The 61,566-nt window shown below is 43.7% G+C and overlaps 3 protein-coding genes across 6 annotated transcripts; 1 reads left to right on the top strand and 2 right to left on the bottom strand.

Moving 5' to 3' along the window:
* Window positions 1-12,890: 12,890 nt before the first annotated feature.
* LOC308393878 (steryl-sulfatase-like) lies at window positions 12,891-45,933 on the top strand. The gene is made up of 10 exons (XM_080877896.1): window positions 12,891-12,911; window positions 26,867-27,039; window positions 28,468-28,589; window positions 28,679-28,801; window positions 36,375-36,780; window positions 36,859-36,995; window positions 39,196-39,333; window positions 40,305-40,464; window positions 40,689-40,810; window positions 44,633-45,933. Exons 2-10 carry the CDS (start codon window positions 26,885-26,887, stop codon window positions 44,983-44,985), a joined length of 1,716 nt encoding a protein of 571 aa, XP_080734022.1. The 5' UTR covers window positions 12,891-12,911; window positions 26,867-26,884; the 3' UTR covers window positions 44,986-45,933.
* On the bottom strand, window positions 13,240-17,479 carry LOC308393882 (uncharacterized protein). Its single transcript, XM_080877905.1, has 2 exons — window positions 15,813-17,479; window positions 13,240-14,811 (listed from the first exon to the last, which is right to left on the bottom strand). The coding sequence occupies exons 1-2, from the start codon at window positions 15,819-15,821 to the stop codon at window positions 13,819-13,821; spliced, it is 1,002 nt and encodes a 333-aa protein (XP_080734031.1). The 5' UTR covers window positions 15,822-17,479; the 3' UTR covers window positions 13,240-13,818.
* A 4,857-nt stretch (window positions 45,934-50,790) lies between the features above and the next one.
* pnpla4 (patatin-like phospholipase domain containing 4) lies at window positions 50,791-56,872 on the bottom strand. 4 transcript variants are annotated; one of them, XM_080877910.1, is made up of 7 exons: window positions 56,686-56,782; window positions 56,237-56,425; window positions 55,609-55,703; window positions 53,703-53,838; window positions 53,395-53,460; window positions 52,308-52,460; window positions 50,791-51,703 (listed from the first exon to the last, which is right to left on the bottom strand). In XM_080877910.1, the coding sequence occupies exons 1-7, from the start codon at window positions 56,755-56,757 to the stop codon at window positions 51,572-51,574; spliced, it is 843 nt and encodes a 280-aa protein (XP_080734036.1). In that variant the 5' UTR covers window positions 56,758-56,782; the 3' UTR covers window positions 50,791-51,571. The 4 variants fall into 4 exon arrangements, with proteins under 4 accessions (XP_080734036.1, XP_080734037.1, XP_080734035.1 ...); XM_080877911.1 differs by lacking the exon at window positions 56,686-56,782 and adding an exon at window positions 56,809-56,872 and having other exon boundaries at window positions 51,562-52,460; XM_080877909.1 differs by having other exon boundaries at window positions 51,562-52,460; window positions 56,686-56,795.
* Window positions 56,873-61,566: the final 4,694 nt, after the last annotated feature.

Below are 61,566 nucleotides of genomic sequence, written 5' to 3'. Positions count from 1 at the left end.
GAGACTGCAGGTCATAACTTCTTACCTGAAGTTCAGTTCACACTCGGACCGGCGGCCGCCTCAGGTCTCTCCTCCTGTGTCCCTTTTCCTTCATCCACCTGCTGGCCTCCACCACTTGCTGATGTTACTGAATCTGTGGAAGCTCCGCGATGCCACCACACGAAGTAACGAGTAACGAGTCTATCTGAATCCCAGTAACGACTAACGCGTTCCTGGTTTTGGCATAATAACTAGTTACCGTGCTCGTTACCACAATAATAACGTAGTTACTGTAACGCGTTACTTAATAACGTGTTACGGGGTACAGGTGTGTCACTGCGGTTCAGGGGAGGCATTCCTCCTCTGTCCCCTCTTGGCCACCTGTCTCAGTTTTATTCCACACCTTAGGCACTCACATTACTTACACTCTCATGACACACACACATAGGGCCTTGGGGGTGGGCACGCTAAACTGCGACCAGAGGACAGGCTGTTTATTCAGCCTCACCTCAGGTGCTGGTGCCCACCTCTCAATTTTAAATACATGCAGATATTGAGGATTCTTGGGAGGGGCCATGCTGACACCAGCTGTTATCTGGCAGAGGCTCGTTGGTACCACTTTAGGACAGCATGCATCAACACCACATATGAGCGGGCAGAGTGAGGTATGGGGTCTTCACACCGTTGTATATACTGTAGAATGATGTAACCGGTGATGTAACGGAGGGAAGGTGATTCTATTTCCACAGTGTTTTTTCTAAAGGGAGGAAACCTTCCTCCAAACGGACAGAGCAGTGGAGCCGCCAAGGGAAAGCACACGATTAAAAAACTGTATAATTAAAATATAATTTATTATATTTAAATAGTTAAAATGTAAAATGAATTAAAACAACCTTGGCCAAGGGGTAACACAATAAAAATCAATAAAACACAACATTAAAAGTCCAGTGGCATCCGCCACGGTATAAAAGTCACAAAGAACTAAGAAATCCAGCGAAGTGATATAAAAGGGAAACCCAGCGGAGTCCTCGCCTTCCTCCCCGCATTCCGCGTCCCGGTACGCTGAAGAAAGGGAGGGAGCGGCAGTCACTATTCTTTTCGGCAGTTTTCATTCAATAAAAGGGGATAAGTCGAAGACTTACCCCGGGTGGGCAGAGCTCTCGACTCCGCCCGCCGCTTCTTTAAAACTGCAAATCGGCACCAGCTGTCTCGCCGCCTCTGCTCTCCCGCAGTGCACAAGCTGGGCTCTTGTTGCTACTGCCGTCCGACTGTTCGCTCCGCGTCCCTAGTCGCTGGTGCTGTATCGTGCCCTGGAATGCCAAGCACCAACCCGTCTTATGTGTCACTCTTTTCGTGTTGCTCTCAAACCTCATGTCAGGCCTCATGTCCCACGCCATGTGTCACGCCTCTGTGACTTCACCCTGAAGCCTCATGTCAGGCCTCTCAGGCCTCATCTCCTAAGCCTCCGTGTCACTTCAGGCTCTCGTGGGTTCCCGTGACACTCATGGGTGCCTTCATGCTTCGGTCCTCTCTTGCCTCTCGGTCGAACTGCTTCCTGTGGTCTGCCAGGCCCTCTTATTGGCCTCTCTGGGATCTCTCGCAGGTGTGATCCGTTTATTATCAGGTAGGGGCGGAGTCTTTCCAGGACAAGTCAACAAATAAATACCATTAAAACATGCAGTAAAACTCATAAAAATAACCCAATGTACAATATTAAAACATTAAAAAGATAAAACACAACAAAAACATGCACAGTAAAAAAACTTAGATAACTTGTCCCTTTCCACCCCGTGACAGTGACATAACACTCTCCACAGATTCTCCAGACCCTTTCATGTCTGTCATGTGTGCTCAGGGTGGAGCTGCTCTCATCTGTAAAAGCACAGGGTGCCAGTGATGGACCTGCCAATTCCGGTATTCTACGGCTAATACCAGTCTGGGTCCATGGTGCCAGGCTGGAGTATGTCGGGCCCTCATGAAGTCTGTTCCTGTTTGTTTGGTCAGAGACGTTCACACCAGTGGCCTGCTGGGGGTAATTTTGTAGGGTTGTGGCAGTCCTGGCATCCTGTTCTTCCTTGCACAAAGGAGGAGATCCTGGTCCTGCTGGTGGGTGAACGACCTCCTAAGGCTCTTTCCAGCTCTGATAGAGTCACTGCCTGTCCCCAGGATTCTCCTCTATGCTCTTAAGACTGTGCTGGGAGACACAGCATACCTGCCAAAGTTGCGTATTGATGTGCTATTTTGGAGTAACTGGACTACTTATGCAACCTCATTAGGGTCCAAGTCTCACCTCATGTTACCAGTAGTGATGGTGGCCTTAGCCAAATGGAAATCCAGTAAAAAAAAACCCAGAAAAGATGAGAAAATGTGACGGGCCTCCACCTGTAAAACCATTCCTATTTTAGGGAATTGTTGCCCCTTTAGTGCATCTACTGTCATTAACACTAAAGCAGTTGACACTGATTAACAACCCCCTCTGTACAATGTATTATAGTACAAGTTAATTGTCAAATGTACAACAAATGTGTGCACTTTGAGTAAATAATAAAAATATTGGTGTTTTCTTGTTTAAATGACAGGTGGTCTAATACATGTATAACAGCTGTAGGTAATTTGGTGGTTGCAGGTCTTGCCTTTCTGTATACGGAGTCAGACAGGAACACAAAGAGTCGCAGTAACCTACCTGCATGTAAAAGTATCAATTTATGTTTCATATTCATTTATTTTGCTTAAACGATGTAAAGAAACACATGAGTAGATACATTTACTACAGGGAAGAGGTAAAGCACCTAGCTATGTGGTGCTGACAATAACCTGCTCCTGAATATCAGCATAACCAAAGAGCTCATTGTGGACTTCAAGAGGGAGAAGACAGTAACCCATGTCCCCATCTACATAAATGGCAGAGCAGTTGAACGGGTCTCCGGCTTCAAGTTCTTGGGGACCCACATCTCTGAGAATCTGCCCTGGTCAACTACCACCTGCAGCCTGGTCAAGAAGGCCCATCAGAGCCCTTTTTTTTTCTTGGGGACTCTGAAGAAGAATCACTTGATCCTTGGACACTCCTCCTCCCACCATCCCTCCCAATGACCATGATCATGACTGTCATTCATTCTCAACATTCACCATATGCTCAAATTGGGTACGGCTATAGTTTAGGAAGGCGGTCCCCAACGCCCGGGCCACGGGCCAGTACCAGTACTGGTACCGGCCCGTGAGTCGTTTGGTACTGGGCCGCGAGAGTTGAGGCTCAGGTGTGAAATTTATGGTTTTCGGGTTTTTTATCAGTTTTTATTGTTATCATTTTTATCGTTAACTCGGTTTCCCTGGGTCTTTTCCCGTGTGTTATGAATAAATCTTCTTTTTTTTGGTGCCGGTACTGGTTTGTGTCATGGTCCTGGGCCGGGTTGGCCCAGTATTCTTAGTTCTCTTGTATTTTTGTATTCAGTTCCCTGTTTAGGTTCTGTTTCCTGAGTTGCCCTGTTATGTTGTTCCCTGTGTGCTTTCCCTTTGTGACTCTCACCCCCTGTGTGCCCCTCTATGTATTCATGAGCCCTTGTCCCCTTTCGTGTTTTATTCCATGTTTTCCCCAGCCTGTTATGTCTGTGTTCTCCCCGTGCTCTCTCCTCCTGTCTGAACCTCTGTGTACTTCCTGTTTGACTCTGCCCGTCTCCCGTCAGTGTTATGTTCACCCCGCCCTGTCTCGTTATGGTTATCTGTGTCAGCTGTGTTCCCCGTGTGTTCCCACTTTCCTCGTTAACCCTCTGTGTATTTCTGTCTGCGTCTCCCTCTGTTCGGCGTCGCGTTCTCCCTCATGTTGTGTGTTATTCTCCCCGTGGTTCCTGGTACATCTCATGTTTAGATTTCCAGTTTAGTTCAGTACTGTTTTGTGTTTCACCTTTAAGCCAGCATTAAAACTGTGATCTTTAAGTTTATCCCCGTGTCTGTGAGTCTGCATCTTGGGTCCTTCTCCTGCCTGCCACACAACGAATCATGACAGAAGAACGCGACCCCGAACTGGACCCAGCAGCTCACAACCCCTCCGCGGACCTCCAGGACGACTTGGTCTACACGGTGGAATACCACTGTGAGGAATGGGCGACGCTGCCTGGAGGCGAATACCGGGAGACCGTAGCCGTCCGTCTTCAGCGGATGGTGTCCGGGCTCCCGTGGCTATTCGGCGCGCTGCGCCCCCACATCCGGGACTTTCTTGTGTCCGCCGTGGGCATCCGCCCGGGGCAGCTGTCCCAGAAAGAACCGGAAACGGTCAGGATCGGGACCATGGGGCTCACCACCGTTACGCCGCCTGTTCGCTTCTCTTCGGCTTCTACATCTTCGCCAACCCCTGTCTACACTACGTGGCGCACGGAGATGCCAGAGGCCAGCGACTTCGGTGAAGAGGAGCGGCAGCAGGTGTTACGGGCGTATCGGGAGGACGAGCTCCGTTGGAAGCCCTGGCTTATCACCGAGGAGGAGCTCTCGTCAGCTGTCCCACCACAGATCGACCACCCACCCTCGCCGCCGCGATCGGGCTACTCGTCTCCTGCTTCCTGCCTGGCACGGATGTGGTCTGAGGGCGAGGAGCCGGTCGCCACGGAAGGCCAGGCTGAGCCCACGGCCGCCCCTAAGAGGAAACGGCGTTCCCGCCGCTGTCGCGCACCGCCACGGCCCGTTTTGCCCTCCACTGAGCAACACGAGGTGGCTATGGGGGGCGCGGATTCCGACCTCGAGGAGCGGCAGCGCGCCGTATGCGCGCAACTGGAGGAAGAGCTACGAGAGGAGCCATGGCTCGCTCCCCCCTACGATGAGGTTTTCCGCGGGACACGGCTAGCCCTTGGGGGCACCCGGAGTTGCCTGGGACTCCCGCCTGCCACTCCGCTTACTACCGCCTCCTCAGCCGCTGCGACGCCTCAGGAGCCTCCATCTCCCACGTCTACGGGGCCCACGGCCAAAAGAAAACGGCGTTCGCGTCGCCACCGCATCGCCCGATGCTCGGAGGTGAGTGAAACTGTCCAGTCGCTCCAAGTTACCTCTGAGCGGAAGGCATGTGAGGAGGCTACGGACTTAGCCGGTGAGGTGGCTAGCAATGAGCCGTTCACCGAGCCGCAGGCCAGAGACAGTTCCGCTCCCGCTTCACTCAACCCGGCAGGGACCACAGACTCGATTCACAGACTGACAAGGTTTCCCACCGCCTTTGGTTTTAATAGCAGTAGGGAGGTGTTTCCTTTGGTGTCTCTTTCCGTGTCTGCAGTTCCAACTAAATCTGAGTTGCCTGTGGTTTCTCTCTTCCCTCCTGAGCCGGCCCTGCTCCTCCATCAGTCACTGAATGAAGGCAACGAAAGCATAGCTAGTGCTCCGGTGTGCCCAGCTACACTTGCTTTTCACGAACCAGAGACTGTGAACACTGGTCATGAACCCCTAGCATGTTACCAAGATGCACACATAACAGCAGATCATGGTGACCAGGACACTGTAATGTCACAACACGTCTCCTGTCTCCCCATAGGTAATAAACCAGGTGGTTCTGAACTGTTTTGCTCCAGCACCATAACCACCACTCAGGAGATGGAAGCTGGGGTCAGGATTTATGTGACACCATTTTCTCCTGCCTCTATGAACTCGTCACTAGATAGGGTTTTGGCCCCGAACAATGTCGTAACCACCCTCTCTCAGCCTGAAGTGTCACCTGCTTCAGTTAATGGTTCACGTACCGTTTCACCTATATCTGTCTCTCCACTCAATAGGGTTAGCACTCTGAAACCACAGATCACTGCGGGTACGGGTTCCAACAAACACATCCATCCAACACACCACAGTCATGCTACCACGGTGCCATTAGTTAGGTCCATATCTGTGTATTTACTGTTTTTCCAGGAGTCAGCTCCTGATGATCTAAGCTTTGTTTTTGTGGATCGAGTGGTGGTTCTTGTTTTCCGTATGGTCGAACCAGCTCCTCTGAGCCGCACACTACCACCGGTTGAGTCCAACCAGCTTATGTTGACCTCTCCTAGGACTACACAGACTGGGCTAGTAACCTCTGAGCCACTTTGGACTGATGCAGACTTTGGGAACCTAATGATTGCTGGCTCAGAACTGGTGGTCCCTACCACTGTCCACTTCATGGTTTCTTGTGTTAAGATGTTAAGCCCTATAGACTGCTTTTTACCTGCTCTCTCTCTCTCTGGGTTTGTGCCTCAGCAGCCTGTGTTTCCTCAGCTCCTAGTCCAGCCAGGGGCCTTCATAACAGTTTGTCCTGCGTCTGCTGTTGGACTCCCAGGTGTGCCTATCCGGCACCCTGCGGCGACGCCACCGCTTCGCGTCACGTCAGCTGGAGGGCCCGAGGGGCCCGTTCAGCCCCCTGTCTCCGCTGGAGGGTCCGAGGGGCCCGTTCAGCCTCCTGTCTCCACTGGAGGGTCCGAGGGGCCCGTTCAACCTCCATCAGCCTCTGCAGCTCCGCCTGGTCCAGCCTCAGCCTCAGAGTCTTCGTCCTCGTCTGGCCCAGCCTCAGAGTCTTCGTCCTCGTCTGGCCCAGCCTCAGAGTCTCCCGCCTCGACCGGTCCCGCCTCGACTGGTCCTGTGCCCACCGGGCCTCGGCCAGTACGCCTGACACTGGAGAGCCGCCGCTGCCTTCCGCGCGGCCGGCCTCCTGAACTGCTCCATCTCCTTCGCCGCCACCGCTGCCTTCCGCGCGGCCGGCCTCCTGAACTGCTTAGTCGTCTCCTTCGCCGCCGCCGCTGCCTTCCGCGCAGCCGGCCCCCTGAACTGCTCCGTCGTCTCCTTCGTTGCCGCCGTTGCCCTCCGCGCGGCCGGCCTCCGGACCAGCTCTGTCACCTGTGCCACCCGCCCGGTCGGCCCCCCGACCGTGTGACCCGTGAACTTTTGTGCCGGTGGGCTCTGGGTCGGCCCCCTGAACTTTATTTGAACTATGGTCTTGTGCTCCTGTGTTTTCTGTTGTTCGTTTTTGTTTTTTGTTCCGGGCCCTCCGTCCTGGGCCCCCGCCACCCGCCCTGGGTCGTTTTCTGTTTGGTTTTTGTTTTCCTGTGTTTGGGCTGTCTGGAGCCAGCCCTTGTGGGGGGGGTGATGTCATGGTCCTGGGCCGGGTTGGCCCAGTATTCTTAGTTCTCTTGTATTTTTGTATTCAGTTCCCTGTTTAGGTTCTGTTTCCGGAGTTGCCCTGTTATGTTGTTCCCTGTGTGCTTTCCCTTTGTGACTCTCACCCCCTGTGTGCCCCTCTATGTATTCATGAGCCCTTGTCCCCTTTCGTGTTTTATTCCATGTTTTCCCCAGCCTGTTATGTCTGTGTTCTCCCCGTGCTCTCTCCTCCTGTCTGAACCTCTGTGTACTTCCTGTTTGACTCTGCCCGTCTCCCGTCAGTGTTATGTTCACCCCGCCCTGTCTCGTTATGGTTATCTGTGTCAGCTGTGTTCCCCGTGTGTTCCCACTTTCCTCGTTAACCCTCTGTGTATTTCTGTCTGCGTCTCCCTCTGTTCGGCGTCGCGTTCTCCCTCATGCTGTGTGTTATTCTCCCCGTGGTTCCTGGTACATCTCATGTTTAGATTTCCAGTTTAGTTCAGTACTGTTTTGTGTTTCACCTTTAAGCCAGCATTAAAACTGTGATCTTTAAGTTTATCCCCGTGTCTGTGAGTCTGCATCTTGGGTCCTTCTCCTGCCTGCCACACAACGAATAATGACAGTTTGATTTTGTTGTGTTTATCCGCTGCACCTTAAAGGCCGTTCCATGAAAATAGTGCCAAACCTAAACCGGTCCGTGGCGCATAAAAGGTTGGAGACCGCTGGTTTAGGACACGGACATAGTCTCTGTTATAGTGCCTACACTGTTCACTATTATAGTCTGTTCAGAGAGCTAAGCTTCCACTACTGTAGATATATTCATAGTACTTTGTAGATCTGTTTACCTCATACTGTTAGGTGGGCTGGATTACACAGATGGATTACGTGGCAGAAACAGACACGGACGCAGAATAGTTAGTGATGCAAGTTTTTATATACACGAGTAAGGGGGAATATTTACAAGGGAAGGGGCTATATACAGTGATAAATAAAAATGTGCCAGGAGGTAAACACCGAGGCGATGAGACGGAGCCGAAGCATGCAGGTAGGCAGCAGACGCACCGGAGCTACCTGACAACAGGGAACAAAACAGGGCTCATGACATACCGTTGATAGCCGAACGTTAAACACAAGTGGACGGAGAGAGTTGGAGAGCTTACTTGACCACCCAAACCACAGCCGCTGCGGTGAACGCCGCCTGATGGTACGTAGCACTCCGTCGCGGATCCACAATAGTCAACACAAAATCCTAGGTAGGCGGGCAGGCGATGGAACAGGCTAAGACAAAGAAAAGTAGGCGAAACGTGGATCCTTTAAAACATACAGCTCCACAGCGTAAAATCAACAGATGCAGCCTGTGCTGACTAGTTACCACTTGTGACAGCGACAATACTCCGACACCAGATGTCCGTGACTCAGCTCCCTAAGAGCGCTCACTGATGACGTCCGATGCGTCGCAGGTGTGTTGGAATGCCATCAAGCCCAGCCTCGCCTACCTATAACCAAAAAGGAAAACAAAACCCAAACAACAACAATACACCTACCCACCACCTCCTAACACATACATCTGAATATATGTAGCACATCTGTATAATTGTTCATATTACACCTGCATATATAGCTATACAGATCATCTGTATATCTGTCTGTAGTTCATCTGTATATTTGGTCTCTTTGGACATAATGAGTGCATAACTATTCCACCATTTAAACGACCCTCAACTGTATATATCAGTACATCTGTGTATTTGCTCTCTATTTAATTTATCTGTATATAATCGGCTCTTATTGCACTTACTGCACTTTGCACTTCCTATTAGATGCAAACTGTTTTTCGTCACCCTGCATTCACACATGTGTAAAGACAATAAATTTGAATCCTAATAAGCAAAAAAGTGTGAGAGCACCACCAAGAAAGAAGCTAGTGGTATCTTTCTCTGAAATGCACTGACCAGTATCACTGTGTCGTCTTATTTACAGATACTCGTAGAATCATGCTTTAATCAAATATTTGTGCATATGTTGACAGTGCAGAGCAAAGTTTGTGAATGGAAAGCGTGCTAGTTCCATCTATGTGGGGACAGCTGCAGCTCAGGAGGTAGACCAGGTCGTCCACTAATCTGAAGGTTCAATCCCTGGCTGCCCAAGCCTGCATGCTTAAGTATCCTTGGGCAAGATACTGAACCCCAAGTTGCTCTTTGATACGTTCATCATTGTATGAACATGTGTGAATGTTACATAGAAAGCACTTGGTGCTTGGGTGATAGTGATGTGTCGGTCGCGAACGAAACGGCTCTTAGAGCCGACTCTTTGAAGTCAACGACACGAGCCGACTCCTTATTGGGAGCCATGGTTTCTTTTTCTTTCTCTCACCCTCTCTCTCTCTCACCCTCTCTCTCTCGCACTTTTTCCCGCTTCACTCTGCACGCGAGCCTTGTGCTTTGCGCTGGGCAGAGGGGGGAGGGGCGGTAGTTACACTCAGTAGCACAGGAACAGAGCGGGAGGGAGAGAGAAAGAGAGCAGGGACAACAACGTCACATTAGAAAGGTATAGTAATCATCCACAACTATTTTCAGTTGCAGATGATAAAGGATTCAGGAAGTTTATTCATGCAGGTCCATATGACAGAGAATATGCATGTTCTTTTAGTTTTCATATTTTCATTTATATTTAATTGTGTTGTGGTTTGCAGTGTTTTGTGTTGTTTCACTTTAAATTTGTTTAAAAGGAAAAAGCTGAAAATTTAATTAGTTAAAAGTTGAAATGTGAATAGTTGGTTTTTGTATTATATGATTTATTTATTACATTTTATGTGGAGTGAAAAAATAAAAGTATATTTAGAGAGACAAAGCACGTAAAAACTCCAAAACACATAAAAACTCCAAAACGCGTACAAAACACAACAGAAGTGCTCCAGGATGCTAGGGGGCAGTGTTGAGCTTTTGTTACCTAGTGGATACACAAGCCAGCAAGTACCAACGACTAGTGATGGTAAATTTGATTCTTTTTACTGAATCGAGTGTTAATGAGTCACTCACCAAAGTGAATCGTTTTTTTTTGAGTCATTTGATTCACTGAGTCAGTTGACCAGAGAGTGCAAAAATTTTACATTTTCACTCAAACTTAATTTGTTTCCCTTTTCATGTAAATCCCACTGCTAAGATGAATGATAAAAAAAAAACCAAAACTATTTTATAGAGAAAAAAAGCAAAAACATTTCTAAAATTAAGCAATTTCCTATCAAAATTGCTTAATAAACATTTATTTTGTTTATTTGTATTTTATTAGTATTTTCCTTAAGTGTGTCAAATATATATTTTCTCATCTAAATGTCCACTGCGCTGTGAGCCAGGGGGCGGTAAAGCGCCTTAACATTGGCTGCCAACCAAGAAGAAGAAGAAGCTGTGAGCCAGGAGGGAGGGGGTGAGTGAGTCCTGAGTGATTCGCTTATGCTTACGATAATGGAATTAGTTTGCTAACAGCAACAGGGATGAGTCAGTGAGTCAGTTGAATCATGATTCACGAGTCAGTAAAGTGATTCTCGAGTATTGAACGATTCGTTCACGAATCGAACATCACTACCAACGACCGGATGTGGTGTGTGGTAATAACAGGTAAATGAACTTTTTTTTAAATTATTTGAATATATATGAGTGCTTGTGTATAAACACACAAACAATACACACCTGCTTTCAACTGTGTAATTTAAGTGATCTAGGTAGCTCTGTTTGGAAGTTCAGTTAACGCTAGAAATGTGTTTTGGAGTTTGTACGTGCTTTGTCTCTAGGGGCCACCGTATATATTTATATATAAACATATAAATAAAACCACGTTTTTTTACATTAGTAATTCATTTTGTGCATAATTTTATATTATTGTTAATAATAAATTAATTAAAGCAACAAAACAACCTGAAGATCCGGTTGGGAGCTGAAAGAGCCGGTTCTCTAAAAAGAGCCGGAAATCCCATCACTATTGGGTGAATGAGGCATGATGTATAAAGTGCTTTGAATGCTCAAGCAGAGTAGAAGGGTGCTACATAAACACTTCATTTTCTTTGTACCATCTCTGTGTATGTGTGTAGGTTTGAGACATTGGTGCTGTCAGTGACACTTCTGAAAGAAAGAAAAGTACAATAAATAATCACCGAGGTGGTGAAATAAGACAGGATCATAATCACGTTCTTGAATGACTTAAATCGAAAAAGGGCTAAAAAGTGGCCTGATTCATGACTCATATCGGTCACATATTTGTCAGTAGTTTGTACTGTGAGCAGCAGTGTAACCCTGAGCTGAGCATCAAAGACAGGCGGTGCAGGCTTAGTCAAATATGATGGGCGAATTTTTAATTACGTTTTCTCCATTGTTTTCCTTGGTCTGACTGTGGAGTTTTGTTTTGAAATTCATGACAGGAAGTACTTCTATTTACTAAAGCTAAACAGAAAAACAGAGTAGCCCCCACTTCTCGCGTGATTCTGGCTTCACAGCAGGAGCTCAAACAACTTTGCAAGATTTGAGAAGCGTCCCACAGAGCAACAGTACAGCCTGCGCTCCGGATCACCGTCTGTCATTCAGCAGGTGAGTAACACTTCCGTCTGTCTGCAGGAGCAAATGTGCGGATACTCGAACTCTGTTCATTTATCTGCAGGTTAGAAGTAAAACTCAAAGGCAAAAGTTATTTGCTACTAAAACTCCTCTGTTAGAGGATGGAGACCAGTAACAACAACAACAACAACAATAAATAACAACAATACATTTATAGCAGTTTGGATAAAGCCACACATTAAAGATAAATGTTCCCGCATGCAGACACACAGTCCTGAACACTGACTGAGGAAAGGACGGTCCTCTGACAACAACAACCTGACGTGATGCGTGATGTTGCGTGCTCGCCGTGTGGAAACTACAGTATGGAGAAGATGGGTGACAACATGCACATGGAATAGAATAGAATAGAATAGAATAGACCTTTGTTGTCATTGAACATGTGCCAACGAAATTGTAGAAATGCTTCACCAACGTGTTCTTACCCTGTTGATCTTTGCAGGTTACTTGGATAAGAAAAAACAATATTGATCATTTTTAGAATAAAGATTTCGAGATTTTTAAGGAGTGGCAGATGTTTTTAAAACGATTGCATAATTGGCACTTAAGCTGTGAGCGCAGTGCCAAAACTCTCTGTCCTAAATCACTCTGTGCGCAGGGTGAGGAAGTGAGGTGTGAAGAGCGCACACAGCAAGCCACGTCTGGCTGAAGAATCTGTAACGAATACAAGTGAAATGTCCTATGAATGAATCCGTGTTAGTGCGTTCGATTAATCTCCATGTGATAATGTGCTACTAAGTAACTGGAACGTCTCGTCATCTGATGGCAAATGATGTTAGGTCTGCTTTCACACACATTGCAGTTTGTAATAATAAACAGTGGTCAGAGATTTCCATCAAAACCACATTGATTTCCCTTCAGGCTCCTTTGAACTGCCTCACTGTTTTAAGAGGCAAACGTGCGTGAAGCCTGAGCTTACACTGATTTTGGATGGGACGAGACTCTCCCTGCTCAGGGCTGCAGTTTTTTGAGCCACTAGTTTTTGCTGCTCTTGGCAGAATGCGAGTTATTGCTGCAAACTGACTGCATCATAATATATAAATTATAGCACAGTAGATCCTGCCCTTTAGCCTATAAAATCAAATGCATGTTATTTTAAGATAAGATACCTTTATTAATCCCACGGGTGGGAATTTTTGTTAATATTTAAATATTATATGTAAATGTCCTGATTACTTATTTAACTGCTTTGATCTAGTGGAATGTCTTCCTTCCTCCTTGTTTAGGATTTCCATCACTTACCCCACGAGACCTGAGGTAAAAATTAATTTATGATAATCACACAATTCTCACTAATTGAACTGAATGCAAATATGCATTTATAATGAACATTTACATGATCTGCACAACTTTGCTTATTATGTTGTTGTTTTCATGAATGACCGGAGGGTCTGTCCCAGTGAATCATGGGACAGCATTTTCTCCTCTCTATTAAGAAAAGATGGCCCAGTGTATGCTGCTCCAACAGAGCTGATATAGGAAGCACCAAAGCTCCTTTCCTCAGTATTTGGGGAATTGGAGCATCTCTTATTATGGCGACTACACTACCTCTGGTCATCACTCTCTATGCTGTCCTCGCCCTGAGTCTCTTAGTTTCACCAGCTAGACAGCGAGATAACGATGCTCCAATAACCAGACTTATTTTCCTTTTTGCGCTGATTTATTGAAGAATGGCCTCTGACCATTGCCTTCTCTTTGACCATCGTAAAACTGAAAGTACAAAATACTGTATTAGCTAACTAACATTGTAAACTAGCTTGTTACCCTCTTACTGCAAGCTAACAAGATAAAACTTTCAAATGTACAAATTATCGTACCATTTTTACACAAAACAAAAGAATAATTATTTTATCGACACTCATACTTACAGACATATCTTGTCCAAGGCAACAACATTTTAAGGTCCGTATCAGCTTAGAACGATAACATTACGGTATCACTTTCCGCCATCTTTTATTTCTTCTTCACGTTCTCATTTTTTTCCTTTCCCAAAGTAACCGAACCCAAAGCAGCCACTAGAGGGAGCTCTAGGGCAGCTTACAACTATAATATCCGATTTAAGTTATAAAAGGCAGAACACTCCCCGCCTGGTACAATATAATTGTGCCACTAGAACAAACTTTTCTAATAAACATTTTGAACAGTTTAGGGCTATTTCAAACACTTATTTATCACTTGATAAAAGCAAAACCATATCAGCGATGGGTCTCAAAAACACTTTTTCATTTCCATCTTTCACAGTCTTTACTTCTGCTTTTCGAACCTTATTGTCCTTGCTCTCAAATGTTCTTACAACTTTTCCCATGGACCAGTCATTTCTGTGTGCGAGAGCATCTTTCAATAACACAACATCACCAACTTTTATGTTTGTTTTATCATCAGTCCATTTTCTCCTTTGCTGTAGTGTTGAAAGATATTCACTTTTCCACTGTTTCCAAAAAGAGTCTGCCAAACACTGTACTTGCTTCCACTGCTTTGAGTAGAGGTCTGGCGGTCCAAAGCTTCCTGTTGGTGCAGATAATGCATTGACCTTTTGTGTAAGGAGCATTGCTGGAGTGAGAAGGTTTGGTTTGTCTGGATCTGTTGAGACTGGTACAAGTGGTCTTGCATTCATTATTGCCATTACTTCTGCCATGAATGTACTTAACACTTCATGCGTTAGTTGGACATGTACGGCTTTCAACAGAATACCATCTAGGATGCGCCTTGCTACTCCAATAAGTCTCTCCCACGAGCCACCCATGTGTGACGAGTGTGGGGGATTAAACAGCCATGTGCATCCTTTCTCTTGCAGGTATGAGTTTAGTTCTGTGTCCTTGTGATCAATTTGCAACTCATTGCATGCTCCAACAAAATTTGTACCTCTATCAGATCTGAGTATTTGAGCAGGTCCACGGATGCAGAAAAATCTCCTCAGCGCATTGATGAAGCTGGATGTTGACATTGTTTCAATGAGCTCAATGTGCACAGCTCTCGTGGACATGCAGGTGAAAAGCACAGCCCAGCGTTTACTGTCTGCACTCCCTCCTCTGGTGCGACGTGTGGTGACCGTCCAGGGTCCAAAGACATCCAGTCCTACACTAGTGAACGGTGGCGTTGGTGTCAGCCTGTCCACAGGTAAATCTGCCATCTTTTGGGTCTGAAGTCGTCCTCGAAGCTTTCGACAGAGAACACACTTGTAAATAACAGAAGAGACGAGCCGTTTACTGCCAATAATCCAAAATCCAGCACCTCTGAGCGTTCCTTCTGTTAGGTGACGCCCCTGATGCGCTACCTTCTCATGATAGTATCTAATAAGAAGGATGGCTATATGATGAGCATTTGGGATAATGAGTGGGTGTTTCTCATCTTTTGTTCGACCTCCTAGTCTGAGGAGCCCATCTTCATCAATAACTGGATTTAACCTTTGAAGACAGCTTTGTTTTGGAAGTGGCAGATTTTCTTTTATGCATCTGTACTCTTCTTTGAACGTTTCACTTTGTACTGTGTGAATGATGAACTTTGCTGCTTTAGACACTTCATCTGTGGTGTTAGTTTCACTGAAACACTTCCAGCCTTTACCTTCTGTGTTTGTTTTCTTGAATGATACTGCCACACGCTTTAGTGATGCAATAGTGTGACACAATCTCATCCAATGAGAGAATCTTTCAAAACGGCATGGCTCTAGCTGTGTTACTGAGGCTTTGGTAACAAAACTTGTTATATCAGGTCTGATCTCTGCATCTGTGTCAGGATCGATCAGTGTGAAACTATCACAGTGAGACTTCTCTATGTCGTGTTGTGTCAAAAAGGAAGGACCACTAAACCAGTTTGTAGAAGCCAATGCAGAAGCTGCAATTGGTCTAGTGGCTGTGTCTGCTGGATTGTCACTAGTGGCTATGTAAAACCACTGTGCTGGATGTGTAGTCTTTCTGATTCTAATCACTCGGTTAGCCACGTAAGTGTAGAACCTCTTTGTGTTGTTGTGTATGTAACCAAGAACAATTTTACTGTCTGTGAAAAATCTGACAGTGTCTGCTTCAATGTCAATCTCATCTCTAATGAGTTCGTACATCTCTACAGCTAACACTGCTGCACATAACTCCAATCTAGGAACAGTGTGGGCGGGTCTTGGGGCTACTTTGGACTTGCCCATGATGAAACCTGTGTGCCACTGACCTTCACCATCAATAGCTCTCAGATATGCCACTGCTCCTATGGCCATGGTGGAGGCATCTGAAAATATGCACAGTTCTTTTTTCACAGCAATGGCCTGGGAGAACGAGAGGTAGCACCTCGGTATCTGAAGCCGCTCAAGATCCTTCAATGAGCTTCTCCATCTGCTCCATTCATCTTCTTTTTCTGCAGGAAGTGATTCATCCCAGTCCTTTTGCTCTGAGGTCAATTCACGGAGAAGAGCTTTTCCCTGCATTGTGATGGGTGACACGAAACCCAGCGGGTCATACAGACTGTTAACAGTGGCCAAGACACCTCTCCTGGTGAACGGCTTTTGTTCAGTGGTGACGTGAAAGGTAAAACAGTCCTTTTTAAGATTCCACAGTACCCCCAAGCTCCTTTGCAGGGGTATGTCGTCCAACTCTAAATCCAAGTCTTTTAGATCCTTGGCTCTCTCGGCAGCAGGAAACGCTTCCACTACTTTGTGGTCATTAGAGGCTATTTTATGTAGCCTTAAGTTTGACTGTGCCAGCATCTTTTGAGCGCTTGTGAGTGTCTCAACAGCTTCTTCCACTGTTGCTGTGGATGCGAGACCATCATCAACGTAAAAATGTCTCATTACAAACTGCTTTGCATCATGTCTGTGCTTTTCTTCTCCCTCGACTGCAGCACGCCTCATACAATAAATAGCCACAGCTGGGGAAGGGCTATTCCCAAAAACATGAACCCTCATTCTATAGTCACAAATACCTTGGTCGGGATCATTATCTTTATACCAAAGGAATCTCAGATAATCCCTATGATCCTCTCTCACTTCAAAACAATAAAACATTTGTTGCACATCAGCTGAAAATGCTACAGGCTCTTTCCTAAAACGCATAAGGACACCCAGCAGTGTGTTATTTAGGTCGGGTCCACTTAATAAGACTTTGTTAAGGGACTGTCCTTCAAATTCTGCACTTGAGTCAAAGACTACTCTCAGCTGATTAGGTTTTTGTGGGTGGTACACACCGAAGGATGGCAAGTACCAGTGTTCTTTGTTTGAGTCCAAAGGTGGAGCGACTTCTGCATGGTCATTGTCCAGCATGTTTTGAATGAATTCGATATATTGTCTTTTCATTTCAGGGTTCCGGTCTAATGTCTTTCTGAGAGATTGGAGGCGCTTGAATGCTTGCTCTCTGTTACTCGGAAGCTCTGGTCTTGGAGAGCGGAATGGCAAAGGCGCCACCCAGCTGTTACATTCATTTTGATACACCTCCTTCTCCATGATGTCAATGAAGTCTTTGTCCTCTACTGACAGTGCTGGTTTGTCATCATCTTTTGTCCTGTCAAAAACAGTTTCTCCCAGTTGATTGGTGTTTGTGTTTCCCCTGTCCTTTTTGGGGTTAGGTGTGGTGTTTAACTGGTCTTTGATTTGAAACGTGTTAGGACATGGGCAGAGGTAAGAAGCACGGCCATTCTGGAGAATATGTGTTTTGAGAACACTCACACTAGGGGGCTTATGCGTCTTCCCCATGCAGGCTTCTCCAACTATAACCCAGCCTAAATCCAAACGCTGTGCATAAGGTGTATTGTGTGGCCCATTGATTCTCTCTCTGACTTTGTGTACCTGTATAATGTCTCTTCCCAAAAGCAACAGAATAGGTACTTGTTCTTCTACAGGAGGTACTTTTCCAGCTATCTTCTGTAAGTGTGAGAACTTCATGGCCACTTGTGGAGAGGGAATCTCTCTCCTGTCGTCTGGAATCATGTCACATTCAATCAGGTTTGGGAGTGGGAGCTTTACTTTACCATCCATTGACTCAATCATGAAGTTTACTGCTGTTCTGCCGACATTATCTGACAGTCCTGAGCATGTTCTGAGCTTGTAAGTCTCTGAGCGTGTCTTAATATTAAAGAGCTCAAAAAACTGCGACTTAGCTAGTGACTTGTTACTTTGTTCATCAAGCACTGCATACATCTTTCTAGCCTGTTCTTTTTCGCCTTCTGGATAGACTAACACAGGACTTATTTTTGAGCATGAATGTGGGCTATCTTCATCACCACAGACTTCTGTGCATTTGGAAACAACTGAGGCATTTGCACTATCCTGTGTCTCCCCGCCATCATCTTTATCAGCTCCAGAGCTCTCAGCTGGAGCAGGGGGTGGACCTGGATGTAGCACTGCTAAATGCCTGTCGCTACCACAGTCCATGCATTTTATTTGAGCCCTGCAGTCCCTTGCTAAATGTTGAGTAGAGCCACAGCATTTAAAACAGATTCTGTTCTCTTTTAAAAATGACTTGCGCTCATCTATGGGCTTTGCTCTAAAACTCTTGCACCTTTTAAGAGGGTGAGGCTTCTTATGTATTGGGCATACCTTGTCAGGGCTTTCTATAGGCTTGCTGTAACTATTTTGAGGTGAACTAGTGTCTGTAGGAATGTCCGTTTTGTGTACACTAATCACTTGCCTGTTACTGCCTCTGAAGCTTTTCTCCTTCTTGAAGCTTGTGTCGGCAGGAGGTGTGATGACAAAGCTTGGGTCGTTTCTTATTTTGGCTTGTTGTCTTACAAACTTTGAAAAGACACTGAAAGGGGGGAAAACAACTTTATGTTCTTCTTTGTACTTTGCTCCTGTTGCAATCCATTTTTCCTGCAGTCCATATGGTAACTTTTCCACAATGGGGTTGACTCCGCGAGCTGTGTCCAAATATGAGAGGCCTGGTAGATATCCTCCATCTTTTGCACATTCTATTTCCTGCAGAACGTCACCCAGCTCTCTTAACTTTGTGTTGTCTCTGTTGTTTAGTTTGGGAAACTGTTCAATCTTTTTTAACAGTGCATTTTCTACCACTTCTGGAGATCCATAACATTCCTCGAGTCTTTGCCACACAAGGTTGAGAGCTGCAGCTGGATTAAAGACATGGACTGATCGGATTCTTTTGGCCTGGTGACCAGACTCCACTCCAAGCCATTTGACCATTAAATCTAGCTCCTCTTGAGCTGTAACGTGCAAGTCTTTAATAGCACTTTGAAATGATGCCTTCCACGCCCAGTAGTTTTCTGGGTGGTCATCAAACTGCAAAAGTCCAGTACTTAACATTTCCCTCCGTGTCAGGTACCTTGTAATATCCTGGACACCCTGTGTCTCTGTTGATGTTTGAAGAGTGTTGTACGGATAAGGTTTGGGGGAATCCAGTCTCTCTCTCTGTTGTGTTTGGAGTTCCACTTTAACATTAGCCTTTTGAGCACTGTGTGAGCAGTCATTGTCTATATCTGCATTCATAGCCATTTCGCATTGTTCACTCGCAGCTTTGTGACAGGCAAGTGGATCTACTTTTAATTTGAATCCTTCAAGGCAAATATCTGAGTGTTTTTGTACATACTCTGCTGTGCGTTGTTTTGGACTGGCGGGTGGTCCCACCAATGGATAGCGCAGTTCACTCTTTGAGAGTCCCTCCTCCTCTTCTTCATAAACTGCAACCTCTGCTTCTGCAACTGCAACAGCCTTTTGACAGCTCAAAACATGTAAATTTGCCTCAAGTTCAGTTTTTTGTTTCATTATAGCTGCTTCTCTTTCTGAATACGCCAGCTGTGCACGTGCAGCCTCTGCTTTTGCTCGTGCTTTAAGTGCTGCAGAACTTGTGGATGAACGCTTGGACGTACGCGAGCGTCTAGACTCCGCCTGTGTGTCTGCGTTGCTTGCATTATCCTTGTTCTCCATATCCTCTGCGTTGTGCACTTGTTTTGTTTCTCTTTGGTCTGGTGTTTCTTCCTCTTCTGGAAGATCCAGTTGATATTGCTTTCCTGACCGTAGACTCATAACTGATGTGCTGAAAATAGCTCCTCGTGGTTGTGCCCGCTGCGCTAATGTCTTTTTACTATGCTGTCCTCGCCCTGAGTCTCTTAGTTTCACCAGCTAGACAGCGAGATAACGATGCTCCAATAACCAGACTTATTTTCCTTTTTGCGCTGATTTATTGAAGAATGGCCTCTGACCATTGCCTTCTCTTTGACCATCGTAAAACTGAAAGTACAAAATACTGTATTAGCTAACTAACATTGTAAACTAGCTTGTTACCCTCTTACTGCAAGCTAACAAGATAAAACTTTCAAATGTACAAATTATCGTACCATTTTTACACAAAACAAAAGAATAATTATTTTATCGACACTCATACTTACAGACATATCTTGTCCAAGGCAACAACATTTTAAGGTCCGTATCAGCTTAGAACGATAACATTACGGTATCACTTTCCGCCATCTTTTATTTCTTCTTCACGTTCTCATTTTTTTCCTTTCCCAAAGTAACCGAACCCAAAGCAGCCACTAGAGGGAGCTCTAGGGCAGCTTACAACTATAATATCCGATTTAAGTTATAAAAGGCAGAACACTCTCATTTAGGAACATTTCTAATCAAAGTGGATCATTGGGACTCGTGGCGTTACTGTCACGGCTGGCGGGGTGAGCCGTGTGGTGTAGGAGGAAAAGGACCCAAAATGCAGGCAGTTGACTGGTGATGAGAGTGATGTTTTATTTACAGAAGTGGAGCGACTTGAACAGGCAGTGAGAAAAGACGAATGACTGAAAACCTAGACTGGGAAAACTAAATGACAAACCTGAGCATGAACCGGGGAGCGGGTAATGCAGAGAGCCGTTGTTACACCGAGAAACACAGACGATCCGACGATGAACAGAAGCCAACACACACTATAAATACACACTAGGTAATGAGGAGATGACAGGCACGGGTGGACACAGCTGACACTAATGGACATGATGAGAAGCAGACATACAAAGTAAAACCGGAAACACACAGACTGTTTTACAACAAAACGCAGGGACCTGAACGGAGCACAGAGGGGAGACACAGGTAGGGATAATAGACACGACAACCAACCCAAAGAATTAATACCAAACACAAGATGAACCCAAAAAGAAACACAAAACGCTGGGTCAACGACCCAGGATCATGACAGTTACACTCCTTCCTGCATATACACTTCCACATCCACATTACATGTGAATTATAATCAAAATAACAGGTGGAAGATTAAGAACAAATGAACATACAAAAATGAGTTTTAAACAGTTCTGTTAAACAAACCACTGATTCATTCGACCGAATCGACTGATTTTTGAAATAAGCTGCAGTTATAAGCTGCCAGTGTTTAGAGTTAATCAAGACCAGGACAAATTAAAGTTTAGTGGAACTAAGAGATCCAAATGACTGGAAACCATTAAATGTTTCATTTTTGCAACGTTTCAGATTAAATACATACAATTGGGAAAAGCTTTGATATGTGAGATTCAAATGCTTGTCAAAAGTAATACCAAGGTTTTTATCAGATGATTTGATATTGCTGATGGAGGGCTGATGTAAGGGCTCTCCTCAGAGAAGCTGCCAGACCCAAACAGTGTCAGTTTGAGACATCCAGTTAGTTAATGGCAGTGAAAGATTGCCTGAGGTAGCTGTTGAGGTTGTTTGTCTTACAGCTGTGCATCATCTGCAATGACAGAAGATGCTTTTGAAGCTGTTTAGTAGGATAGGATATGTAATGAAAATAGAATTGGTCCAAGGATGGAGCCCTGAGGGACTTCATTTAAATTTATACGTACATTTCAGAATTCGTATTATTACAAATATGAGAGCTGTGTCACAGATACCAACCAGTGGCGGAGCGTGGGGGTGGCTTACTGGGCTTAAGCCCGGGTTGTTTTGTCAGAAGCCCGGGGTATTTTGGGGTGTAATTTTTTCATAGTTAGATGTCTGGCTGACAACTGTATAAAACAAAAAGTACACACAATAGTCGAAGCACATAGTGCACACTGTGGGAATTTACGACTGTGCGTGAATCCCCCCTGATATTGGTATGATCCGAGCTCAGGCACTAAGCGACTGAGCGAGGGGGCGGGGCAGCTGCTGCCTGTGAGTGCGCTGTTGGAGAGACGGAGCCAGCCATACTAAGGAGAGCTTAAGTTTGACCAGGTACCAAAGCAAATCATTCGTACCGTACAAATAATGTAAATATGACGGTGCATCACGAAAGATTGATATCAAACTGATCACTTGACCAATATTACGTTATTGCTCTTCAAGTGAATCAGCAAATGGCGAAATGAAAAGCCGAACAACAACAATGCTGTTTCTTTGGAGAGTCTCAGCTTACATGTGTTTATTCACAGCTGAAACCAGATATTTACACTTTATGGAAAACACAAGAACATTTTTTTACTGTACAACGTCATTTAGAGTAAACTTGTTTTGTTTTGGATAAATATTGAAATATCTTTTGAATTAGTTAAATGTCAGAATAAAGAGAGACAGAGCTTCTATTTATCATCACTTTCATCAAATTTAGGAGTACATGTACACTAAGTTTATTGTTAATTAATATGAAACTCCAGACGATTCCATTCTGAGCTGAAGAAGCTTCTGATTGGTTCGTAGAGTCCATGTGAGTAAATTGGTGGCACAGCTGTGGATGCATATAAGGCAAAACACAGAGCCTGTTTCTGTGACATGGGAACATCAAGAGATGTCAACTAGGGCTGGGCCATATTATACCGTTCACGGTAATACCGGTATAATGTTAGGCAACGATAGGAAAATGAAATATCGCGATAGAATGGGAGTAAAACGCACATGCGCAGTGCCTTTGTTTTCATACGCACATGGCCGATTGTTGAGTGAAACAGATGAACCAGAATTGGTTTGTAAAAATGGTGCAGCTTCAGTGATGTGGAACTGGTTTGGTGTTTGTCCGTCAGATACACAACAAAGCACATTTTTTTGCAGAACATGCAAGCGGCCGTTGTTATTGTCGTATTTGTCGGACTAAGATGCTCTTAAATCTGGGAGTAATCTGGGTCCTAAACTCCGTATGCTTCAGGTCAAACAACACTGCAGCATCACTTAGAGTTAAAAACTGTCTAAATTCTTTCATCTTTAATAAAACGATCAGCATTGCTGCTTTACCAGGTGTAACTATAAAGTTTAACTTCCAGGCATCCATGAAAACAAAAGTTATTACATTTAACGGAGTTAGAAGTTAGCAGGAAGCTAGCGGAAGTTAGCTCGCTAGTTTCGCTAGTTACCTAAGCATGATATAGCATGTTCTGACTGAGAGATTTCTGAAAAAAATCAAACGTACAGCTCTGCTATCACTTCCAACATAAATGAAGACAGGAAACTAAACAGCAGTGACGTTTGTAGGGTTACTGAAGTTGGGCTAGCTGGTATATAATGATGTGCTACGTGATCGCTAGCGACACAGCTATGTTAGCATAACATAAACAGTGAAGCTGGAGGACGAACACTAACACTTTTCCACTTATAAAAGTTAACGTGAAGGTTCTTCATGGTTAGAAACAAATGCAATCGCATGGCAGGATGCTGTAAACGGACCAAACTTCAGTCAGGAGAACAACTGAGATAATCCATCCACAATACGAGGTTAGTCATTAATATACTGCAACAACATGGGAATAGAGCCGCTGCCAGAGAATTCAACATTAATGAAACAATGGTACAGAAGTGGAGGAAGCAAGAAGAATGAGTTTAATAAAGTTTGATTTATCTGACTGCTTTGTTTCGCTTAATGTGCCTTATAATCCCGTGCACCTTATGGTCCGAAAAATGCGTACTGCACACTGCAGTTTAATGTTGCAAAGCACCTCTTTTTAACTTCAGTGGATATTATACATGGTTATGCTCAGGATATGTCAGCCCATTTCTACTGGAAATGCCTTTTGGTTAAACTTTCAGCAAGGAATTTGCATTTGCACTGTTACATTTTTATAAAGCTTTAATGTACATAAAAACCAGCTTCTTGTTTAAGTGAAAATAAATGGAAGGTTGTCTTTTTGCGCTAGTAATGTTGTGGAGTTGTATTTTGTCTCGCATCAATTATATCGTCGGTTATATCGTTATCGCAAATTTTCAAATATATATCGTGATAAATATTTTTGGCCATATCGCCCTGCTCTAATGTCAACCAAAACAAACACCAGGAACAGAACTGTGGAGCTCCATAAGTGTGGCTCAGTTTGAATACAATTTGGTGCCATTTACAATTAAGAAATACAGACAGTTTCTCTCTTTACTCTTAAAGTTAACAAATATGTTTTTTTATATTTATCAATCTAAAAAAAATAAACTTTTAGTCTGATTTGATGTTACAATTAAAAAAGTGTTTTTATCTGAAGAGTAAATATGTGGTTTCAACTGTATATTTGATGATTGTCAGCACAAAGAGAGAGAGAGGAACAGAGAGGGAGATGGAGAATGAGGACAGAACAGATGAACAAGAGCAGGTGAGACTCACATGTTAGTCAAATGGTTGTTTACCAAAAGTATCACCGTATCATAGGTCCTCATGTATCTCGTGTTTCTTTTTAGGTTTGTTACTTTTCAAATTCTACATTTATTAAGTTTTGCAGCTTGTTTGCACAACAAGGCTAAATAATTATATAAACTTTTCTCAATCTAAATATTGTACTTTGGTAGAATTAAAAAATAAGTGTAGTGCAGGTCTATGATGATTTTTAGTGCTGCTATCATCTAGTTCTGATTCTGGTTCTGTCTTGGTTAAGTCCTCAGTAGTCCTGATTTTGAACTGTTGTAGTCCTGTTTTAATTCTGGATCAGTTCTGGGTCTGGTTGAATTGGGGATTAGTCCTCGTGTCTTGATACAGCCCCGACTTTGTTCTGCCTCGCTGCTTAATTAAAAAACTAGTTTAAGGTGTCCTGCATATGTGATATTTATTTTTCCCTAACTCAAAACAGAGCCAATTAATTTTTCAGTCATTTCTAAACACCCCCCCCCCCCCCCCCAAAAAAAAAAATAATAATAAAATAAAAAATCCCACATGCATACTACCCTTTAGGGCTAAGCCCCGGGTGTTTCAAATGTCTGGCTCTGCCTCTGATACCAACACAGTTCATCAATCAGAATGGCATGATCAATGGTGTCACCTGCTGCAGGTCAAGTGGGAATGAAATCAAATATTTCCCAAGTGCATAAGAATGTCATTAGTAATTGTTAGTAATGCTGTTTTCAGTTTTGTCAATAATCAAAAGTGATTTCATACTTTCTACCTTCAGTGTTAGGCAGAGGCGGAGCCAGACATTTGAAACACCCGGGGCTTAGCCCTAAAGGGTAGTATGCAATTTTTTTTTTTTTTTTTTTGGGGGGGGGTACAAATGACTGAAAGATTAATAGGCTCTGTTTTGAGTTTTGTTCAAAACAGAATGGCTTCATATAGGAAAAATATATATCACATATGCAGGACACCTTAAACTAGTTTTTTAATTAAGCAGTGAGGCAGAACAAAGTCGGGGCTGTATCAAGACATGAGGACTAATCCCCAATTCAACCAGACCCAGAACTGATCCAGAATTAAAACAGGACTACAACAGTTCAAAATCAGGACTACTGAGGACTTAACCAAGACAGAACCAGAATCAGAACTAGATGATAGCAGCACTAAAAGTCATCATAGACCTGCACTACACTTATTTTTTTTTAATTGTACCAAAGTACAATATTTAGATTGAGAAAAGTTTATATAATTATTTATCCTTGTTGTGCAAACAAGCCTGCAAAACTTAATAAATATAGAATTTGAAAAATAGCAAACCTAAAAAGAAACACTAGGTACGAGATACATGAGGACCTGTGATACGGTGATACTTCTGGTAAACGACCATTTGACTAACATGTGTGTCTCACCTGCTCTTGTTCATCTGTTCTGTCCTCATTCTCTCTCTCCCTCTCTGCTCCTCTCTCTCTCTCTTTGTGCTGACAATCATCAAATATACAGTTGAAACCAGATATTTACTCTTCAGATAAAAACACTTTTTTAATTGTAACATCAAATCAGACTAAAAGTTTATTTTTTTTAGATTGATAAATATAAAAACATATTTGTTAACTTTCTATCTGTATTTCTTAATTGCAATTGTATTCAAACTTGAGCCACACTTATGGAGCTCCACAGTTCTGTTCCTGGTGTTTTGTTGACATCTCTTGATGTTCCCATGTCACAGAAACAGGCTCTGTGTTTTGCCTTATATGCATCCACAGCTGTGCCACCAGTTTACTCACATGGACTCTACTAACCTACTAACCTACCTGTTTAAGATTAGGCTGTGGCTGCTTTAAGTGTGGGGACACCATTTCCACCATGGTTTCTAAGCACTGATCCAGACAGTTCAAGTTTCCCGTGTTTCTAAAATTAAGGAACTAAGCGTGTAAATGTAAAAAAGTAATAAAAATATAATGTAAAGCAGTAAAAGGAGTTAGTAGCTTTTTCTCAGCTTTCTTGCCAGCCCGTTCTCACTCCCGAGGCATAACATGCCGACGTTTTGTCACATCCCGCGGCGTTCCTGAGGAACGTGAAAGGAGACCTTCGGTCCTTCTTATGGTACACAGAGGGTTATGAAATCCAGTGCAATGACGCTCCCGCGTGTTTAGGGCCCTGTATTCCAGCCCTAAACATGACCTTATCCCCGACCTTAACCAGGACTTTAATGATGTTAAATAGTGTGTTTGTAAGCGATTTGAAGAAAAAGAGCGAACATGTGTAGATTGAGTCCAGACGGTTCTCATATTTCCTCATTTTTCCGAGGTCGTCATTTAGGAACGTGGTGGGTAGGTGAAAACGTAATATGTTGACGATGTGTCACCTAGCGTAAAATGTTCCGCTTTGGGAGTGAGAACGTGTTGCTAATGCTGCCTGTAACAGTCTTCATTGTCAACCTTTCACTCGACCGTGTGCTGGAATCATAACCAGTTTGTATTATTCATGATTAAAAGCACTAGAAGAAGACACGAGTACAGTCCGTGGTTAATGACTTCACCACGGTTTGTGAAATGCTTGTGAAAATGTTACTGTAGCGTCAAAGCTATGGTCAACTATGGTCAGTTAAATTATATTCATCGGTAACTGACAGCGACTGACGGACGCTTCAGAGTCATTGATGGGAAACTCCAGAATACTACTGGCTGTAATACAGGTACCTGTCAGTGTATCTTTACACTACAATTACATGTGGTTTGATTTTTCTTCCAGTGTTTCTGTTCTGACAGCATGAAGTCCACGTGGCCACTGTCCTCTCTGTTGCTGCTGCTCTTAGAGGTGAACAGTGCTTCTCTGCAGGAGACCAACAGGCCTAATTTTGTCCTGATAATGGTGGATGACCTGGGAATTGGAGACCTCGGCTGTTATGGCAATAACTCACTGAGGTAAGAACATGTTGCTTCTCACTGACGCTGGTGAAGCTTAAGTGTAATTTGGCTACTAGTTCTTAGAGACGTGATTGGCAGAAATGGGGGGAAGCTGCTACTCCCAGAACTCTTTCATTTGACCTCCTGTTATTGTAGGCCGTTTTGTTCCCATACTGGAGTGAATATCTTTGATTGTGGCTCTGTTGATTGTTCACTGTTCAACTGTTCACAGTTGTCTGGGGGGGGGGGGTTAGACTACTGAATCTGTAGATAAACAGGACAGCAGGCTGCAGAGAGGGTAGAAGAGCACAACATGTTCCTCTGATATTTTGGATATACACTACAGGAAGCCCAGTAGAGGAGAGAGGACTCATAAAAGACTGGCAAATATAACCAGAAACAAACTAATTGAAAGAATATTCACAAACACTGGACCCACAGACCCAGGACCATGACAGGAGATATTATCATTTGGGATTACTTCACTGTATTGGATGCTGGGCAAACAACATAAATTCAGCATTTATTGCTTTATTTAATGCTACATTTAGCATTTATTATACTAAAGTGACGTTACCCAAGAATATCCGCTAATATGAAGCCTATGTGAGCTAAGTACAAAAATCAAGGGAACTTTTTTAAAAGATATTTTCAGATCAATCTCAAACTACCTCTGTCTCAATGTACTGCTCTAAAATTCTCCTTTGACTTAATTGGGGCCGACTAATTGAGAATAAAGATTTCTTTGTCTGTTCATTTGTTTCTTGTCCTGTTTCCTGTTGTGGCCTCTGTGTGAAGAGCCTTTCGTCGAGCTTGGTTTTACTCAAGGTCTCTTCCTGTCGAGTGCTGCCCATTGGGGAGTTTTGGCTTGTAGGGGCAATATTATTATAGATGACTGCTGTCGAGCAGTTATTATTGCATCCAAGTGCAATAATAAAAATACATACATGCCATTTTATATGTGTTGAATGAGATTTTATTCCTGTGCTCTTGTTTCCATGCAGTAAGTTTTATTTGTCGAGGTTCTCTTTCTGATATTTCTTTCTCTGTCTCGCTACAGTAAAGGTGAGTGGAATTTTAATAGAGCTTTAATTCTGCAAAGACGTCGGTGCTTTCAAATATTTACGTCCATCTCCAGTGTTTGAGTAGATTCAGAATGATCACAGCGGCGTGTCCCGGTTAGTTTTGTTTACTGATTTTTATCTAAGTCATAGTTTTTCTTTGATAAGACCTTTTTTATGAAACAGGGACACTGATTTTGTAAAATAACAGTAAAGTGGTGATTTGTGATTGATTGGAAAATTTGGGCATTAAGAACTGAGCAAGAGATTCTTGGGCAACAGCTGGAGATAAGTTGCTTTAACTTTATTTCAGGCATTGACAAGTCTGACATATTTTGCTTTGATGAGAAACCTGTTCTGTAATTGCTGATGATGTGATTTGCAGGACCCCCAATATTGACCAGCTGGCAAAGGAAGGGGTGAAGCTGACCCACCACATTGCTGCAGCCAGCCTCTGCACTCCCAGCAGGGCAGCGTTTCTCACCGGACGATACCCAGTGCGATCAGGCCAGTTAAAAGCTGCAGACAGAAACAAGCTTCCCCGACAGGAGCAGTGCTGAAGTCACACGTTTGTTTTTGTTTTTCTTTCTTTCCAGGTATCGCTGGTTATATCAGACCAGGTGTCTTTTTATTTAATGCAGCATCTGGAGGTCTCCCCAGCCAGGAGATTACGTTTGCCAAGGTTGTCAAACAACAAGGCTACGAGACTGCTCTCATAGGTATGATGCATGAATCTTATGTGTCTTATTAGCAAAAACAACAAAAAGCTTGTCAGACCCTTACACATCTGTTAGGAATGAATATGAATATGTGGAAACGCTGAAAAAGCATTATGTCACCAAGAAACATGTTTAGAAGCTGACATTATAAGTGCTGTACTTTGGTGTGATTTGTCTGATGTAGCGTCTAAGCTGGTGACTCTGTGAACTTACCAGTGCAGCTGTTTTAGACACGGCGTGAAAGAAATGAGCAATGTATACCGTGGATAGGCATTTCATTGGCAGACTCCCAGTGTCATTGGGAGTCTAACCATTGGTACACTGGTCACACTGCAGTGCAGTCCTGCTTACCTTCGACTTAGTGATTTGGAACAAGGTTTCTAACATCTGCAGTTTAGATTGTGTTGCTGATATGACTTAATGATGACAATTATGTTGCTGTGTTTGTAGACAGGTCTTAGTACAGAGACTTGATTTTTCCATCCTTCCCTGTGAATCAGATTTTTGTGTATTATTAGTTTAAATTCTGTTTGTGTGTATAGAGCTTGAGATCGTGACAGCACAGTGCATTTACAGGTACAAGCCAGTGCATTTTTTATTCCCTCTGGTGTAAAGTCTCTGCCAAATCAAACATGTCAATCATTAAGAGTAAGATTTCCACACTGTGGGGGGCCCAGGTTAATGATAACTGCCTTTGGTGCTGTTGGCCAACAGTGTGCTGATGGAAGGAGACCAAGTGGAAGAGAAGCAAAGCCAGGAGCACGGCAGCTTGATTCACACTTTCTACATGGAATATAATAATAATAATGGATTGGATTTTGTCAGTTTTGGCCGGCGGTCATAGGTTCTGTCCAATAATATGACGCGAGACTGGAGTAAAAGACATCCATGGTTTGGCACTTTATTAAAGAAGGAGCATGATAACAGCACAAACACTAACTACAACTAAACAAAATGGCTTCCTTTTATACTCTACCTTTTCAGGTGAGCATCTGGAATAGCCCAAGTATGGGGGTTAACTAATCAAAATGAACACATAACCCTCCACACAAACAAACATACAATAACATTAAAGCACATCACAAACATATACATATTTCCAACACATACTATAAACAAACCAATAACATAAGCTTCACCCATTTCTATCTAAATTAAAACCCTCTTTATCCATACTCCCTAACCTGGCACACTGGTCTGCTCCAAGAGCTCTTAAACAGGTGATTGAGCCGCTTTCACTCTTTTGCTCCACATCCTGCAAGAAGCAACTAGGACAGGTGAGTACCTTTACAAGTTCTCATTTCACATATGTTTAGGTTATTGATAAATGATTAACTGCAAACAGCTCTAACTTTGGCTCTTCTCCGACACAGGTAGGATGGCCAGTCCCACTGTCTCTTTTCTGTTACAAGCTGTCAATTTAATTGTATATCAAATAACCTAATAAAAGACTCCAAAAGATCTAATGTGTTTTCTTTATTACCCTATTTTAAATTCCCAATCCAACAATTTATTATTAACAATACCAACCAGGTAATGGAACCCCTGGTCTCCATTACATTTCCTCCCCCCTTCTCCTTAGACTACTGTACTTCAATCTTCATACATACGTGAAAGACAGTCTGCAACACAGTTAGATTTGCCTGGACGATACCACACTGTGAAATCATAGGGTTGCAATGACAAATACCATCTCGCAACACACATGTTGGTCTCCTTCATCTTGTGCAGCCACTGAAGGGCACGGTGGTCTGTCTCCAGGGTGAAATGTCTGCCTAGAAGATAGTACCTCAGTGACTCCACTGCCCACTTCATAGCAAGACACTCCTTTTCCACGGTGGAGTATCTAGACTCTCTGTCCTGAAGCTTTCTGCTGAGGAGAACAACTGGGCGCCTCACTCCCTCCACCTCCTGCAGCAGCACGGCTCCTAAGCCTACTCCAGAAGCATCTGTCTGCAGTGTGAAAGGCTGAGTGAAATCCGGGCTGTGTAGAACAGAATCACCTGTGATGGCTGACTTAAGGTCAATGAAAGCACTGTCACAGTCTTTTGTCCACTTGACCTTATTCGGCGCCGACGCTTTTGTCAAATCCGTGAGAGGTGCTGCCCTCTCTGCAAAGTGGGGGATGAATTTACTGTACCAGCCCACTAAGCCTATAAATGCCCGCACCTTCTTCTTGGTTGTAGGAACTGGATATGCATGGATTGCCTCCATTTTCCCCACCTGAGGCTTCACCTGTCCATGTCCAACCACATATCCAAGGTACTCCACCTGCCTCTGTGCGATCTTACACTTGTGAGGATTGATAGTAAGACCAGCAGATTTGATTAGCTTTAAAACGCGTCGCAGGTGAGCCACATGCTGCTCCCAGGTCTGACTAAATATCACAACATCATCTAAGTATGCTGCAGCAAAGTCTGACACATCCCCCAAGACCTGGTCCATCAGCCGCTGAAACGTTGCTGGTGCCCCTTGGAGACCAAACGGCATCACCCTGAACTGAAACAGCCCAAACGGGGTTTTGAAGGCCGTCAGTTCCTTTGCCTCTGGAGCTAGGGCCACCTGCCAGTAGCCCTTGCTTAGGTCAAGAGTGGTAATGAACTTACTTCTCCCCACCCTTTCCAAGAGCTCATCAATACGAGGCATTGGATAGGGGTCAAACTTTGAGACAGAGTTGAGATATCTCAAGTCAATGCAAAACCTCAATGTTCCATCCTTTTTCGGGACCAGAACAATTGGGCTGCACCATTCACTCGCTGATGTTTCAATTATCCCAAGTGACAACATTAGGTCAATTTCTTTCTTCAGCTGTGAAACCAGGCGTTCAGGAATCCTATAGAATTTTCTACGGGGTGGAGCATTATCCCTCAAGTGGACTTTGTGTTGTACCAGTTTTGTAAAACCAGGTTTTTCCTGGAACAAATGTGGATCCAGAAGAGCCCTTAAATCTCCCTGCTGGGAGGGCTTAAGATGGGCCAGTGACACTAAACTTGGCCCTGATTTGCCTGTGGGAAAAAACTGTTCTCCCTCCTCTTCGTCCTTGACTACCCGAACAAGACAATGCTGTTTTACCTGCTGCGTGGACTGCATTGGCAATTGCTGCTGCTGCGTGATGGGTTGCTGCTGCTGCGTGAATTCTTTTACTTGAACTTGCATTTGCTGAAACTGGTGTTGCATACTTTTCCATCTTTGTTCTTGTCGGGCTGATTCTCTGTCCATTCTCTGGTCTCTTGTTGCTTGAGACTGCATCAATGATTTCACCAGAGCTGTCAGTTCATCCAGTCTATCGCCAGGTTTAGCTCCTGCTTTAGCCACTGGATCAGCTGTAGCACCTTCACCATCCTCTGCCCCTTCATTACTGTCATTCTTCTTTCCACTTCTCGTCATCATATTTACCTCATTCATTAGAGGCAGCACTCCTGACACCACTTGTCAGTTTTGGCCGGCGGTCATAGGTTCTGTCCAATAATATGACGCGAGACTGGAGTAAAAGACATCCATGGTTTGGCACTTTATTAAAGAAGGAGCATGATAACAGCACAAACACTAACTACAACTAAACAAAATGGCTTCCTTTTATACTCTACCTTTTCAGGTGAGCATCTGGAATAGCCCAAGTATGGGGGTTAACTAATCAAAATGAACACATAACCCTCCACACAAACAAACATACAATAACATTAAAGCACATCACAAACATATACATATTTCCAACACATACTATAAACAAATCAATAACATAAGCTTCACCCATTTCTATCTAAATTAAAACCCTCTTTATCCATACTCCCTAACCTGGCACACTGGTCTGCTCCAAGAGCTCTTAAACAGGTGATTGAGCCGCTTTCACTCTTTTGCTCCACATCCTGCAAGAAGCAACTAGGACAGGTGAGTACCTTTACAAGTTCTCATTTCACATATGTTTAGGTTATTGATAAATGATTAACTGCAAACAGCTCTAACTTTGGCTCTTCTCCGACACAGGTAGGATGGCCAGTCCCACTGTCTCTTTTCTGTTACAAGCTGTCAATTTAATTGTATATCAAATAACCTAATAAAAGACTCCAAAAGATCTAATGTGTTTTCTTTATTACCCTATTTTAAATTCCCAATCCAACAATTTATTATTAACAATACCAACCAGGTAATGGAACCCCTGGTCTCCATTACAGATTTATATAGTGCTTTTCAAGGCACCCAAAGCGCTGTACAATGCCACTATTCATTCACTCTCACATTCACACACTGGTGGAGGCAGCTACAGTTGTAGCCACAGCTGCCCTGGGGCAGACTGACAGAGGCGAGGCTGCCATATTGCGCCATCGGCCCCTCTGGCCAACACCAGTAGGCAGTAGGTGAAGCGTGTTGCCCAAGGACACAACGACCAGGACAGAGAGGCTGGGGATCGAACCGGCGACCTTCCGGTTAAGGATGCGCTTCCCAACCCCCTGAGCCACGGTGAAAGAAATAGTGTCGTGGTAATCTTTACTTTTATGTGAATAGTGTTTTGCAGGTGAAGAGAGGGTCAGACAAGATCATGAGTCTGAAGCTAGAAATCAAAAGGATGACGTTGAATGTTGCCAGCATGGTAACTGAAGCAGAATTTAATGGACATGTGTGGCGTCTTCTTTTTGAGGTCTTTACCTTACAATATAAAGCACCTTGAAGCAACTGTTGTGATTTTGTGCTATATAAATAAAAGTGAATTGAATTGAAGGAGAGAAATGGACCGATGGTGTGGATTAGAGCAGGGTGATATGGCCAAAAATATTTATCACGATATATATTTGAAAATTTGCGATAACGATATAACCGACGATATAATTGATGCGAGACAAAATACAACTCCACAACATTACTAGCGCAAAAAGACAACCTTCCATTTATTTTCACTTAAACAAGAAGCTGGTTTTTATGTACATTAAAGCTTTATAAAAATGTAACAGTGCAAATGCAAATTCCTTGCTGAAAGTTTAACCAAAAGGCATTTCCAGTAGAAATGGGCTGACATATCCTGAGCATAACCATGTATAATATCCACTGAAGTTAAAAAGAGGTGCTTTGCAACATTAAACTGCAGTGTGCAGTACGCATTTTTCGGACCATAAGGTGCACGGGATTATAAGGCACATTAAGCGAAACAAAGCAGTCAGATAAATCAAACTTTATTAAACTCATTCTTCTTGCTTCCTCCACTTCTGTACCATTGATTCATTAATGTTGAATTCTCTGCAGCTGCTCTATTCCCATGTTGTTGCAGTATATTAATGACTAACCTCGTATTGTGGATGGATTATCTCAGTTGTTCTCCTGACTGAAGTTTGGTCCGTTTACAGCATCCTGCCATGCGATTGCATTTGTTTCTAACCATGAGGAACCTTCACGTTAACTTTTATAAGTGGAAAAGTGTTAGTGTTCGTCCTCCAGCTTCACTGTTTATGTTATGCTAACATAGCTGTGTTGCTAGCGATCACGTAGCACATCATTGTATACCAAGTAGCCCAACTTCAGTAACCCTACAAACGTCACTGCTGTTTAGTTTCCTGTCTTCATTTATGTTGGAAGTGATAGCAGAGCTGTACGTTTGATTTTTTTCAGAAATCTCTCAGTCAGAACATGCTATATCATGCTTAGGTAACTAGCGAAACTAGCGAGCTAACTTCCGCTAGCTTCCTGCTAGCTTCTAACTCCGTTAAATGTAATAAATTCTGTTTTCATGGATGCCTGGGAGTTAAACTTCATAGTTACACCTGGTAAAACAGCAACGCTGATCGTTTTATTAAAGATGAAAGAATTTAGACAGTTTTTAACTCTTAGTGATGCTGCAGTGTTCGTTTGACCTGAAGTATACGGAGTTTAGGACCCAGATTACTCCCAGATTTAAGAGCATCTTAGTCCGACAAATACGACAATAACGACGGCCGCTTGCATGTTCTGCAAAAAAATGTGCTTTGTCGTGTATCTGACGGACAAACACCAAACCAGTTCCACATCACGGAAGTTGCACCATTTTTACAAACCAATTCTGGTTCATTTGTTTCACTCAACAATCGGCCATGTGCGTATGAAAACAAAGGAACTGCGCATGCACGTTTTACTCATATTCTATCGCGATATTTCATTTTCCTATCGTTGCCTAACATTATACCGGTATTACCGTGAACGGTATAATATGGCCCAGCCCTAGTGTGGATTTTGCAAATAGGATGGAATGGCTGAATGCGGAAGTGCAGAGGTTAAGAAAGGAGGAAGTGAGGGCAGCTATGAAGGTGTATGAAGAGTGAAAAGGTGGTTGGTTGGAGATGTGTAGGAGACAGGGCAGTGGACCTTTGACTGTTTAACAGTCACAGAGAGTGAGAAGATGCCTGAGAAATGGAGAGTTTTGCAGAACAAGGGTTGTGTGCACAGATGTAGTAACTACAGAGCTTTAATGCTGATGAGCCATACCATGAAGTTGTCACGGTCTGGCTGGGGCAGACCGTATGTGTTGCAGAGGAGGACTCAAACGCAGACCAAAACGTGGTGTGGATTAACAAAACAAGCCGTTTATTGAGGCTAGCAACGAGGGTACAAAATAATAGGGCATCGGTGAAAACTAAACAATAACCTAAACTGGGTGAACTAATAACAAAACATGAAAAACCTTAACCATAGTGAAGTGACATGGGTACCTGGAGATGAGACATGGATGAGCAGTACAACAGACGAATACAACGGACGACCTGACAAAGAATGACTGAGAACACACAGACTAAATGGACACAGGAGGATAATGAGGGAAGTGGCAACACATGGGAACCCAGCTGACACATGAACATAATTACGTCACAGGGGGAGAGTAACTGAACATGATGAACACAGACACACCAGACCTCTTCACAATAAAACAGGAAACACAGTGAGATATAGACATGACAACCTGAACTGACAACATAAGCCACAGACATGAAATACATGAAAAGCAGGGGAGACTTAACATAGTGGGAACACGAGGGGTAAAATTAACTGGAAACAACTAGGCATGATAACGATGAACTTAGGAAACCTGAAGGCTACATAAACTAAACACAAAACGCTGGGTCAGCAGACCCAGGATCATGACAGAAGTACACTATGGGAAAGACTGGTTGAAGCCAGGTTAAGGAGAGAGGTGGTGAATGCCCCAGATCCCCTAGGCTCTGTCTTGAGGTATCCTGAGGTAGATGCTGAACCCTGAGTTGACCCCAGTGCCTGTGAGTGTGTGAACATGCGGGTAAAAGTGCTTAGGCACAGAAAAAGCTGGTGTATGAATGCAGACAGCAGGAAGGTGCTATGTAAGCGCCAGTCTATTAAGTACAGCTTTAAATGTTATGTCAGACAAGTTGAATAAAGAGGTCTTTGGCCGAGTGTCTCGTGTGCTCATCACAGACAGTTTTGAGCGTTATTAGCAGCTCACACTGATGTCAATATTTATACCCGTAACCGTAGTGAGATTTGTTTGTTATAGGAAGTGTACAGTTTACTCTTTTATTGTGGCTTCGAGCTTAATCGCGTTTCTACTTTCTGAGTTTTTGTTTCTTCTTCTTGTCTGCAGGAAAATGGCACCTGGGCCTGAACTGTGAGAGCCGTGACGATCACTGCCACCACCCTAACAACCACGGCTTCAATTATTTCTTCGGTATCCCTCTGACTAACCTGAAGGACTGCCAGCCTGGACATGGCACCATTTTCCACTTCCATAAAAATTTGCCATACAGAACAATGGGCATCGTTTTGCTCACTGCAGTTGTGCTGCACTACAGAGGGGTCATCGGCAGAAGGTCGATCCTGAGCTTGATGTTTCTGTTGCTTTTGGTCACTGGTTTTCCAGTAGCGTTCAGCATGGCTGTCCCATACTTAAACTGTGTTCTCCTGAGGGACCACAGCATTGTGGAGCAGCCATATAAGTCTGAAAACATGACACAGAGGATGGTCCACGAGGCAGTGGACTTCATAGAGCGGTACGTGAAGCTTTCCTGATTCACCTGGATCTGAAAACTCTTGTTGCAATGTTTCATATTCATTGTTTGTTTCTGCAGAACTTCAAACAGGCCTTTCCTGCTCCTTTTCTCTTTCCTCCAAGTCCACACAGCCATCTTTGCTTCAGCCGCTTTCAGAGGAACGAGCCGCCACGGTATCTACGGGGACGCTGTGCAGGAGGTGGACTGGAGTGTGGGTAGGTCATTCTGTCTGTTTAAAGGAAAAGCTGCTTTTCTATGTCTGTCAGTTCATTCAAATCCAGTAAAAAAAGCCCAGAAGCTTCCGACCTCTCCTCTTTGCCCAGTTCAGTCAAATGACACTAAGAAAGAAAGAGCCTTCAGGAATATTCGTTAAAGTGGGAACAGAAGATAAGTGTGTAGTCATAGCAATTACATCTTGTCACGATCTTATCATGTTAGGAGGGTAGGCTCTGTGAAACCCCCCCAGCTTCACCTGCTGCTGCAGAGGAGAGAAGAACCAGTAAGTGAGGCGAGGTGGAAGATGTGAGGAGATCCACTTAAAACCTTGTGGATGGAGAACTGATCTCACTGTGCTTTGTAGTCAAAATAGGAAATATTGTTTATACATTTCTCGTCAAATCATCAGCTCAAATTATTTATCACAAATATATTAGAAAAGATTGAGCTGATTATTTTATAAAACCTGTTAAGACTGTAAATTAGTGCAGCTGTAAGCATTTCATAATATGTTATAACAGCTTTAAATGTACCCATATAGGTTTGCCCCTAATTCAAGTGTTTATCATGACCTGACCTTAGTATACTGCATGTCAGGGAGAAGCCCTAATCAGACAAATCGCTATGAGTCTCACGTGGCGACAGTGGGAAGAAAAACACCTTTTTAAAAGAAAACCTCCAGCAGAGCCAGGCTCAGGAAGCTCAACCATCTGAGCCGACTAGATTGGGGTAAGGATTACTAATAATTAAATGCAATATTGGTGTATAGAGGAGTATAAATAGGAGTGAAGAACTGCATCATCATCAACAACTATTACAGGATAACTACTGTACTGACAGGGACTCAAAAGAGAGAGCAGATTTCTCCTGCTTCCCTTCCCTCCTCACATACAAGGTCTTAAATAATCAGGCCCCATCTGATCTTAATGACCTTGTAGTACCATATCACCCTATTAGAGCACTTCGCTCTCGCTCTGCAGGCCTACTTGTTGTTCCTAGAGTATTTAAAAGTAGAATGGGAGGCAGAGCCTTCAGTTTTCAGGCCCCTCTTCTGTGGAACCAGCTTCCAGTTTGGATTCAGGAGACAGACACTATCTCTACTTTCAAGATTAGGCTTCAAACTTTCCTTTTTGCTAAAGCATATAGTTAGGGCTGGACCAGGTGACCCTGAATCCTCCCTTAGTTATGCTGCAATAGGTGTAGGCTGCCGGGGATTCCCATGATGCACTGGGAGTTTCTTCTTCAGTCACTATGTGTTAATAGGTCTCTCTGTCATTACAATTATAAGTCATTACTTCTCCATCAGCACTCTCAAAGCCAACAGTTTTTCTCTATATTAGGATCTAAAAATAAAGCCCCTTGAAGTGACAGTTGTTTTGATTTGGCGATGTATAAATAAAGTTGAATTGAATTAAAGTGTCTCTTACACAGTATTCTTTGATGTTTTTGGCGACTGAAAAAACTTAATGTCCAGTAGTAATGATGGACATGATCAATACAATCGCTGTGTCAAGGCTGATGGGCACGCTGGACTCAGGAGATAAAAGTTCAGTGTGTTTGTTTACAGTGAAAGTATATTTGCATAAAGACATAATGCAAATAGTGGAATAGTGCTCCAGGGGTCCGGGGGGAAGAGAACCCACATAAAACCGTCCACCTCAGGGTTCGACCCACCACACACCAAGGAGGGGAATCCAGGGAAATGTACAGAAGAAACACTTAGTGTTCGAGGATGTCGGAGGCACCACAAACACAGAAGGTTTAACTCATTGTGTTGTTGAACGGTCCAGTGAAGAGTGGCCTTGATGAGATGAGGACACAAACACACGTGGTGCACAGATAGAGGAGAGAGGCACAGAAAGAAAGCAGAGCAGCCAGCGAGCACTGATCCCTACTTTGACCAATCTAATATAGAAGATGTATTTTTCCTCCTTCTTTAAGCTGCTCCGTTTAGGGGTCACCACAGTTCATCTGCATCCATCCCGCTCTGTCCCTCTGCCTCTGTCACACCCACTGTCCTGCATGACATCATTGACGACAAACACGAACCTCCTCTGAGGTCTTCCTCTTTTCCTCCTGCCTGGCAGCTTTAACACGTGTTGTTTTACAGTTTCTCTTTCTCGTTCTGTTATTCATACTCAAACGGAAAAATGTTTCCAAATAATTACAGACTGGAGTTTGCACTGTGTGTATTCTCAGGTCAGCTCATGGAGACGCTGGACAGACTCAGCTTGAGAGGAAAAACTCTTGTTTACTTGACTTCAGATCATGGGGCGCATCTGGAGGAAATCTCTGCCAGAGGCGATGTCCACGGGGGATCGAACGGAATATATAAAGGTACACCGAGAAGAAAAACGGAAAACTGTTCTTGGTTGTAATGACCTTTCTGCCTGTATACATCAGCAGGATTTTAACCATTTAGTTAATAATTATAATACATTTTGTTTGTGGGTGCCTTTGAAAAAAGCAAAGGTCACGTTACAAAGCATAAAAACAAATAGCGAAAGGATAGAAAACAATTAGAGTCAGTGCTTGAAGAGAGTAAGCCAGTTTGGAATAAGGAAGATATTCCTGATATCAAGAGGAAGTTCATTCCAGAGCCGGGGAACAGATCAGCTCTGCTCTGTGGTGAGACGGCCAGAGGGAACAACAAGGTGAGCGATGAACAAAGACCTAAGAAAGGAGCACAGGTAGGGAGGGACCAGGTTGAAGCAATATTTAGCAAGTGACTGTATAATCTACGGGCAGCCAGTGAAGCTGTTGAAGAACAGGCTCTCTGGAGGGCATGTAAAGCTGGGCATGCGCCGTGCTGGATTTTCTTACAACCAAACGACCGATGATCGGGAGCTGGTCGTGAGGTGATTAATCAATCAATCAAAGCCGGTTACTGATCTAATGAGGGGGCAGCCACATTGTGAATGTAACTGTAATACATTCGATTGGTATGTGCTGTAAACACAATATATTGATTTCCACTGGGATTTCAACTTAATGAAGGAAAACGTAATAGCCTGGAGTGTAAGTCTAGCTCATGTTGGTAAAATAGGTGGTTCTGTGCCGTTATGCTCTCTTGTGTTTCAAATGTTGTTTAAGATTTATGAGCTCCAAGTTCAACATGATCAGCTCATTTGTAATCGTGATGCAGAGCACCGCAGACACACCGGCAGAGCAAATGTAGACAATGACAGTACCACCTGTGCAGACGGCTCAGTGGGGATTTGGTGCAGTGCTATCATTTAGGCTTAATTGGTAGCCGGATGAGAATTATTTTCATGACTTCTTGTTCTTTTTTTTCTTTTACCGAGCAGCAGGGAAGTCCACGAATTGGGAGGGAGGAATCAGGGTCCCTGGAATTTTACGTTGGCCTGGGAAAATCCCTGGTGGCAGACAGATAGATGAGCCCACCAGCCACATGGACCTGTTTCCTACTGTGGTGCAGCTGAGTGGAGCTTCAGTCCCAGAGGACAGGTGAGGCTGCACAGCGGTGAGACTGTGCTCCTTCCTTATGTCAGCCTGAAATCTAGGTCACATTTAAAGAAAGGAGAGGCAGTGAGAGCGATTCACAGTGAGGGGAATCCTGGATGTGAGCAGAGGAAACATGTTTTCTAATGAAGAGTGGGGTGTTAAGGTAATCCAGAGGCTTTGATCAGTTGCAGCCACCATTGTAATTCATGTTCACTTTCTTTCTGCAGGGAGATAGATGGTCATGACCTCATGGATTTGCTACAGGGGAGAGCTGGACGTTCCAAGCATGAATTTCTCTTTCACTACTGTAATGCCAACTTGAACGCTGTCAGATGGTATCCCCAAAACAGTAAGTGTGCAACAGAGAAAGATGAAGCCGTATTGATAACCTCTACCGTTTGTTGACAAGTGCAAACACACTTTGCACCAGGTCAGGCAGCATTTTTAACCTAACCTGCAGGGTCAGGTTCAGTCTGTCCAAGTGACACAGCATGTCGACCAGAGAGACCAGATCCATAATCCACTTGAGGTCCGAGAGCTCGAGATAGTCCTTCTCTACCATTAACAGTTTCATGGGCGACTGTGGCTCAGGGGGTTGAGAAGCGTATCTGTCGCCGGTTCGATCCCCGGGCTCTCTGTCTTGGTCGTTGTGTCCTTGGGCAAGACACTTTACCCTACCGCCTACTGGTGTTGGCCAGAGGGGCCGATGGCGCCATATGGCAGCCTCGCTTCTGTCACCAGGGCAGCTGTGGCTACAACTGTAGCTGCCTCCACCAGTGTGAGAATGTGAGAGTGACTGAATAGTGGTATTGTAAAGCGCTTTGGGTGCCTTGAAAAGCGCTATATAAATGCAATCCATTATTATTATTATTATGGCATCCAAAAGCTCAAAGAAGCGAGAGAGTGCCTGGGTTTATCACAGCCACCTCACAGTGCAGTGCAGCAGCAGGTCACCTGGAAGCCTCGGGTCCAGCTCAGCGATGAGATTCTTGAATTGCATGTGGTTAAGTGCATGTGTGTGGATGCAGTTGATGATTTCCATCACAGGCTTCATGACGTTGTCTAAATTCAGTGATTTAGACGCGAGTTGCTCCCTGTGGATGATGCAGTGGAACCAAACGTGAAGCATGGGGAGGGCACAGAAACAGAAACTCCAAGCTTTGTTTGCAATAATCAAGTATAAATCAAACACAAAACACAGGGTCACACCCATCATGACACTCGCACCTACTGGGAAACTTTGCGGTATTTCCATCTCACGCACATTTGCATTTGATGAAAATACAGTGTTAAACTCAAACGAAGCGAACACGCAGATTAAAAAAACCACAAACTTCAATATAAGAGCTGCATGAAACCAGGCAAAGAGCTGCATGCGGCTCAGGAGCTGCGGGTTGGCCACTTCTGAAATAGATTAATAAACTACTAAAATGTAACATACCAAACTAAAGGACAAAGATCACTTTGTACCAGACAGATACAAACTCTGCTATTTGAGGCCATATTTCTGGTGCTATTTGAAGTCAACATACAAAGATGAAAAGAGGCTGGCTTCCTCAAGAGAGCAATCATCCAAAGCAGACTTAAATATTTGTAACAGTCCCCTGGCCTGAATATCAGAGAAGGTCTCAGGGGAGATCTGACACCGCAAGACAGTCTGAAAAGATCTCTCAGCTGAACTTTCACAGATTCCACAGTTACTTATGTAGTTTTTACAAGTTAATAAAATACAGAATGGAGTTCATTAACAGCAATGGTCTCATTTGAAAACCTGAGCATGCTGCTGCATTTCTATTTATGGTCACTTTTAAAGACAGCAGTTTGGCCAAAGTGCCCGACCACTGCTGATCTGTATCACACTGAAACATATACTATATTACTACACATTATAGAGTTTATGGATAATAAGTATACCATGGCTCCATACCCGTGTTTGGAGTTAAAATTTAAAAAGTGAAAGCATGAAACCAGCAGGTGATGTGAGCCGTCACATGGACCAAATGATACAAGTGCATGGATGAAAACAACTTCAGACGTTTCCTGCAGATTTCTCACACTCAGCTCAGGCTGAGGCCGTCCGAGCTTCTAGAAGGCTCTTTAAGCCTTCTGCAGGAAATGTTTGACCAGAGCTTTCAACAAATGAGGAAACTGACCAACTACAATCCCAGGTGTATTGTAGCAACTGCTCATTTAGCTGAACTAGATCCAGGGGCAGCACCGTGGTGCAGTTGTTAGCGATATGACAAAAATCTCATATCAGATAGAAGACATTTATCGTCCTGACAACGATATAAATCACAAAAATGTAACATTTCTGTAAATTCTGTGAATCTCGGGCAGCTCGACTTGCGTTTAGTGTTTCCAGCTGCGCGTCATGTACCTGGAGTCGAGTGTTTTAACCGATGCATGAAACGATACATTTTTAGACATAAGTTGTAACGGCGCCGTTTTCTCTCAAACTTTGAGTCTAAGCTTTATTTTTTAGCACCTGACGGCTCTTTTTTGCTTCTCATCCGTAAACTCTCTGCATGCTCTTTCACGTGATTCAGTTTATTTAGAAAAGTCTCAAAAGGATCTTGAGCTTTATTGTGAAAGGTTTATGTGGAAAACAAACAAGCGGACAGCAGAGCCACGATGAAAAACAATGAAAAATATTGCTGTAAACAGTTTATTTTGCGACACCACGAAACAAACGACAGCGTAAAATGAAACGATGGACGCTTTTATATCGTCATCGATATATATGGTTATATCGAACAGCTAGTTGTTAGCACTGTGTGCAGAGTGTGAGGTTAACTGATTATTCTAAATTGTGAATAGGTGAACGGCTGTCTGCCTGTAAGTGTTAGCTCTGCGACCGAGTGGCGGCCTGTGCAGGGTGTAATTTTGTAATGTACCATATCAGGTCATGAAAAAAGGCAAATGGAAAATGTGTTTCTCTTTGATATTATTTGACAAAACATACATTACACACTTTACAAAAGGTTGATTCTGTTCATCAACCTTTTGATAACATGTGGCTGCTGCAGAGATCCAGTAGGCTGCTCATCTACAGTTAGGTCCATAACTTGTTGGACAAAGACATCATTTTTTTTGTAGTTTTCAAACCATATGTGACTGAAGTATTTCAGCTTTCATTTAAGGGGTTTTACAAACATGCATTAACTGAATTACAGCCACTTTCATGCAGAGATCTAAAATGAATTAGGTAGTTCAATGACAAGCAGTTTCATGACCATGCGAGGTTATTCCCTCATCAAATGTATCAGATGTACAGTGCTGTGCATTTGCCACATCCTGTTTCAGATCATCAAACAAATTTTATATTAGACAAAGACAAAGTAAATACAAAATGCAGTTTCCAAATGATGATTTAGGAGAAAGAAACTAAACCTACGTGGCCATAGCTATTCAAGTAATCCCCCCCTCATGTCGAATCAGCAACTGACTGTGATGAATCCATTTTTATGGAAAGCTGAGTTTAACTGGATACTGTGTGACCTGATGAATCAAGGAGGATAAAAGATCTCAAAAAGTTACACATCATGACACAAAATACACTCTAGAACAGATAAGAACCAAAGTCATTAACATGTATGAGTCTGGAAAACATGACTTTGCAAAGCTATTTTTAACACTTTGGGACAGCAGCAGTAAGGCAGAGAGGGGCGTCCATGGAGAAAATATTGAATTAACAGTTTATAGCTTCTTGCTGTAATTTTAAATAAGAGGCCCAAACACGATGAAGCTAATGTTAGCTTTATTAGGGCGAGCTGTGACGTGCACAGGGCTGTACTCTGCTCAGATTCAGACAAATACTGCAGAAACCTGATCGAAATCTTGCAGAGCAGCTTTTCAGTTGATAACCAGAAGGATCCACAAACTGAAGGTGGATGCAGTAAATGCCTGACGGAGCGTCTCTCAGGAAGAAAAGCTGCATTTGTTGATGTCCATGGGTTTTAGACTCCAGCTGGTCATTTTCTACAACAGATTTTCATCCAAGCATTAAAATAAAATTGTTAGTTTGTTGAATTAATGCATCTGAAAATGTATAAATGTTGTGCTTCCTGTGGTTTGTAAAAGTCTTACATTTAAGGCTGAAAGTCTGCACTTCAGCACCCTGCTTCATGGAGGGAAAGTGGCACTGAGTGCTTTCATTTATCGTTCTCAGGTAGCTCGGTGTGGAAAGCTTTTTACTTCACTCCAAACTTCTACCCAGAAAACAAGACGGGGTGTTTCCATACACATATCTGCTTTTGCACGCCGGAGTACGTTACCTTCCACGATCCTCCTCTGCTCTTCGATCTCTCAAAGGACCCATCAGAGAGCACACCGCTGACCCCAGACACTGAGCCTGCCTTTCACTCTGTCCTGGCCACAATGAAGGAAGCTGTGAAGATGCATTGGCGCTCACTGAAGCCAGTGGAGAACCAGTTAAGTCACGCGAACCTGATGTGGAAGCCCTGGCTGCAGCCCTGCTGCTCCACAGTCATGCAGCTCTGTCAGTGCCAGCTGTACCAGTAAGCTTCTGTGGAGGCGGCACTGGAAGATCCTTGCTGCTGTTTAGAGTCACACTAATCTGAATATGGACACTTCATATGAACTTCTCAAATCCACGATTAAACCTTTGTTTTGTCCAGGCGCAGTCATCTGTTGCACTGATTTTATGTCACTCGATGTAGTAACACAAGCTTCATATTTAGAAATCTAGTCAGCACACAGGTGGCAATTATAAAATACAATAGACTGGATAACAACAAAGCTGAGCGACTAACACAGTAAAGTTGTCAGCTGTCAAATCAGAAAATATATTATGAGACTTAGACCTCAATACAAGTTCAGAGAATCGTCTTATACAAGTCTAAGAGATACAGTACGAGCTGCAAAGGGGGGGTCATGAATGATTAACAAATGTTGTGATACCCACGATCTGATACTGATTTTCTGGTTTTGTTGAGGCAGCTGAGGTAAAGAAAATCAGGCTTGGTTGAACTAGTTTCCAGAGAATATGGTGACCATCTGTGAGCTGAGCAACAGTTTGGACTGTAAACACAACGTCAGCTAGATTTCAAAAGTGTAGTGTGGTCTGACATGTTTGTATACAGTTCAATTCAGTTTTATTTATACAGCACCAAATCACAACAACATTTGCCTCAAGATGCTTTATACTGTAAGGTCGACCCTACAATAACACAAACGAAACAGAACAAAACCCCAACAATCAGATGACCCCCTATGAGCAGCACTTTGGCGACAGTGAGAAGGAAAAACTCCCTTTTTACAGGAAGAAAGAACCAGGCTCAGGGAGGGGCGGGGCCATCTGCTGTGATTGGTTGGGGTGAGAGAAGGAAGACAGGATAAAGACATGCTGTGGAAGAGAGACAGAGGTTAATAATAACTAATAATTGAATGCAGAGTATGAACATGATGTCAACTGTGACTGAAGTAGAAACTCCCAGTGCATCATGGGAATCCCCCAGCAGCCTACACCTATTGCAGCATAACTAAGGGAGGATTCAGGGTCACCTGGTCCAGCCCTAACTATATGCTTTAGCAAAAAGGAAAGTTTGAAGCCTAATCTTGAAAGTAGAGATAGTGTCTGTCTCCTGAATCCAAACTGGAAGCTGGTTCCACAGAAGAGGGGCCTGAAAACTGAAGGCTCTGCCTCCCATTCTACTTTTAAATACTCTAGGAACAACAAGTAGGCCTGCAGAGCGAGAGCGAAGTGCTCTAATAGGGTGATATGGTACTACAAGGTCATTAAGATAAGATGGGGCCTGATTTAAAGGTAACTAGTTCAACCAAGCCTGATTTTCTTTACCTCTGTTGGTTTAAAATGGAGCACTGTAACAAAAAATAATTTCCCCCAGGGATCAATAAAGTATTCTGATTCTGATTATTTAAGACCTTGTATGTGAGGAGCAGGATTTTGAATTCTGGATTTAACAGGAAGCCAAAACAGGAGAAATCTGCTCTCTCTTTCTAGTCCCTGTCAGGACTCTTGCTGCAGCATTTTGGATTAGCTGAAGGCTTTTCAGGGAGTTTTTAGGACATCCTGATAATAATGAATTGCAGTCGTCCAGCCTGGAAGTAATAAATGCATGAACTAGTTTTTCAGCGTCACTCTGAGACAGGATATTTCTAACTTTAGAGATGTTGCACAAATGGAAGAAAGCAGTCCTACATATTTGTTTAATATGTGCATTGAAGGACATGTCCTGGTCAAAAATGACTCCAAGGTTCCTCACAGCGTTACTGGAGGCCAAGGTAATGCCATCCAGAGTAAGAATCTGCTTAGATACCATATTTCTAAGATTTTCAGGGCCGAGTACAATAACCTCAGTTTGATCTGAATTAAGAAGCAGAAAGTTAGCGGCCATCCAGGTCTTTATGTCTTTAAGACATTCCTGCAGTTTAACTCATTGGTGTGTGTTATCTGGCTTCATGGACAGATAGAGCTGGGTGTCATCTGCATAGCAGTGTAAATGTATGCTATGTCTTCTAATGATACTGCCTAAGGGAAGCATGTATAATGTAAACAGAATTGGTCCTAGCACTGAACCCTGTGGAACTCCATGATTAACCTCAGTGTGTGAAGAGGACTCTCCATTTACATGCACAAACTGGAGTCTATTAGATAGATATGATACAAACCACTGCAGTGCAGTACCTGTAATACCTACAGCATGTTCTAATCGCTCTAATAGGATATTATGGTCGACAGTATGGAACGCTGCACTGAGGTCTAGCAGGACAAGCACAGAGATGAGTCCACTGTCAGAGGCCATAAGAAGATCATTTGTAACCTTCACTAAAGCTGTTTCTGTGCTGTGCTGAGCTCTGAAACCTGACTGAAACTCTTCAAATAAACCTCTGCAGATGATCTGTTAGCTGTTTGACAACTACTCTTTCAAGGATGTTTGATATAAAGGAAGGTTGGAGATTGGCCTATAATTAGCTAAGACTGCTGGGTCTAGAGATGCTTTTTGAGTAAAGGTTTAACTACAGCCAGCTTGAAGGCCTGTGGTACATAGCTGATCATTAGAGATAGGTTGATCATATTTAAGATCGAAGCATTAATTAATGGCAGGACTTCTTTGAGCAGTTTTGTAGGAATGGGGTCTAAAAGACACGTTGATGGTTTGGAGGAAGTAATTATTGAAGTTAACTCAGAAAGATCAATTGGAGAAAAAGAGTCTAACTTAGCATCAATGGTACTAAGAGTAGCTGTAGATAATATTACATCTGTGGGATGATTACTGGTAATTTTTCCTCTAATGATAAAAATTTTATTTGTGAAGAAGTTCATGAAGTCATTACTAGTTAACGTTAAAGGGATGGTTGGCTCAACAGAGCTCTGACTGTTTGTCAGCCTGGCTACAGTGCTGAAGAGAAACCTGGGGTTGTTCTTATTTTCTTCAATCAGTGATGAATAGTAAGATGTTCTGGCTTTGCGGAGGGCTTTCTTATAAAGCAGCAAACTATTTCTCCAGGCTAAATGATGATCTTCTAAATTTGTGACTCTCCAGCTTACGAGTCATCTGCTTTCAGGTGAGTGTTTGAAAGTTATACCTCTGATGTGAGAATTTCTTTTTCAGAGGAGCAGATTCGTATACAGTAAAGAAGTGAAATTGTTAACAAGATAATCAACCTCTGTGGGATGGCATGAAACCTTTTGGAATCCAAGATAACGCTGACCTCAGCCAGGGGGACAGTGACAACCTTCAGCAGCACCAGGAAGAGAGCCATGTTGCTGCCGTTTGGGTTATTTTCCCAGAGAAGACTCATCTATTGCACCAGTTCACTGATGGTGTCAGTGGTGCTTTATAATTACAGTGAAAACTATAAATGTCTTGTGAGCAAGCACTCTACAATAGTGGGAAGGAAAAACACCCTTTTAACAGGAAGTAACCTGCAGCAGAACTATGCTCAGGGAGGGGCGGGGCTCCCGGGCCCCTGCAGCCAGTCTTATCTGAGCCCTTTTCCATACCCCACCACCCCATGTTTAAGTCAGGACCTGCCCTAGCATCTTTTTAACCATCAGTTATTGTGTCTGTGTGTTCCAGTTCAGGTTCAGTCACTGGAGCTCGAAATTCAAATAAACTTATTGGAACCACATTTAGATGTACGGCTGAAAAACATCATCTTGTGCAGCACCGTAACAGGTTCAAGCCTGACTTCTCTGAAAAGCTCCATGAACAGTGCGTCTGTGGCTGATGACAGTCGCAGGACCTCTGTGATCATATCTGGCACTGGTGGTAGTGGACTGAGAGATCAGAGAACAGCAGTATCTATTCATTCCTCAGAGCTGAGGAAAAAAGTTAATTTGAACTCATCAATATCCAAAGAAATCAGCCTAAACTGCACAGAATGTGAGCGTGTGAACAAACAACCAATGAAAGCTTAGTCTGGGGCTGAGCATCGGGGCACGTGACCTGTAAATGTGTTCAGTGTGTTTCAGGCATAAAACCTGCCCACAGCGTGGAAAGAAAAGCGTCTGGACTTCTTTAAGTTGCTTGAAGACGTTTCACCTCTCATGCGAGAAGCTTCTTCAGTTCTAGTTATTGTCTGAGTGTGTTGCTGGGTCTGAAGTACCCAGCCCTCGAGGCCTGGAGTGTGACACCCCTGGCCACACTCCAGGCCTCGAGGGCTGGTGCCCTGCAGGTTTTAGACGGGTCCTTTATCCAACACAGCTGATTCAAATGGTTAAATGACCTCCTCATCATGTCCTGAAGTTCTCCAGAGGCCTGGTAATGAACTAATCATTTGGTCAAGGTGTGCTGACCCAGGGTGACACCTAAAACCTGCAGGACACCGGCCCTCGAGGCCTGGAGTTCGACAGCCCTGTTGTAGTTGGATACACTGTCTGAATGTGCCTGCAAAAAAAAAAATAAAACCAACCCTCAGCATCGCTAACAGACCTGTAGCCTGGTGTGTTTCAGCAGTGAGCTCTTTGCTTTGAGGGAACGTGGACAGGCTGACTATGATGAGGACTGCAGACCGTAAGTCACATCAGAGCTCGTCTGTTGAGAACACAGGGTGGGATATCACGCGTCCTGATTCGCCCTCAGTTTAGGCCATATACTTTAATACGTGTCACGCTCCTTCATGCTCAGACAGTACAGTGTAGAAAACAATCAGGAAATAGCTGTTATGTTTTGCTTATTTCTTCAGCGTGCAGGCGAGGGTAACAAAGAAATCTTTGCAGCTTGTGGAGTTGTTTATTAGCCTGTGCAAAGGTACCAATCATATCTGCCGACTGGATCTCCCAGCAGCCCCGGGGCTCAGCGGGAGCTTCTACTGCAGTATTGTGGTTACAGCCCAGAATCCCATTTCCCCAAATAACTGTGGACAGAACAGCACAAAGGGCACGGATGTTCCTGGATTGCATAAATACTAGACCTCCATCCTCTTTGGGCCTTTGTAGAATCAGTTTCCACTGCATTCGTTTAGGACCAGAGGACAGTGCAGCTCGCAGATGAAAAACTTCCAGGAGCTGAAAAGCATTCTCTGCTTTCCAGTGGATCTGAACGGCTTATCACACAAATAACACATTGCAGGTGTGAACAACAGCTTTTCAGTCCCATACACTGAAGTCAGCAGCTGAATAATTACACTAACAAATGAGCTCCTTCAGCTGGCCTCCGTCCACACAGCAGTCCCCTACTGTAGTTCATTACGAGACTCAACATTAGGGAGAAAAACACAAGCTGGGGTTTCTTTGCCGCAGGCGGAAGCTTTAAATGAGCCTTATTACCACAAGCAGCAGGTGAGCTTACATAATAACACAATACGCACAAGTGGGATACGTGTGTGTGTGTGTGTGTCGAAATCAAATTTAGATGTTACAAGTTTAAAATGCAAAACAATCCTGAATCGTTTCAGTAAGAACTCAAACACAAACTCAAGCCTGTCCTGGTGACTCAGGTCATGTTTGTCTGTTGACATTAGTGTTGAAGACTTTGTTGTTAAAGGTAAGAATAAAAGTTGACTGATGACAGCAGACAGTAGGATGACCTCTGTGTTTGCAGCAGATCTTCACAGATCTCTGTTACTAATAATGTTTAACTGACTACGATACAACATTCAGGTTCTGTACTACTCAGGACTGTTCATGATGCACATCCCTGGGTGGACTTCTGCACGTCTTGAGCCTAAAATGAAGCTGCGGCGCTCCCTGTCACTTTCGTCAGTATGCACAGTATCTATGATGGATTTCATACGGCATCATGTCAGCACAGACGTGCTACATAAGAGACGATAAGGGAGCGAAGACATCCCAACAGCCGGCTCGGGTCTGAGAGAATAATGACAGCGACGACAAGAACATTATTATTTGACATTCCTTTGTTTACTCGTTCAAATCACTCATTTTACAACAAACATCATTTAAAGGACATCAAAAAACAGAACACATGGAGTTCCTGGTTTTAAAGATCAGCAGCACCGACAGCCCCATCGCAGCCTTCACACTGCTGTTCACCAAAAAGACTGTATAGAAAAGATGGAAATGCCACTGAGGGTTCCTGGAATATCCTGATCCCAGCCCGTCCTCTGCAGTCTGCTGCATGTGTGTAACTGCTGCCTCGCCTGGCTGAGTGCAGAGCAGCTCTCGCACACACCAAGTCGCTCCTGAAGGAAATCAAACGGTGACCCAGCAGCAGTCAAACCTGCACAAACATCCAACCCTTCAAAGACTCGTGCTGCCTCGTGTCCTGGGGGAGCCGCCGGCATCCACGAGGGCGGCACAAACCTTTCTGTGAGGCGGGTCACGGATATCCGATATTTTTCACTTTGCTTCAAGTCAAAAGAAAAGAAACTATGATAAAAGTCCAGGTTCACATGCTGTCACAGAGAGGACGCCTGTGTGATCAAAGTAATCTGAGTGAAGCCCACAATGTACCATCTTTCCAAACATGCACCAAGTCAAAGGCTGAATCACTTCAACATCACTGCATGCAAACATCGGTGCAGTTACTTTTCTAGCATGTGTCTGTTTCCTGGGTGAGTAAAATCACCCAGGAAGTACGTATAAATACAGAAAATGTTTATTCCTTCTTGGTAAACGACACTCCAGGCTTCACACGCTCCATTTGTCCATGTGTGACGCTCAGCCCATCCAGCCCTCTCTCTTTAAGAACCTCACGGCGTCCGTGAAACCTTCTTCACATAACGAACGCATGGCGCCGGCGGACGGAGGGAACAGAGCCTGATTCAGACGTTTGAGGTTCTCCACGGAAAGCTGAGGAAGCCAACGGAAAGACTGCGTTCACATCAACAAAGTGACAGAAACACGTCCTTCTGCACGCACACGCAGCCATTCACGGCTGGACGTGCTGCACTTTGTGCTGTGAGCTGGATCAGGTCAAATAACATCTACAGCTCGACTTCATCTTCTAACGAGATCAAAAGATTTATGGTTCTGGCAGCACATCTAAGATTACAGAACTCTTTACCTTTATTATTAACGTAATGTCAAAGACTAATATCTGAACTGTGACTGTGTGAAGGACACCGGTCAGTTCTGTCTGAACGCACCCTCCACATATCTGAACATGACTCTGTTTCATAACTGCAGCACTTTGGTTTCGGACTCTCCGGAAATTTGAAGCTGCTGAAGAAGCTGAATACAACCAGCAGGTTGGAGCACTGGGTGGTGGTGGTGGTGGTGTGCTCCACGTGCACTGACAGGAAGTTCACAGAGTGAGAAAGCTTTGTTGCCTGGCACATATCTTTAGCACTATTAGCCGTACACGCTGCTCAGTTATGGTAAAAAGCTGAAGGTGGAGAATAATCTGGGAATCCAGGTTTCTCCTTACAGACCAATCAGATGCTCCGGTTCTCACCATTATGTTCATGTTGGCCAAGCTGAGTTGAGTTTTGAACCGCCCCCTGTGGATCGGACACACATCCTGCCGTCCAGCAAAGGGTGACACCGTGATGGTTCGTCCCACAGGCAGGATCGGCAGGCTGTCAGTGAATCCTCCATCAATCCATTTCTACAGGAAACAAAGAGCCTTCTGGTCACACAACAGCTACAAAAAGGTTTAGAGCAAAGAAAGCTGTTTAGACTTTCAGACAATCACAAACATGCTAACAGGACAGGGAAGCTGGTGTGTTTTATCTGACGTTCACACTCTGATGGATGGCCTGGAGAGAAAAGCAGCCAGGGGTGGAACCACCAACCTTCTGATTAGCAGATGACCTGCTTGACATCCTGAGCTACAGCTGCATAAATAATCCTGTCATTAAATACTTTGTAGACAAGCCCTGCAAACCTGAACTTTCCTACAACCCAACCAGCACGGACACGTTCAAATCTAGTGCACGAAGCAGCCGGAGCAGAGAAAGCTGTCCGCTCTATGACTTCCACGTGATGTCAGGTTACATCCACGTGAGAACAGCACAGGCCTCGTGGATTTACAGCGAGTGGGTGTGGCGTGTACCCTCACCTGAACCAAAGGAACAGGGTTTCCACTGGTTTCCAGCAGTAAGAGCACATCTGAAGAGGACCTGTTATGTGCTATTTGAAGGAAAGGCCTCTATTAACTTCAGATGATGCATCGTCGTCCACAATTCATGTGTAAAAGTGGCTCAAGACACATTCAAATATCTTCTTTACCAGGCATTTTGGCTCGTTGTAACAAAACCTCCGGTATTATTCAGAACCTCTTTCATGCCCACATGTTAAAGCTCATTTTAACCCTGGACTGTGATATCTGGCTGTTGTCTTTACCAGTAAAGAGTAGAGTTGACATGTATTCAAGCATTCCTCACACTCAATAATCTACTTTTGTATGTTTAACATTTTCTAGCACCGAACACTCTGAAGTCAGCAAAGCATTCGATTTATCAGTCTAGCAAGCTGTCGCTCGTTCCTGCGGAACATCATGAACCAATTGATTTTGTTCTGACACCGGCATAAACCCTTACCTTTCCTCTGAGCTCTACTGGTTTGAGTCCAGCATAGACTGGGACAAAGCAGCTGGCTAACAGGACCTGGACAGGTACAAGAGGGGGACAGTTATCCGGCAAAAACACTTGGTTCGGCAGCTCGTCGCTCAACATTTTGGTCACGAGGCGCGTGCAGTCAGGTAACAGCTCATATACAGCACGGTGTCATTTATAGTAGTAAAAGCACTAAACTGAAGACTGGAGAGAAACAAGGCTGTAAAACAATCATAAACATTTATGACCATGTTTGAAACGGACTGTGTGTGTTTACAGAGAGGGGTGCGAACCTTTATGAGCTCCTCCCTGGAGGTAAACGTCGACACGCTGTGGTTCGTGCCACTTTCTGAGTGTGTTATTGAGACGTAGAGGCGGTCAGTGGCCAGACTGTGAGCCTCTGTGGGGAGAATCTCTTCTATCCCCTCCCTGTGGGAAAATCCACACGCAGATGTTCATTTAATGGAATCATCTCCACAGGGCATCGTAAACACTGTTTTACAGGGACGTGCGATTATTAATCAAGCTATCAAGCACTTACACTGACCGAAGCCTGCTGGCCTTATTCAGCTGCCGTGTGCCTTCCTCACACCTCAGCTTACACTTCAAGCATAGATACTGACAAACTAACCGCCAGCAGCAGGTCGCCCCCTGCCTCTTTACCTGTTTTCTGTGTCTATCACAAACTCGGTCAGCAGCAAATGAAAAATCATTAAATATGAATAATTTGATGAGTTTTAATAGCATACACACACCTGAGACTAAAGCTGGAAGAATTAGGAATACTAGGCCAAGATCAGCAGCTAAGAAGCTTTGACGTGCTGCAGTCCTGGGTGCTGTTTGTCGTTCTTAGATTATTATTCAGTTTTTCACCTTTGTGTGCTTTCAGCTTCAGTTACTGTGTTTGTCCTTTGAGACGTGAGACAGTTTCATCGTGGTCTTGATGGTTTCTGCGACTGCACTCGGGGACACATTCAAAGTTTGACCAATTTTCCAGACTGAGCTTCAGTTCTTAAAGTAATGATGGGCTGTTGTTTCTCTCTACTCCGATTGGTTCTTGTCATAATATGAACTCTAACAGTTGTCAAATAGGGCTGTCAGCTGTGCACCAACCTGACTGCTGCACAACCGATGGTGCCAACGTCATTAAGAAGGCAAGAAACTCCACCAATGAACCCTGACAGGCTGTGAGGTGAAACCATGTCAGGTGACGACATCATGAAGCTCACTGAGAGAAGGCCGAGGGTTTGCAGCTGTCGACACAGCAGAGGGCGGCTACTGTCAGGAATCTAAATATATTGAATGTCTTCGGTTTATCTACGATGTAGAAAGTAGTAAAAATAATGAAAAATCATTAAATGACAAAGTGTGTCCAGACGTCTGACTGGCAGTGTATATAAATATAATAACTGCATTAAAACTAAAAAACTAAACTGAAGCATGAAACCGCACAGTGCAAGCAAACTGGAACCAAACAAAGCTGAAAACAAAAAGATGAAAATTAAAAAGCCATTATGACTCTGATTAACAGACCTGCAGCTGAGTCTTTCTGACAAACGTCCCGAGCTCACTGACAGAAAGCACGTGTTAAGAGTTCAGTCGAATCTTGTTCTTCCACAAAGTCCTGATCGCACCCGGGCCAAACACGTCTTGCTCAGGCTCCATTCAGCCAAACAGTGACTTGTTTAGAAAGAACCAAACATCTTTGCACAGCTACAGCTGACGGTGCTCCAGGGTTACGTAGTTTGTTTAGTCCTGACATGAAGTATGAACTGTGGGAATGTTTGAAACAGGCTTGTTAACCCATAGATACTACTTGTGCTTCATGCCTGCTGAATCTGAAGAGACTGACTGGTTTGGTAAAGGCTTTAGCTTTCTGACCTGATAATGGTGTAAGGTACAAAACATGAGGATCATAAAAGTAACTGCAAGTTAACCTCAGGGGATAATGAATCTGTCTATTCCACTGCTACTGTGGCATTAAACAAACTCAGTGCACCTTCCACTGCGTGACACAGAGCTATGACGCTGCAGCAGGTGGAAAATATCTCCACAGTGTTTTCAGTGTTTAAGCTGGTCATTGACCACCAACCAGTATTCACAGCAACACGTGTTGCAGGTCCACAATGGGAGACATCAACACCTCCATCGTGTAACATTGCCCGGTGATTGTTGAGGAGACTTCTGCTAAGTAGTTACCGGAGTGTGAGCATAAAGTTGTATCCTGGTGTGACGGCCCCAAACCGCTGCTGTCTCACACCGTCAGCAAACCTGTAGGTGAAGTCTTTGCAGTGCTGGAAGAAGGAAACAAACACCATGATGAAAGCACAGTCATATCATTCAGTCACTAGTGTAACAAAGCTCATTCACTCAGCTCTACACTCACAGATTCATTTTTCCTGCACAGCTGGTGATTTATCTCAATACAATCAAAGTCTGAAATCTGCAAAACTAACTGAGAACAGAGGATATATGAGCACAGTGCGCCTTGTAAATAACATTTCACTCAATCGCTTGTTGTTCATCTAGATTCCTGAATTTACAGCTAATTACTCACTCTGAGTACGCTAACATCTGAGTTGTTATTTTATAGGATCGGCTGTTACAGTGTGCATCACTAAAACAGACGGTTCTTCAAGTGTGTGACAGCAAGTATCCCTGAGCATCATTCACCCTGACAAAGTCTTTAGTCCCGTACACACACATATAAAAACTGCCAGTACTAAAGAAGAAGCAAGAATCAGGAGCGAGAAATAGTTTGTCTCCATTTTGCTCAGAGACCAGAGGGTTTCACTAACCCCACATACCCCTGGACTGTACACGATACCTCCAACTTTTCAGGAGCTGTGACCATTACAGCAGCCACCAGTGCCCCAGCAGAAGCACCTGCACAGGCCCCGAGGGAGCCCAGCAGCTTGTGCCCATGCCGGAGAAAGGCCTCCATGGCACCCAAGTGATAGATCCCCAGGAAACCACACGCAGCAAAGGACAGATTCAGGACCGTCATCATTAACACCTGCACAAACATGCAAACATGACATGAGTCACACGTGGCGTTGTTGAGTCCAGCCGTGTGATTACTGCAATTTAGTGCCACATATACGAGTAGCACGAATAAACCAAGAAGGCAGGGAAGTCTGACCCCTCCGCCCTGCTGCAAACATGACTGCATGAAAGCACGTGTCCATTAGAAAGCCTTTTTTCACTCCTCATCGCGTACGCGCCAAGCTTGTTACTTGTGTAAACTTCAGCTTTAGGGCCAAATGCTTATCTCACCGTCGTGATCGTATAACAGGACAGAAAAGCAAAGCTCGCTGAAAACACACACAAAAAGTGACGAAAGCACATTTCCTATAACGCGGTTAATGCTGAAACCATCACTGTCAACATACTGAGTACCTTTTCTTGGAGAACCAGCCGTTTTCAACCTTTCTGTGTACACCGGAAGTAAACAAAGCCCTGCTCCTGAATTCAAAATAAGACCAACCTCGCGATAACGCGAGTTCAACTCTGTGGATGGGGGGCCAGGAGTGACAAAATGAATTAATTAAATACACCAATAAATTATTAATTAAATGTGTCAATAATTAAAATTAAGATGTGAAACAAATAAATAAATAATTTTTTAAATGTTTTAAATTAAATGAAGGGGCATTTAATTATTGAAATATTTATTTAATCAATTAATTCCAATTTCTTGACAAATCTTGACAAACCGACCAGATATTTCAAGACTAAAACACTACATTCCCGGCTAGAAAAATATTCAAAGTATATTTGGTGACATACAAACAGGGTATTTCAAAGTACAGTTCAGTTATTTCCACATGTCCATTGTTGGCACTGAGAAACACCCACTAAAACATGGCCACCAGGCCAAAGCAATGGTGTTGACTCCACCCCCTGACTTTGATGGGTGAGGCTGACAGATAAAATAAATTCATGAAGACAGCCGCAGGGTCAGGGTAGATACACCATTAAATAATGCTTTAAATCTGTTAATAAATAATTAAAAATTTAAATAAATAAATAATTTAATGTGTCAATATTGTAGTAATTAATTAATTGTTAATTAAATGTGTCATTAATTTAAAAATTGGAAATGAAGACATAAATAATTGATTACATGTTTTAAATAAAATGAATGGGCATTTAAATATTTATTGAAATATTAATTAAATTAATTAATTCCAGTTTTAATTATTTAATGAAACGTTTAATTAATTATTTAATGGCATATTTTAGTCACTCCTGGCCCTCCAAACTCTGGCGCTAAACACATGCATTCAGCTCAGTTCAGTTTTTTTCTTTTCTTTGGCTACTGCAGGTGATGGCTGTAGCTCAGGAGGTAGAGCAGGTCATCTGCTGATCAGAAGGTTGGTGGTTTGATTCCTGGCTCCCCCAGTCTTAACCCCCACCAGTATGAAAGTGTATGTTTGTTAGAAACCCCTGACAAAGTGTAGAGTGCTTGTGTGTATGATGTGGCATGCTGTATAGAGCGCTTTGAGTACTCCAGGAGAGTAGAAAAGAATCAATTTCTTTAGCTTATAATATAATAATGTTTTTGTTTGTTTGTTTTTTGATAAAGACACAAATCGCCATAGCATTATGAAATCTGTCTGCTTCTCTGAGATAGAAGAGTGGACTGATTTTTTTGTGTTGTTGTTGTTTTTCTGGTCAGCATGTATAGTCCATAAACTCATGAGAGTACTGTGCAACATACCAACCTCACAGACCATCAAAATGTATGTTCAAAAGTGAAAATCCTTCTAATGTCCACACGAAATTTAATCTGAACTCTAAATTAATGAAATTAAAATTTAATAAACCTTTGCCTGCCATTAGCAAAACTTTATAATTGAATAATCTTATTATAGAACATAATTTTGAGTATTGCTGTCTTGGCATTTTGCTACTTCAGAACGAGCACCTGGTCCTCACTGAAACTGCTTTGGAAAGTGGAACAACAGAGCAAATGTTGAAAACCCATGTTGTGTTTTTAATGTTTTATTATCTGTGTTTTATGGTGTGGCTTTATTGGATCTTTTCTTATATGTATTTTACAAGTTCTTAAATTTACTTTATTTGCACTTGCTTATTCTAGTTTCTATCAAAGACGTTTCGCTAATGATTTACTGTATACAACTCATTCTTTCTTGGCACATTTCTCTCACTCCTTCAGATTTGATGGTTTTCTGGCAAACATTATAACAAAATCATAACAGAAAACATACTCAGAATAAACAAAAGCATAAAGAAACACTGAGTCGGCAGACTCAGGACCATGACACTGACATGGTTCACATCTACTGGCTGAAGAAGCTGACTGCACTCCACAAGCATCTGGCAGCACAGATGAACCAGCTGCCAGTCGATGAGAAACACCCAGAACAGCTAACTGTAGGCCGGACAGTCATGTGTCAGGCACAGTTACACTGGCTTGCAAAAGTATTCGGCCCCCTTGAATTTTGTCACATTACAGCCACAAACATGAATCAATGTTATTTGAATTCCAGGTGAAAGACCAACACAAAGTGGTGCACACGTGAGAAGTGGAACGAAAATCATACATGACTCCAAACAGCAGCACGGTGGCACGGTGGTTAGCACTGTTGCTGCACAGCAAGAAGGTCCTGCGTTCAATTCCACCACCAGGCCGGGGTCTTTCTGTGTGGAGTTTGCATGTTCTCCCCGTGTTTGCGTGGGTTCCCTCCGGGTACTCCGGCTTCCTCCCACCGTCCAAAGACATGCAGCTTGTGGGGATAGGTTAATTGGATAATCCAAATTGCCACTAGGTTTGAATGTGAGTGTGAATGGTTGTCTGTCCCTGTGTGTTGGCCCTGCGCCAGACTGGCGAGAGGCAGGGTGTACCCCGCCTCTCGCCCTATGACAGCTGGGATAGGCTCCAGCGGGGCGCTGGAGCCTGAAAAAGGATAAGCGGAAGCGAATGGATGGATGGATGGACTCCAAACATTTTTTACAAATCAATAACTGCAAAGTGGGGTGTGCGTAATTATTCAGCCCCTTTGGTCTGAGTGCAGTCAGTTGCACATAGACGTTGCCTGATGAGTGCTAATGACTAAACAGAGAGCACCTGTGTGTAATCTAATGTCAGTACAAATACAGCTGCTCTGTGACGGCCTCAGAGGTTGTCTAAGAGAATATTGGGAGCAACAACACCATGAAGTCCAAAGAACACACCAGACAGGTCAGGGACAAAGTTATTGAGAAATTTAAAGCAGGCTTAGGCTACAAAAAGATTTCCCAAGCCTTGAACATCCCACGGAGCACTGTTCAATCCATCATTCAGAAATGGAAGGAGTATGGCACAACTGTAAACCTACCAAGACAAGGTCGTCCTCCTAAACTCACAGGCCGAACAAGGAGAGCGCTGATCAGAAATGCAGCCAAGAGGCCCATGGTGACTCTGGACGAGCTGCAGAGATCTACAGCTCAGGTGGGGGAATCTGTCCATAGGACAACTATTAGTCGTGCACTGCACAAAGTTGGCCTTTATGGCAGAGTGGCAAGAAGAAAGCCATTGTTAACAGAAAACCATAAGAAGTCCCATTTGCAGTTTGCCACAAGCCATGTGGGGAACACAGCAAACATGTGGAAGAAGGTGCTCTGGTCAGATGAGACCAAAATGCAAAACGCTATGTGTGGAAAACTAACACTGCACATCACTCTGAACACACCATCCCCACTGTCAGATATGGTGGTGGCAGCATCGTGCTCTGGGGGGGCTTCTCTTCAGCAGGGACAGGGAAGCTGGTCAGAGTTGATGGGAAGATGGATGGAGCCAAATACAGGGCAATCTTGGAAGAAAACCTGTTGGAGTCTGCAAAAGACTTGAGACTGGGGCGGAGCTTCACCTTCCAGCAGGACAACGACCCTGAACATAAAGCCAGGAAACAATGGGATGGTTTACAACCAAACATATCCATGTGTTAGACTGGCCCAGTCAAAGTCCAGATCTAAATCCAATCAAGAGTCTGTGGCAAGATCTGAAACTGCTGTTCACAAACGCTGTCCATCTAATCTGACTGAGCTGGAGCTGTTCTGCAAAGAAGAATGAGCAAAGATTTCAGTCTGTAGATGTGCAAAGCTGGTAGAGACAGACCCTAAAAGACTGGCAGCTGGAACTGCAGCAAAAGCTGGTTCTACAAAGTGTTGACTCAGGGGGCTGAATAATTACACACACCCCACTTTGCAGTTATTTATTTGTAAAACATGTTTGGAGTCATGTCTGATGTTCGTTCCACTTCTCACGTGTGCACCACTTTGTGTTGGTCTTTCACCTGGAAGTCCAATAAAACTGATTCATGTTTGTGGCTGTAATGTGACAGAATGTGGGAAAGTTCAGGGGGCCGAATACTTTTGCAAACCACTGTATGTGTTCTGTTTTATTTGTCCTGTTTCTTTATGAAATCTCACCAACAGGTGGTGCTATTGTTTTTTTTGATTCCCTACTTTGTGTGTTGCAGTAGCTAATTAGGCTTTTGTAAAACAGGGAGGGACTCACTTGTGCTCTCAGGGTTGAAAGTTGAAGAGGTCAGATTTGTTATTATTTTAGAGGCACCCTTCTTTATTAGGAAACAGTGCCTGTGAGAATTTGTTCGTCGAAATGACCCTAAATATCTTTCATAAAAAATCACAGCCGTATTGAAAGAAGCACAGTGATCATTAGAATTCTTTTCACCAACTTAAGACTGCATATAGTGACTATGCAGGTTCCATTGCACCTTGTCTGCTTTGTACTCTATGAGCGTGTCAGGTGTGTAGCTAAACTGTGCAAAATTTCTCAACTGCATTTGTTTTTGATCTAATCTAGCACCAATTATGTCTAATGGTAAATGGCCTGTATTTATATAGCGCTTTACTAGTCCCTAAGGACCCCAAAGCGCTTTACATATCCAGTCATCCACCCATCCACACACTGGTGATGAAGCTACATTGTAGCCACAGCCACCCTGGGGCGCACTGACAGAGGCGAGGCTGCCGGACACTGGCGCCACCGGGCCCTCTGACCACCACCAGTAGGCAACGGGTGAAGTGTCTTGCCCAAAGACACAACGACCGAGACTGTCCAAGCCGGGACAACCTTCCGATTACAAGGCGAACTCCCAACTCTTGAGCCACGATCGCCCCACCCCC

Source organism: Rhamphochromis sp. 'chilingali' (assembly GCF_963969265.1).
Source record: "Rhamphochromis sp. 'chilingali' genome assembly, chromosome: 3".
In the NCBI taxonomy this organism is placed as follows: Eukaryota; Metazoa; Chordata; class Actinopteri; order Cichliformes; family Cichlidae; genus Rhamphochromis; species Rhamphochromis sp. 'chilingali'.
The sequence above is the reverse complement of the archived record's forward strand: the minus strand, read 5'-3'. Positions and strand labels throughout refer to the sequence as shown.

Coding starts and splice junctions, on each gene's coding strand:
- LOC308393878 (XM_080877896.1), top strand. CDS start 26,885: ATGAAGTCCACGTGGCCACTGTCCTCTCTGTTGCTGCTGCTCTTAGAG. Junction 39,334..40,304: donor ATCGAACGGAATATATAAAG/GTACACCGAGAA, acceptor TTTACCGAGCAG/CAGGGAAGTCCACGAATTGG. Junction 40,465..40,688: donor GCTTCAGTCCCAGAGGACAG/GTGAGGCTGCAC, acceptor TTCTTTCTGCAG/GGAGATAGATGGTCATGACC.
- pnpla4 (XM_080877909.1), bottom strand. CDS start 56,757: ATGTGCTTTCGTCACTTTTTGTGTGTGTTTTCAGCGAGCTTTGCTTTT. Junction 55,704..56,236: donor CAGCTCCTGAAAAGTTGGAG/GTATCGTGTACA, acceptor TCCTTCTTCCAG/CACTGCAAAGACTTCACCTA. Junction 52,461..53,394: donor CAGTAGAGCTCAGAGGAAAG/GTAAGGGTTTAT, acceptor TGTTTCCTGTAG/AAATGGATTGATGGAGGATT.